Source organism: Carcharodon carcharias, chromosome 19 (assembly GCF_017639515.1).
Source record: "Carcharodon carcharias isolate sCarCar2 chromosome 19, sCarCar2.pri, whole genome shotgun sequence".
Classification (NCBI taxonomy): domain Eukaryota; kingdom Metazoa; phylum Chordata; class Chondrichthyes; order Lamniformes; family Lamnidae; genus Carcharodon; species Carcharodon carcharias.
Genome location: NC_054485.1, coordinates 100,708,543 through 100,769,490, shown reverse-complemented (window position 1 = coordinate 100,769,490; position 60,948 = coordinate 100,708,543). Strand labels below are relative to the sequence as shown.

The following is a 60,948-nucleotide window of genomic DNA, read 5'->3' as shown; positions in this document are numbered from 1 at the left end:
CCCCGCCCCCAAACTCCCCCGGCCCCTCCCCCACACTCCCAAGGCCCCCCCCACACTCCCCCAGCCCCGCCCCCACACTGCCCAGACCCCTCCCCAATTCCCTAGGCCCCGCCTTAGGTCCTCCCCAAGTCCCTCCTCCAGTCTCCCCGCAACCCCACTCTCCCCAGACCCCGCCCCCACACTCCCCAGACCCCGCCCCCGCCCCGCCCCCCACCCTCCCCAGGCCCCGCCCCCCACCCTCCCCAGGCCCCGCCCCCCACCCTCCCCAGGCCCCGCCCTGACGCCGCACCGAGCCGGAGCCTCCTGCCAGCTCACGGTGAGTACCCAGCGCCGGGGCTTTGGGGACAGGACAGGCCGCGCCCTCCCTCCAACCCCCGGCCGCGTCTGGTCGCACCGAGGCCTCGGGACCGAGCCGAGCCGAGCCGAGCTGAGCCGGACTGGGCTGGGCTTCGGCTTCTGGTAGCAACCGTGCCGGGGGCTGGAGCTCCGTGTCCGGGGCAGCGGGACAGGGACAAAGTGACCAAAGATGGAGCCACAGAGGCAGGGCCTGGAGAACTGTGCGGCTCCTTCAACCACCTCCTTTAAACCCTCTATAAATTACCCCAACCCGGCAGGGGGTGGGGGAGTGCTTATGTGTATATATATCCTGTGTGTGTGTGTATATATCGTGTGTGTACTCTCTCTCTCTCTCTATATATATATATATACACACATACAGCTGTGTGTATAGGTCTATGTGTACTCTTCATCTGTGTGCACAGTATGTGTATATTAGAGAGTGTATATTTGTGTAAGAGTGACTGTTAGTATGTGTAAGAGCATGTGTGTTTGAATATGTTTGTATTTGCACATATGTGTGAGTACCTGTGTGCATATAGACATATATCTGCATATGTGTTGGGAGTGTTATAGGTGTGTGTGTATGTGTGTGTGTGTGCAGGCCACACATACGTATGTGTATGAGCGTGTGTGAAAATTTGTGGGCGTGTGTGTTTGTGGAGGGGTTGAATGGGTGTACACAGGAAATTAGCAGCGGGAGTAGACCTGCTCTGCTATTCAACTACACTTTCCCAGCCATATCCCTTGATTCCCTGAGAGACCAAAAATCTGTCTATCCCAGCCTTAAATATATTCAACAATGGATCATCCACAACCCTCTGGGGTAGAGAATTCCAAAGATTAATAACTCTTTGTGTTAGGTAATTTCTCCTCATCTCAGTCCTAAATTTGTGCATTTGTCTGTGTCCAGTTTGTGTGTGTGTGTGAGTATATGTGCACATATGCCTCTTTCTAAGTACATCTTCACCTGTGTGTGTACATGTATATATCTGCATGACTAGACTGTTATGTATGTAATATATATCTGAATGCATTTGTGTTTGTCTATAAATGCATTTGTGCAAGTATTTGTGAGTCTGTACATGCCTGCATATATAATTAGGTGATATTTATATACAGAGTCCATATTTATCTGTATATGTCAGTGTGTGTATGTGTGTATAATCTTTGTATTTGTATGTATTTGTCTATTTTTACTTCTAAGTCTTTGTATATCTTTGTGCGTTTGCCTTTTTGTGTTCATATTTCTGTGTGTATTTGGTGTCTCTTCTACTTCTGATATTGTTGTGATAGATAAAACCTAGTACACAACTACATGGACATATGTTAAACGTTTTGTGACTGGCACACTATGAAGTTCATCAACAGTTCTGCCATGCCCACGTGCCCAGGTCTCCAGGACGTGACACACTGTGACCAGAGTTGCTAAAAAGCAGCTTTACTCCAATTTAATTTGTACCTTAATGGATACTTAGGAATGAGACACAGGCTGGAATCTAATCAAAGGGTTCAGATGGTTTATGTATAGAATAATGGATACCCAAAAATGAGTTACAGCTTGGAATCCAACAAAGGGTTGACATAGGAGCAGGAGTAGGCTATTCAGCTGTCCGAGCCTATGTCACCATTTAAGATCATGGCTGAACTGGTTGTGGTCTCAACTTCACTTTCCTGCCCAGCTGCCCACAACCCTTGACTTCCTTGTCTATGAAACATCTGTCTAACTCAGCCTTGAATAAATTCAGCCTCCATTGCTTTCTGGGGGAGAGAATTCCACAGACTAATGACTTCTGAGAGAAGAAAGTTCTCTGCAACTCAGTCTTAAAAGGGAGGCCTCTTATTCTTAAACTCTGTACCCTAGTTCTGGTCTCCTCCACAAGAGGAAACATCTTATTGGTATCCACTCTGTCAAGTCCCCTCTGGATCTTATATTTACCAGGATTTAGATGGTTTATATGTAGAATAATGGGTATCTGGGAATGAGTTACAGTCTGGAATCTAATCAAGGGGTTCAGATGATTTACATATAGAATACTGCATACCTGGGAGTGAGCTACAGGATGGAATCTAATTGAAGGCTTCAGATAGTTTATATATAGAATAATGGATACCCAGGCGTGAGTTGCAGACTGGAATCTCATTGAAAGGTTCAGATGCTTGCACATGAGCAGGGGAGAGACCTCATCCCGAGTGAGACACATCCAGAGTGAGTGTGGGTATTGGCAATTTGGTGCATAGTGGGAATTGAACTGGTAAGACTTTCTCTTTAATTTTTTTATAAGTTCAGTAGTCTAGTTAAAAGGTTGGTAAGGTAGCTGACTCAGCTGACTGTGTGACAGTTAACTGTCAATCACCTGAAGCATGATTAGGTCCTTATTAGGTGTTGATTACTAATTGAAACTTAACTAGTGTGAGTCATCTCAGCTCACCTCAGCTGCATTTAAGAAAGGGACTATTAGAAGCACGTGATCACTGAGTTTGCAGGGGAGAGACCTCATTTTGAGTGAGACACAGCCAGGGTGAGTGTGGGGTAATGGCAATTTGGCGCAAAGCAGGAATTCGGTGCATAGGGGATGAGGTGCTCTTTGCATTTTTTCCTTGCTATCCAACTTCTTAAATCTTCAGAGCGTGCTGCAGCAGGAGAGGCTACAAGGGAAAGGAATCACTGGTAAGTAGTGGGTAAGGTATTTACTACTTCAATTGCATATAGTTTAAGGTCTTTTTGTGATTAACAGTTTGTATATTCTGCAGTAATGAGGATCAGGAAAGAAGGGCCCTAGAGTAATTGACTTAAAAGGTTTAATTTAAAGGGATAAGTCATGGCAGGAGCACTCAAAACCGTGGTGTGTTCCTCATGCACCACGTGGGAAGCCGGGGATATTTCCAGTGCCTGGGGCCAGCATGTGTGCAGGAAGTGTGTCCAGCTGCAGCTCCTGGAAGCTCGGGTTTCAGAGCTGGAACGGCAGCTGGGAATACTGTGGAGCATCGTAGATAGCATGTTTAGAGAGGTGGTTACACCGCAGTTGAAGGGACTTGAGGAAGGAAGGGAATGGGTGACCACCAGTCAGTCCAAGAGAAACAGGCAGGTAGTTCAAGAGTCCCCTGGGGTCCCGCTCGCAAATCAGCATTCGTTTTGGAGGCTGATGAGGGCGCTGGTTCCTCCAGGGAGTGCGGACAGAGCCAAGCTTCTGGCACCACAAGCAGCCTGTCTGTACAGGAGGGGTGGAAGGGAGGAAGAGCAATAGTAATAGGGGATTCTATAGTCAGGGGAACAGATAGGTGCTACTGTGGCCGTCAACATGACTCCAGGACAGTGTGCTGCCTCCCTGGTGCCAGGGTCCGGGATGTCACTAAGGCTGCAGGGCATCCTGAAGGGGGAGGGTGATAAGGCAGAGGTCATGGTACATGTTGGTTCTAATGACATAGGTAGAAAGAGGGATGAGGTCTTGCATCAAGAGTTCAGGGAGTTAGGTGGTAGACTAAAAAGCAAGACATCTCAGGTTATAATCTCTGGATTACTCCCAGTGCCACATGCTAGCGAGCTCAGAAATAGGAGAATAGCGCAGATGAATACATGGCTTAAGAGTTGGTGTAGGAGGGAGGGTTTTAGATTCCTGGATTACTGGGACAGTTTCTGGGGAAGGTGGGACCTGTACAAGCGGGATTGTCTACATCTGAACCAGAGCGGGACTAACATCCTTGCGGGCGGGTTTGCTAGTGCTGTTGGGAGGAGGTTAAACTAATTCAGCAGAGGGAGGGGACACAGAATGTTAGCAGAATAGGGACACATCATAATACAGTAAAACAATCAAGTCAGAGGGAGTACAGCTGCCATAAGCTTCAAGGGAGTAAGGCAAGGCTGGATGGCCTCTAATGCCAGGAGTATTACAGGTAAAACGGATGAGTTAAGGGTGAGGATTGACACGTGGAATTGTGATATAGTAGCCATCATGGAGACGTGGTTGAGGGGAGGGCAGGATTGGCAGCTCAACATTTCAGGATGTAGAATCTTCAGACGAGACAGGGGAGGGGGTAAAAGAGGAGGAGGCGTTGCATTATTAGTTGAGGAGTCAGTTACTTTAGTAAGGAGAGATGATATCTTGGAGGGGGCATTGACTGAAGCTTTGTGGGTAAAGCTTAGGAATAAAAAAGGGGCAGCCACATTATTAGGTGTTTATTATAGACCCCCAGATAGCCAGCAGGGAATTGAGGAGCAAATATGTGGCGGTGTGTAAAAACAATAACAATAGGGTAATTATATCAGGTGATTTCAACTTTCCCGACATTAATTGGGATAGACATAGTGTTAAGGGCTTGGATGGAGTGGATTTCTTAATGTGTACGGGAGAACTTTTTAGGTCAATATGTAGAGGGTCCAACAAGGGACGGTGCAGTGCTGGACCTAATTCTAGGGAATGAAGCCGGACAGGTGGTGGTGGGGGAGCATTTTAGTGATAGCGACCACAACATGGTACAGTTTAAGCTTGTTATGGACAAGGATATAGACAAGTTGCCAAAAAATGTTTTGGATTGGGGGAGAGTAGATTATAGTAAAATAAGGCAGGATCTGGCCAAGATAGACTGGGAACAGCTACTTGTGGTGAAAGCTACAGGGGAGCAGTGGGGGGAGGGGGGAAGGCATTCAAAAAGGAAATGGGGAGGGTACATGCTCAACATGCTCCCTCTAGGCTGATAGGAAGGAGTAACAAGCCCAGAGAACCATGGATGACCAGAGATATTCAGGATATGATGAGAAGGAAAAGAGATGCTTTTAGCAGGTACAAGGAAAGCAAATCAGCAGAAGCATTAGTGGAGCACGGAAATTGCAGGGTTGGGCTTAAGAAAACAATTAGGAGAACAAAGAGGGGATATGAGAAAGCTCTGGCTGATAAAAGTAGGGAAAATCCCAAGATATTCTATATGTATATCGATGGGAAGAGGATAACCAGGGAAAGAGTAGGGCTCATTAGGGACCAAGGGGGCAATATATAGGTGGAGCCAGAGGTCTTCGGTAGAGTGTTGAACGAATATTTCACATCTGTCTTCACCCAAGAGAATGAGGATGAAGGTATGGAACTCGGGGACAGAGACTGTGAGGTTCCTGAACAAATTGATATTGGGAGTGACAAAGTATTTGAGGTGTTGGCAGGCTTAAAAGTGGACAAATCTCCAGGTCCGGATGATTTGTGTCCCAGACTGCTGAGGGAGGCAAGGGAGGAGATCGCAGGGGCTCTGACCCAAATTTTTAATTCCTCTCTGGCCACCGGGGAGGTGCCAGAGGACCGGAGAACAGCTAATGTGATTCCGCTATTTAAGAAGGGTTGTCGCGATAAGCCAGGGAACTACAGACCAGTGAGTCTCATGTCAGTGGTCGGGAAACTATTGGAGAAAGTTCTGAAGGAGAGAATCTATCTCCACTTGGAGAGGCAAGGTTTGATCAGGGATAGTCAGCATGGCTTTGTCAGAGGAGGTCATGCCTAACAAATTTGATTGAATTTTTTGAGGTGGTGACCAGGTGTGTAGATGAGGGTTGTGCAGTTGATGTAGTTTATATAGATTTCAGCAAAACCTTTGACAAGGTCCCACATGGGAGACTTATAAAAAAGGCAAATGCACATGGGATACAGGGTAATTTGATAAGGTGGATTCAAAATTGGCTTAGTTGTAGGAGACAGGGTGATGACAGAAGGATGCTTTAGTGACTGGAAGCCCATATTCAGTGGTGTACCACAGGGATCTGTGCTGGGTCCCCTATTATTTGTCATTTATATAAATGACATAGATGACTATGTGGGGGGTAGGATTCGTAACTTTGCGGATGACACGAAGATTGGCCGGGTGGTTAACAGTGCAGTTGAGGGTCTTGGGCTACAGGAAGATAAAGTCAGGATGGCCAAATGGGCAGATAAGTGGCAGATGGGATTTAACTCTGAAAAGTGTGAGGTGATACACTTTGGAAGGAGTAATTTGACAAGGAAGTATTCAATAAACGGTTTGACACTAGGAAGTTCTGAGGAACAAATGGACCTTGGTGTGTGTGTCCATAGATCTCTGAAGGCGGAGGGGCATGTTAGTGGGGTGGTGAGAAAGGCTTATGGGACACTTACCTTTATCAGTCGAGGCATAAATTACAAAAGTAGAGAGGTCATGTTGGAGTTGTATAGTATCTTGCTGACGCCACAGCTGGAGTACTGTGTGCAGTTCTGGTCGTCACATTATAGGAAGGACGTGATTGCACTGGAGGGGGTACAGAGGAGATTCACTAGGATGTTGCCTGGGATGAAACATTTAAGTTATGAAGAGAGGTTGGATAGATTTGGGTTGTTTTCGTTGGAGTAAAGAAGACTGAGGGACGACCTGATCGAGGTGTACAAGGTTATGAGGGGCATGGACAGGGTGGAGCAGCTGTTCCCTGTAGTTGAAGGGTCAGACACAAGTTCAAGGTGATGAGCAGGAGGTTTACGGGGAATGTGAGGAGAAACTTTTTTACCCAGAGGGTGGTGACAGTCTGGAATGTGCTGCCTGGGAAGGTGGTGGAGGTGGGTTGCCTCACAACCTTTAAAAAGTACCTGGGTGAGCACTTGGCACATCATAACATTCAAGGCTATGGGCCAAGTGCTGGTAAATGAGATTAGGTCGGTCAGGTGTTTCTCACATGTCAGTGCAGACTCGATGGGCCGAAGGGCCTCTTTTGCACAGTGTAATTCTGTGATTCTGAGATGATTTACATATAGTATAATGGATACCTGGGAGTGAGTTACAGACTAGAATGTAATCAAGGGGTTCAGATGGTTTATATATAGAATAATGGATACCTGGGCATGAGTTACAGACTGGAATCTAATCGAGCGTTTGAGATGATTTATATATAGAATAATGGATACCTGGGGGTAGTGAGTTACAGACAGGAATCTGATCGAGGGGTTCAGATGGTTTATATATAGAATAAGGGATACCCAGGAGTGAGTTACAGACTGGAATCTAATCGAGGGGCTCAGATGATTTATATATAGAATAATGGATACCTGGGCATGAGTTACAGACTGGAATCTAATCGAGGGTTTGAGATGATTTATATATAGTATAATGGATACCTGGGGGTAGTGAGTTACAGACTGGAATTTAATCGAGGGGTTCAGATGGTTTATATATAGAATAATGGATACCCAGGAGTGAGTTACAGACTGGAATCTAATCGAGGGGCTCAGATGATTTATATATAGAATAATGGATACCTGGGCATGAGTTACAGACTGGAATCTAATCGAGGGTTTGAGATGATTTATATATAGAATAATGGATACCTGGGGGTAGTGAGTTACAGACAGGAATCTGATCGAGGTGTTCAGATGGTTTATATATAGAATAATGGATACCCAGGAGTGAGTTACAGACTGGAATCTAATCGAGGGGCTCAGATGATTTATATATAGAATAATGGATACCTGGGCATGAGTTACAGACTGGAATCTAATTGAGGGGCTCAGATGGTTTCTCTATGGAATAATTGAGTTCAGTGGCCATTAGCTGTAATACCTGACTAGATGACAGCATTGAACACACCTGTTAATCCTGCTATCTTCTAGTTGGATGTGTGTTCCTTTCAGCAATGATTCCTATTGTAAAAGGGTGGCTTTAGTCTGCTTAACGTCTGGGTTTATGTCAGCGGTGGCTTTTTGCAGACATAGACTGTCAGGTTAATTGGCTCTGTTCTCTTTGTGATCCTGGTAGTCCCCTGCTCTGTTGGTGAAAAGCTGAGCATGGCTAATTGAGGGTGGTGATGAGTGGCCTCTTGTTGGTAGTGTTTCAGGAATGTCTGACTGGCCTTTCACAGCAGCATGAGTCCTGGCCCATATTTACCCCTCAAACAACATCGCTGTGAACGGATTTTCTGATCGTTATCTCATTGCTGCTCCGTAGAACCTTGCCGAACACAAAATGGCTGCCATGTTTCCGACACAACAGTGACTCCACTTCCAAAAGTACTGCATTGGCTGTAAAGCGGCTTGGGATGTCCTGAGGCCGTGAAAGGCTCCAGACAAATGCAAGTTCTTTTATTCTTCTTTAGAGTTTATTGTAACAGGATGAAGCTATGTCCCAATTTGAAGAATCCCTTAAAATATTGCCTGTTCAGCTTTCCAGATCAGCCAAGACTCGAAACTGTACCCAATCTGAAAAACCTCATGTTCTGGGCTCCCATTGCTAATGGCCGACTTTTAAACTCAAATAGTTCTGAGCGGAAATGATAGTTTCATATATAATCTGATATTATGTAATATCTTTGTGCTCAGGATTACTGACCCAATAACTCAACCATTAACCACCATACCCTGAATTGTCCCATCACTTGATGTGTTAACTGGCTTCGAACTGCGTGTAGGTAAGGCTGCATTAGTGAAGTTAGCAGATGAATGTTTGTGAGGTGCTGCTCTTTGCTATTCAAGCAGAGATACTAATCCACTGATTTGAAATGGACTTCAAGCTATAAGGCAGCCAGGAATTTCATACAACATGACATATTTGTCCACTAACGTCACTAAAGCGAGTTCAAGTCATTGCTAAACAATTAGAATCTCAGTTTTCTTGAGTGAAGGAACGTCCATTTATTGAATGGGTATAGGTTGATCCTGGGTATGAAGGGATTTTCTAATGAGGAGAGTTTGAGTAGGTTGGGCCTGTACTCTTTGAAGTTTAGAAGAATGAGAAGCGACCTTGTTGAAACATAAAAGTATCTTGGAGGGCTTGACAGGGTAGATGGTGAGAGGTTGTTTCCTCTTGTGGGAGAGTCTAGGACCAGAGGGCATAACCTCAGAGCAAGGGGGTGCCCATTTAAAAGAAAAATGAGGAGGAAATTCTTCTCTCAGAGAGTAGTCAACCTGAGGAATTCTTTACCGCAGAGGGCTGTAGAGGTTGGGTCGTTAGGCATATTCAAGGCTGAGATAGACATTTTTAATCAGTAAGGGAATCAAGGGTTATGGGCAAAAAGCAGGAAAGTGGATTTGGGGATTATCAGATCAGCCATGATCTCATTGAATGGCGGGGCAGACTCAATGGGCCGAATGGGCTACTTCTGCTCCTATGTCTTATGGCGATTTATGAGCACAGGCTGCAAAGGCCAGGCTTGTACGCCATTGAGTTTAGTCGACGGAAGGGTGATCGAATGGAGCTATTTAAAGGTGAAAGGATTTGACAGGGTGGTTTCCTCAGTGGGCAGCTATCCCTCTGAAATGCGCAGGGGTGTGGCTGCGCAGCCATCGAGATTGTGCCAGGCAGGGAACAAACAGGTCGCACACAAGCGGCGGCCCCTTTCAGATGCACGCATGCATGGCTGCACGGCAATCTTAAAGGTAACGTGCAGTGCAGCAAACAGTTCTCATACAGGCAAGGTGAATAGGAGGGAACGTGGCTGGTAAGGGGAGCCCAGAACAAAGCGAGCATTGACCTTAAAGTTAGAAACTAGGCCGTGCAACGGTGATAAAAGCAAAATACTGCGGATGCTGGAAATCTGAAACGAAAACAGAAATAGCTGGAAAAACTCAGCAGGTCTGACAGCATCTGCGGAGAGGAACACAGTTAACGTTTCAAGTCCGTATGAGTCTTAATCGGAACGGTGATGTCAGGAAGCACTTCTTCACACAAAGGGTGGTGGAATCTGGAACTCTTTTTTCCCCCATAAGAATTGAGGGGGCATGGGGGTGAGGGGGGTGGTGGGGGTGGGTGGTAAGGGGTTGGGTGGGCATGGCGGAAAGGGTCAATTGGAGCTTTTGAGAGGAAATTAATAGGTTTTTGTTGGGTAGAGTTATCAACGGGCGTGGAGCAAAGAGGGGAAAATGGAGTTGAGGTACGGATCTGCTGCGATCTAGTGGGGGATAGGGTTGAGGGGCTGAAGACCACCTATGAGCTGGGGAGGGGGAATGAGGGATGTTAATTTATCCCAGTCTGCCCATTGGGAAGCTGCTGGGATCAGGTGGGATGTTAGTTTTATACTCCCATCTAATTATACCCTCTGTTGATGTCAGTATTGGGGGTTCCACCTGATGCTATGAGTTAAAATTGACAACCCCACCCCCCCCCCCCCACCCCAATGTTTCTTCTGATGCCATTCATTATCTCTCTTTCCTGTCTTCTTCCACCCACCTTGCCTCTCCCCTTCCAATACCCCTCTCCCCTATCCCTTGTCAACCAGGAGTGAAGTAACCATGGACACAGGGAGCAACGTACTGTATGTGGACTTTCCCAACTTCAGCAGCCGCCTCCTGGAGAACCTGAACCAGCAGCGGATGGAAGGCAAGTTCTGCGACATCTCCATCCATGTGCAGGGCAAAGTGTTCAAGGCCCACCGGGCAGTGCTGGCAGCCTCTTCGCCCTACTTCCACGACCAGGTGCTCTTCCGCAACACCAGCCGCCTGGTGTTGCCCGGCGTGATGGACTCTCGGGCCTTCGAGAGTATCCTGGCCTCCTGCTATGCCGGCCGGCTGGCTGTGTTGCCGGCGGACATTGTCAGCTACCTGACGGTGGGCAGCTTCCTCCAGATGTGGCATGTCGTGGACAAGTGCACTGAGCTGCTGAGGGAAAACCAGCCGCTCCCCACCCCGGCACCCAGCGGCCAGAGGGCCTGCCGCACCACCGACAACCAGTCGCCCAGCAGCAGCAACTACTTTAGCCCCCGGGAGGTGGGCGAGGCCAGGCCGGAGAGCGAGGAGGCGATGCCGGTGAAGACGGATGCCCACGAAGAGGAGGAGGAGGAGGAGGCGGAGGAGGAAGAGGAGGAGGAGGAAGCAGCGGGCAAAGGCAAGGAAGTGGAGCACAAGGTCACCAGCAACCAGGGGGAGCTGGCCGGCGGGGAGGTGGCTGAAGGGGGCCTCCCGGACAGCCTGTACCACCGGCCGGCCTATGTCCAGCCCAGCATCGTGCCCCACAAACGCTGGGTGTACGTCAAGAAGGAGAAGCCAGAGGAGGACCTGGTGCTGACGTGCGAGGAGGACGAGCAGCACTTTGTGAAGACGGTGGACTGCCGACGCGGTGAGCCGCAGACGCTCAGCATCAGCGACGTGTGCACCCTCGCTGGGCCGGAGCTGCTGGGCCCTGAGGAGCAGGCCTTCGAAGACCAGATTGACTACTGCGGCTCCTCCGAGGACTTTACCTATGAGCCCCTGGACGAGAGCCTGCGAGGCTACCCCTGCCAGACCCCAGGCAGCCAGTTGGCAGTCTACCGGCCCCAGGGCGATACGCACCACGGGGCGGTGCAGGCCACAGCGGGCAGCCCCGGCGCCGGCACCAAGATGTTCGCTTGCCACTGCGGGAAGAGCTTCACCCACAAGAGCCAGCGGGACAGGCACATCAACATGCACCTCAACTTGCGGCCCTTTGGCTGCACCATCTGCAACAAGAAGTTCAAGATGAAGCACCACCTGGTGGAACACATGAAGATTCACACTGGCCTTAAACCCTTCGAGTGCCACGTCTGCAGCAAGAAGTTCATGTGGCGCGACAGCTTCCTGCGGCACAAGACGGCCTGTGAAAAATTGCAGCGGGCAACCACTGCCAATCCTGGCATCAACTGAGGAGAGGAGAGAGAGAAGAGAGAGAGAGGGAGGTGGGGAGACAGACTGGCCGAGCAGTCCCTTCGCTGTCACCATCCTTTTCCTCCTTAAGGGTGTTACTGTACATTATCCTGTATAAGCTAACCTCATGTACGTGTTTGTCCGTCACGCGTCGAGAAAGAGAAAGAGTCGGGATTGGTCGATCCAGCCACGGGATCGATCGGCGGGCTCGTCTGTCCTGTGTGCTCCTCCGACCAATACCAGCACTGACGACCGTGGCTAGGCACCGGAAGCCCCCGTTTGGTTGGGCTGGCCGGCAACTGAGAATGAGCCAGCGTTGGGTCTCCCACGCCTGTTTGCAGGCTTGCTGTGACTTCCACGTTGTGAGCAAGCACAGGGTGACGTACTCCTGCTCATCTTGGGTGCCCTCTACACGTCCCTCCAGAACCACCCCCCCCGCCCCACCCCCAACCTTCCTTTGAGACCAAGCCCCCTTGTTGAGTTTCATCCAGTCACCGTCGCAGCCTGTGACAACTGACGTGCACGTTCTGTGTTCAGAGTGAGGGACGCCAACACTGTGGAACAGAGCAGATTTTGTTTTGCTGTTTTTCATTAACGGGTTCCCGCTTTCAACTAACAAGCAAAGACTCCAGGTCAGCGATAGCATTTAGATGCAGCGTACAACTCCCTCTGCACAGCCTCCCCCCACCGCCCCCACTTTAACCCCTTGCTGCTAGCACCATTCCGTGACACTTTTCCCTTGTGTTCCCGTGTTGCCTCTCGGTCGGCCTGTCACACGCCTGCTTCTTGTCATGGACCCACTGCCATGCAGTTTGTAAAAGCGATGGGACCCCCACCACCCCCTGCCCTCCGACTCTTCCTAATTGCTACCCAGCATCTTAGAGTCTGAAACTGAGTGCACATTGGTTGTTCAGGAATGAGGGGTGGTGGTGTGGGGTGGGGTAATGGACGGTGTCAGCCGCTGGGTCCCTGAAATCAGCCGATCAGACCTGAAAATCGTAGATTCGGCTCAACACGGAGAAGTGGACAGGGAACACTGGGAGACCAGTTGGGTGACAAGTATTGTTTAAGCTGTGTTGAAATAGTCACTGGGAAGTTGAGTAAGACTGAGGGTAGCGTTGGAGTAGAATGCATGCTGATACGTCAGAGAAGGAAGGTGTACAATGCTCTGGCCAGATCCAGTGTCAAGTGCTGCATTGAGTTTTGATGATGGGACATGAGGACAGCACTGAAGCCTTGGAGCCAGTGCAGAGAAGAGCAGACAGGGTGATTGGTCAGCTAATGTGAAGGAGGCCAACAGTTATTTGGAAAGGTAGGAGGCATTTGGACTGTTTGAGATTCTGAGAAACCAACCATCTTAAGAGCTAGGTTAAGCAGTCAGTGCAATGTTTCAGTATGCTCAACCATTGGTGGCTGTGCCTTCAGCTGCCAAGGCCCTGGGTCCTGAGAGTTACTCCCTAACCGCCTCTACCTCTCTCTCCTCCAAGAAGCTCCTTAAAATCTACCTCATTGGCCAAGCTTTTTGCACAGCTCTACCTAATATCTCCTTATGTGGCTCGGTGTCAAATTTTGTTTGATTACGCTCCCCTTCTTGGGAGGCTTTGCTATGTTAAAGGTGCTATATAAATGCAAGTTGTTGTAATTTGTGGCGCAAGTTCAAACAGGGGGGTGTTAAATTTAGAGAGCCATCTCTGGAAGTTCACAAAGTGATCGTCCAGGACGGCCTTCAGCTTGACGTCAATGGCAGCTCGGCTAGGAAAGGAAGGAGGGAATCGGAGAGGTTCCCCACTCCCGGTTGATTCCAAGTGACTTTGACCAAAAGGAGAGATCAATGTTGGGTTTGGCCACTGGCCCCATTTTCCTGCCAAAGTCGCTGTGGGAGATCGAGATCGGAAAGCTGGGGAAATCACGATGGCTACAGAAGGAGGGGAGAGGGAAAATTAAATTGTGGTTGGGGGACGTAATAGGTTGATGAGAGAGAGAGAGGTTTACAAGGTGAGGAACACAATGGGCTGTTGAGGTAACTAGATCCAAGAGAGATTACCGGACAGGGGAGATGGTGGTCTCCTCGAATGAGGTGGGGCTTGTTTGGGCACAGTGGTCTTTCCTTCCTAAAAATACATCTATCTTCTGAATAGAAATATTAACAGGAGCTGGTCTGAGTGCAAATTGGAGTCTCATCCCTGTGTCTCCCTGCTACACAGCCAATGCCTGCCACTATTAGTAGCCAAAAGGCTGCTTTCACTACACTTTAGAGCTATTGGCCCAATCCAGTAGTCTCACTTAAATGGGGATTGATTTTTTTTAACAATGTGAAATCCAGGTAACGTCCCCTCACTCCCACCGTCCGCACTTATCATTCACAGTCACCTATATAGGGCAAATATAACCAATTATTTCCTAACACTGCAGGCGCCAATTAAAACACATTAAGTGTGCAGGTCATTTTGTGAAGCTCAGTGCCCTCTGACTAAAAGCTGGGCTGATTTTCAAGCAAAGGTGGCAATTCAGCCGGTTGTTCACACTGTTAACAAGCCCCTAGGAGGCTGTCAGAAAGTGGAGACTTCAATCAGAGGATTTTACTGCCCACTGTGTATGTTGGGTAAAAGGCATTGGCACGAGGGTGCTCACTATTTGCGCTGGTGTGGCTTCAAGTACTGAGCGCGTTTGCCACCTGTTTCAGGCTGTTCTCCTGTAAACGCTGAACTTCTCCGAAGGATTCGACGGCCCGTGCAGCATCCTGCGATGATAGACAGATTCTATTGCTGAGAGCACTAACACTTCCCTCTTGGAATGCAGTGTCGGGTGGGTGCATTTAATCCAACACTTTGTATCATGTGTCTAGTTTATGCGTGAACCCTGAACCTCTTAGCAGTTCCTTTCACAACAGAGTCCAGAATCGCTTTTACCCTTGACCTCGACAACAGCTTGCATTTATATATTGCCTTTAACATAGTAAAACGTCGCAAGTTGCTTCGGAAGAGAGTTGTCCAAACAAAATATGACACCGGGCCACATAAGGAAATATATGGGTCAGGTGACCAGAAGCTTGTCAAAGAGGGAGGTTTTAAGGACTAAAAGGAGGAGAGGTTCAGGGAGGGCACTTAGAGCTTCAGGCCTCGGCAGCTTAAGGCATGGGCGCCAATGGTGGAGCATTTAAAATCGAGGGCTGCACAAGACGAGGCTAGATAAGCATATGCGGGAGAAGGGAATTGAGGCTTATAATGATGGAGTTAGATAAGGAATGGCATGAGCTGGCTCGAGTGGAGCATAAATACCACATGGACTGGTTGGGCTGATTGGCCTGTTCCTGAGATGTTTATCCTCTAGTAATCCTGTGAAAGAGGCTAGAATCAGAGGAGCTCAGGGATCTCAAAGGCGTGTGGGACTGGAGGAGGTGACAGTCAGAGAAGGGTGAGGCCATGAAGGGATTTGAAAGAAAAGATGAGAAATTTGAAATAGCGGCATTTCTGGACTGGGAGCTGACATAACTTAGTGAACACTGGTTGATGGGTGAATTGATGCAAGTTAAAAGTACAGACAGCAGAACTTTGGATGAGCTCAAGTGTATGGAGGGTGGAAGCTGGGAGACTGGCTAGGTGAGTTGAGTTAAGAGGCAACAATGGCATGGATGAGGGATTCAGCCTTGTTAAGTGCTCTATAATCCACAGTCCCCCTTCTCAAAAACTATCGATCCAGCTCCTTTCTAAGTTGCTAAGTGACCCCAGATCAGGACATTTCGAGGGGGATTTTGGTCACCATGTCAAACATCCTGAGGCTGTGGCATGAATCAACGTTCTCTAATCTCTCACCTTGCTCCAGGGTTATGAATTTATACCTGGTTCCTCTAGTCAATGCTCCTAGTCCACAACAGGTATCTTCTTCACACATTTCCCTTAATCAATAGTTTTAAGATCTGTATCAGGGAAGTGGGGACATGGCAGGATCTACAGACTCTACCACATGTGGGGCAGGTGGAGCTTGGAGGGTTGGGTGGATGAGGTGATTGGAGGTTTCTCCGACATCTCGACTTCGCCTGTGCACGTTCCAGACGACGTCTCGCGATGTGTTCAGAGCCTTCCCGAATGAACCTTCTCCATTTTTGGTCGGCCACAAGCCAGGGACTCCTATGAGTCGGCGGGGCTGTTTGTGGGGTGGCGGGGGGTAATTTTAACCTAACCGAGCCATCGGGGGAAATCCACAGGATTGGGTGGAACATTAGTATTACCACTCATCCTGCTTTAGGATTAGGATAAAATTGCACCAGAGTGTCTTCCCACTTTCTGCAGTGGAAATAGTCTGTTGATTCCTCTTGGCCAGTCTGCTCTGGCTCCCCTAGCTGACTAATGGAGCTGTGGCGTACATAGTTATAATGTATAAATATTAATTTATTTGGGAATTTTGCTGTTTTTGAATTCATGTTGTAAAATGTACCATAGTATAATAGGCACTATAACTTTAAAAGAAAAAAAGACTTGGATTGATACAGCTCTTTTCATGGCCATAGGACATCTCAAAGCGGTTTACAGCAGTGAACAAGTACTTGAAGTCTTTTCAATGTTGTAATGTAAGAAACACAGCAGCCAGTGTGCATACAGCAAGCCCCCACAGACAGTAATGTGATAACCAGATAATCTGTTCCCGTGATTTAGGTTGAGGGAACAATACTGACTAGTACATCGAGGAGAACTCACACGCTCTTCGAAATAGTGCATTAGGATCTTTTACATCCACATAAGCAGGCAAATGGAGTCTTGGTTTAACACCTCATCCAAAAGATGGCACTTCTGACGATGCAGCAACCCCTCGGCACTGCACTGGAGCGTTAGCCTAGATTTTTTGAGTTCAAGATCTGGCGTGGGATTTGAACCTGGAACCTTGCGATTCTGAGGCGAGCGTGCGACCAACTCAGCTGTGGCTGACACATGATTTCAAGAAGACTATATCGTGAATGATGGGACTGGAGTGATTTGGCGGCAGTTCCCCCTCTCCCACCACTAAAAATGGAAAGATCCATTGGGACTAATAGCTCTTTCAAAGAGCCAGCATAGACAAGATGGACCAAATAGCCTTCAGCATTATGTGATTCTATGAATAAGCTCCTGATTTCAGTCATGTCACAATGGCACTTCCCCAGATAGGGGAAAGAAGAATAAAACATTAGAATAGGGGAGGGGACCCCTTTCACTTGCCCCGGGGGAACTATTGATAACCCTGACTGCACCCCTTGCTTGGGCAGAGAACCTGACCAGTGGAGATCTCTGGGGTGTTATAAGTTTGCCAGTAGGTAAGAGGGAGGTGGGTTGTAAATGCCAACCCTCAGTGCAGTATTGTCAGACACCGAGAATTCTGTCACATTTCCAACACCTCTAACCACCCTTTCATTCTTGATGTCCAAGTGCTTTTTTTCTGTGACATCTTGTTGTGAAGTTAATCTTGTGGCCAACGAGATGCTAACTCTCTGAGGTTATTTGCATTCTGTGGGTTTTCTGGGTTTTTTTTTTTGTTTTCTGTCATCATGCATATTTGTCAAATGACCTATAAGTATACCTGTTTGCCAGGTGCCAATCTTTGGTGAATGCATATAAAATGCATATAACTGGAACCTGTTAAGAAATTAAGTCTCTCTAAACAGCCAGTGTTCTCACATTGGAGTCAAAAATTTGTGGGCTTGAGTTCCCATTCAAGGGACTTGAGCACCTAATCTAGATTGACATTCCAGTGCAGTAACGAGGGAGTGCTGAGTGGTTGGAGGTGCCGTCCTTCAGCTATTTACAATCTATACTAATGACTTAGGTGAAGAGACAGAGAGTAATGTATCTAAGTTTGCTGATGACACCAAGAAAGTTGAGCTGTGAAGAGGATGCAGAGAAGCTGCAAAGGGATATAGACAGGTTAAGTCAGTGGGCAACAAGATGGCAGGTGGAATATAATGTGGAGAAAGTGAAGTTATGAACTTTGGTCATAAGAATAGAAAAGTAGAATATTTTTTAAAAGATGTGGAACTTGTAGATGTTGATTTGAGAGAGACTTAGGCATGCTCATACAAGAAAGCAGAAAGTTAGCGTGTAGGTACTGCAAAAAATTAGGAAGGCAAATGGCATGTTGGCCTTTATTGCAAGGGGATTGGAGTACAGGAATAAAGGAGTGTTGCTGCAATTGTACAGGGTTTTGGTGTGACCCCATCTGGGGCACTGTGTGCAATTTTGGTCTCTACATTTAAGAAAAGATATACTTGCTTTGGAGATGGTGTGGCAAAGGTTCACTGAATTGGGTTGAGGGGGATGCCCTATGAAGAGAGGCTGAGTAAATTGGGCCTGTACTCTCTGGCGTTTAGAAGAATGTGAGGCTGTCTCATCGAAACATACAAGATCCTGAAGGGGCTTGATAGGTTAAATGCTGAGGGATTGTTTCTGCTGGTCGGGGAATCTAAAACATGGGGACACAGTCTCACAATCAGGGGCCGATCATTTATGACTGAGATGAGGAAAAATTACTTCATTCGAAAGTGTTGTGAATCTTTGGAGTTCCCTATTGTGGATGCTCCATTGTTGAGTATGTTTGAGACTGAGATAGATAGATTTTTGGTGTCTTGGGGAAATCAAGGGATATGAAGAGTGGGCAGGGAAGTGGAGTTGAAGCCCAAGATCAGTATGATCATGCTCAATGGTGGAGCTGGCTCGATGGGCAATATTGTCTATTCCTGTTTCTTGTCATGTATTCTTTCAGATGAGACGTTAAACTGAGGCCCAGTCTGCACTCTTGGGCGGGTGTAAAAGTTCCCAACGGCACCATTTCAAAAAAGAGAAGGAACGTTCTCCTTGGTGTCCTTGGTTCAATATTTATTCCTCAACCAAAATCACTAAAAGCAGATGATCTGGTCATTATCAGATTTCTGGTTGTGGGAGCTTATGTGAATTAGTGGCTGCACATTTCCTACGTTTCAAGAGTGACTACACTTCAAAAGTATCTCATTGGCTGTAAAATATTTCAGAATGCCCTGAGGTCATGAAAAGTACAGTATGCAAGCTTTCTTTTCAGTTTCATAGTTCTGACTTTGCAAGTTGAAAATTGTTCCGAAAGGAACAGTTTGAAGGTCAAAATGCATTAATTTTCTCCACTGCCAATTATCCTAAATCTCTGATTTTACCTGCTCATATTTTGGTATGATCTTGAAATGGTCATCCTGTCAAGCCCCAATCTGCTCCTGTTTCATATTGGCTGATTTTACAGCCGCCTTATTCCCCCCCTCCCCATCCCCAACAAAAGATTAGGGGTGGATGGTGGAGGGAGTCGATCTTCCTTTTGCTTCACCTGGACATACTGGATCCACTCACCCAGGTGCAGGAAGTACAGGGCAGGTGAAGAGGAGGAGTACAGCTCGTGAATGGACGGGCCAGCAGGTAGGTCTCTTGAAGGTGTGCATTCTCCCCTTTCCCATCTTCCTAGCCCCGAATTCACTGAGAGCAATCGATCCAGTATTCCTAGGTAATCTTCCCTAAGTTCCAGCATTAGCCAGGATGCTTTTCATTCCAGCGTCCTGATTATCACTGGAAGACCAAATTACAGGGAATTTCATTTGCACGCCAGTTTCTGTTATCCAGAGGGGCGTACTGTAGGTGGTCAGGGCATTTTTATATCACACTTCTGTGTTTACTTAGAATATACCGTGCAAGACATCCAATATACAGAAACAAACCATCTGGCCCAACCCATCTGTGCCAGTGTTAATGCTCCATATGACCTCCTCCCATCTCATCTCATCCATTTTGCATATCCTTTTATTCCTTTCTCTGTCATGTGTTTATATACCTTCCCTTTAAATGCATCTATGCTATCCACCACAACTTCCTGTGGTAACGAGTTGCACCTTCAAACCAGTCTGATCAAGATGTTTCTCCTGCAGATGGGTTAATGTTTTTTTGGGGGTGGAGTGGTAGATCTGAGGAGCTGAATTTCATGATTCTGGCTTTTGGGCACATATGTACAATGCTACAGCAGAAAATCACACAACATCCCCCAGTGGAGACCCAAACCTCCCAATCCCAGTTGTCCACCGCACAAGACATTCAAGCATTCCACACAGGAGGAAACACCAGCCCACTCTCTTTGTCAGAATACCCAGGCAGCAGTTCCTCATCCAACTAACATGAAGTGTCAACCTGCCTGTCCTTTTGTTCGGATGCTGCTGGACCTGTACCAGGTCCGTCTGCCCTTTTTTTTGGTTTAGTCAAGTGCTGATAACCTTTAGGTCCAAACATCATAACAGGTTTTGCTAAATTCCCACCCTGCCCCTTCCCTCCAGATTCACCCCGGATCTCCAAGCTCAACTTTGGTGGGTAGTCTGGCCAAATAAGCCAGAGGGTGGAAATGCCACAGAGGGCTGTGGCTGCCATTTCTCCAGCAGTTCCTCCCTGGTGACTGGGGGAGAGCCTGGTGGAACTTTTCAGAGCAGAATGTTTGAGGATAAGGTTGGGTGACCTTGCAGTGTACAGGTACAGAGTTTCTCAGTGTTATATGGTAAAATATACCGAGGAGTGTTTTGCTGCAATACTGGTAATATCCTATACAACGTGTGGGAGCATTATACGCCATGAGTTATGTGGAATATATGTTATTCCCAGTGTAATACATTATGGGGAATTATAATTGGATATGACCAGGGGTATACTTGCATCAGTTGTCTGTTATATGTCCATTATTCATCAATGACTGCATTGAGCTGAATATCAGGTGTCTGGTATAATGGGTGGGAAAAGCGATTTTGTGTCTCCCCATCCACCATGTCCATTTGCAGTCCGGTGTGTTACATAGTATACCTCTTGCCATGCTTTTCGAGAGTCAGATGATCGTGCTGGTTTTCAAGGACAAGAGTGTTAAGGCATGTGAAGTATTTTGTTGCCCAGACATATCTAAAGGAAACGTGGCTGACCCCTTTAACCAGCATCTCCTCTGCTATAGGTAGGTTTCACCCCGGGGTTGGAAGGACAGCAATGACTGCAGGTGAGGAGATTTAGTAGGTTGGCGGGTGCCTGTAAATTTCTGGTTCTCTGTTGGGCAGAAATCCAGTGATGTAAATACAGTGACCGTGGGAGCTGTCCAATCCTAGCTCCGGAAAAAGTCTGATGGTAATTCCAGGGAAATGGTGACTATGATTGTTTACACTAATTCACAGGAATTCCTTGGTTCTCTTGTTAATGTTAAGGCATAGAGATGGAGGGATCACTCGAAGAATTCCAATACATTCATTTTTGGAAGTGTGACACACATGGCCCTGCAGATCTCCCAAGTCACTTCTCATGGTTTGTTAGTCAGATAATTGACAGTTTTATAACAAGGGGAGGTCATTGCATCATGTGATGGAGAAAGTGCACAGGAAGTAAATGTGACAACAGGAAGTGCGTGCTATAAATAAGACTTTTAAGTATGGATATACAGGACTATTTACCTGTTTAACATATAGCATATGTGCTATAGAATTCGTTAAAGCCTAAGATGCCCACAACCTGTCCTTGATTTGCAAAATTCAATATTAACTTTCAAAAAGGAATTTTGGTATGCACTTACAAAGAAACATTTGCAGGGCTATGAATAGTGAGAGTAATTAGACACCTCTTTCTAATGGCTGGAATAAGCATGATGGGCTGAATGGCTTCTTTTGGTGCTGTATGATTGTTTGAACATTGGCTGGGGCTAGGAATGCATAAGCTCTGTGGACAAGTGGTAGTTAGTCACACTGGACTATTGAGCAATGCTAGTAATTTGTTGGCTGGAAGTACACTCCCGAAGACTCCCTCTTTGAGCTATGGACTGTGAGTGGATTTTGAACCTGGTATCTCCTGGGTGAAAGCACAACTATTGGCTTGTGTTATACTGATTTGAGATGCAATATAGCCAAGCCTCCTGACTTGACAAGTCCTCCACAGCCCATGCAAAAAAACATTGGGCTACTCATCTCTGTCGAGCTACCTTTCCTGTGGGAGTTACGAAGAGACTCATGGACTGCCCCTGACTTTTACTATGGGACCGTGAGGCCATTTACGATACACTAAGCAGGGATACTGCACGAGATTCACGTCAAGTTTTACAGAATTTTACTTGGACTGTAGGATATTAATGAGCTTCACAGAGCACCCACACAACACTAGGGATGCGAACTCTGAACATATTCTTGAAGATGTCATCACATGATCTGTAGCTGCCCAGGCTGTCTGTACTTGTGCTCTGCTATCGATGGCCAATTGGAAAGTGAATGGACTCTTCCTTACCCGATTAATGATCCTTTTTCGCTGTCAGTCAAGCAAACTTTTTTACCCTTTCCCCCAATGTTTTTTTTTGGGAACCAATACCAATAAAATGTTTTTGTTTTACAAATGTGTTTTTTTAAAGCCCAAGTGAATTCTCTCCCCGTGCTGCTTGAAGCGGTGTCCCAGATATTAGGCTTTAATTCCTGGAGACTCCAAGCCAATCCCAGGCGGTTGGCAACCCTAAAACCTAATCCTTTCCATGCCTGAAGACCCCATGTAGAAGTTATACACAGCTGGGAATGGGTCAAGCAGAGGGTGAGCCTTCCTGTGTCACAAAGGTAGAAAGACAACTCGGAATTCAGGTGATGCCCTCTGAACCTTCTAGACCTGGCCCGCTCGGTCTGTGTTCAAGTTGCAATATGAAACCTGGTGCTTGGGAGATGAAAATTCCTGAAATTATCATGTGCATTTGTTAGGGAGGGGCCAAGATTGGACTTTCCCAATTCTTACTGGGGTGATAAGTTACATTTTAGGGTACATTATGGGATAATTGTGCGATGTTTATACTCCGTACGAATCCCTCCCTTTCCATCTACCACATCTCAGCCTTTCAGCATATCTTTCTATTCCCTTTTCTCTCATGTACTCATCTAACTTCCTTTTAAACGCATCTAAGCTACTCGCCTCAATCTGCTTCCTGTGGTAGTGAATTCTACATTCTAACCACTCTCCGAATAAAGAAGTTTCTCATTTCCCTGCTGGTTTTATCAGTAAATTACTATTAGTCTTGTATTCATGAGCCCAGTCTTTGAATTCTCCCAAAAGCGGATACCTTTTCTCCACATTCATAATTCTAAAGATCAGGTCACCCTTAATTCTCCCTTCCGAAGAAAAAAAGCCCCACATATTCAGACTTTCCTGAGAGCTGTAACCTCTCAGTTCTGGTCACACCCTTCTAATTCTTTCTTTCCCCCCTACTTTCTCTGGTGCTTCTGTGTTTTTAGAGCATGGAGAATGGAACTGGGCAGAGCAGTTTAAGTTTAAGCCTGACTAGTGCCCCATACAAGTTTATTCATGCCAATTGGCCATTGATAGCAGAGCACAAGTACGGACAGCTTGGGCAGCTACAGATCATGTGATGTGGGAATCGCTGGCAAGTCCGGCATTTATTACCTATCCGTAATTGCCCTGGAGAAGGAGGTAGTGAACTGCCCTCTCGAATTGTTGCAGTCCATGTGGCACATGTGCACCCACAGTGCTGTTCAGGAGAAAGTTCCAGGATTTTGACTCAGCACCAATTAGGTAATGGAGAACTATGTCTAAGGCAGAATGGTGTGGCTTGGAGGGGAGCTTGAAGGTGATGGTGTCCCTATGCGCCAGCTGCCTTTGTCAATCTAGGTGGCAGAGGTTGCTGGTTTGGAAGGTGCTGTCCAAGGACCCTTGGCGAGTTGCTGCTGTGCATCTTGTAGATGGCACACACTGCAACACTGGAGGTGAACTTTTAAATTAGTGGATGGGGCGCCGGTCAAAGCAGACCATTCTGGGTGGCATTGAGCTTCTTGAGTTTGTTGGAGCTGCACTTACTCAGGCAAGTGGGGAGTCAGGCAGTGAGTCACTTGTCACAGAGGTTGCAGTTTCTAATTGTTCTTGTAGCCAAGGTCTTCAAATGGCTGGGCAAGTTCAGTTTCTGCTTAACGGTGACCGCACCCCGAGGGGATTTTGATAATGGGGGATCCAGTGATGGTAGTGTTGTCAGATTTCAAGGGGAGGTGGTTAGATTCTCTTTTGTTGGCGTGAATGATCCTTCAGTGTTAAGCAAAGGGATAGAGATAGATTGAGCGGGCAGTAAAGTGGCAGGTGTGAATGTAATGTGTGTAAATGTGAAGTTATTCTCTTTTTGATAGGGACAATTAGAAAAACAATATTTTTAACTGGTAAGAAACTGTTAAATTTTGGTGTTAAGACGGATTTGGTTGTCCTTGTATGACAAACACAGAAAGTTAAAATGCAGATGCAACAAGCAATTAGGCAGGCAAATAAAAACAAAAAAAAATGTGCTGGAAAAGCTCAGTAGGTCTGGCAGCAACAGAGCTAACGTTTTTCTAGCACTTTTGTTTTTATTTCACGTCTCCAGCATCCACAGTAGTTTGCCTTCATTTTAGGAAGGCAAATGGTGTGTTGGCCTTTATTGTCAAAGCGGTTGGACCACAAGGGTAAGAAAGTCTTGCTGAAATTATTACAGGGCTTTGGTGAGACCACAGCTGGGGCACTGTTTACAGTTTTGGTCCCCACACTGAAGGGAAGGATATACTTTTAAGGGTTGTCACGATGGCTCGCTAGATAATTCCTGGGATAAGAGGATTGTTCTATGAGGAGAGGTTGGGTAGTTTGGGCCCCTATTCTCTGGTGTTCAGAAGACTGAGAGACGATCTTATTGAAACATAAACTTCTGAGAGGGTTAGATATGTTTGATGCCGAGGGGCTAATTCCCTTGGCTGTAGTCTAGGACTAGTGGGTATAGACTCAGGATAAGGAGTGGGCCATTTAGGACTGAGGTGAGGAGCGATTTCTTCACTGCAAAGGTTGTGGATCTTTGGAACCCTCCACCCCAGAGAACTGTGGATGCTCAGTCATTGAGCATATTCCAGACAGAGGTTGATCTATAGACTGTAATGGAGTCAAGGGATGTGGTGATAGTGCAGGAAAGTGGAGTTGAGGTCAGAGGTCAGCCATGAACTTATTAAATGGGGAGCAGGCTTGAGCAGCCAAATGGCCTACTCCTGCTCCTATTTCTTACTTTAATATAAATTTATTACTTTTGAATTCTACAACTCTGGAAATAAATCTTAGTGCTTTGATAACACAGCTAACCTGCAAAGCTGCTTTAATGATTTGTCCACCTATATCCTTAGACTACTTTGTTCTTCCACCCCTCTCAGTTCCTTATTTCCTAAGCAGTAGGTGATTTTTCTATTTTTCCTACCAAAGTGCATCTCCTCACATTTATTTATATTAAACTTCATTTGCCACTTAAGTGCCCAGTCTGTAAGTTTTCTATGTGTGTATGTGTTTTTATATCAATATATATATAATATATACACACACATAATGCATAAGCTAGTTTAATTAGTAACTTAAGTAATATATTTATCAAGTCACACACTGAAAGACCCTTAATAATTTGAGTAGCACTGTCTGGTTTCTTGTGAAAATTGGCTTCTCGGGTATTCAGTGAGCAGTCAAGTCCTACAACAGAAACTTAAGGGATGCTTTAGTGAGAGAGGGAGCATCTGAGTGATCCTGGGGAATGGTTATCCCTCCGAAGGACACAGAGAATGCTTTCAGTAAAATAGACTGGCACAAAAAAATAGGAGATTCACAAGATCAGGGTTTTATTTTTGTAGAGGAATTGTAAGAGTTGCTTGCTGTCTGATGAGAGAGACTGAAGCTTAGTACCTTGATACGGTCAAACCAAAGCTTTGTTGGCGGCCACTGTCTGCTTGTGGCTCTGCTGGTGATGACTCTGTAATTACTCCCTGTGCTGGCAGTGACTGTCCAATTACTCCATGTGACTGCATTGTCACTCTGCGCTAGCAGTGACTGTCCACCATCTCCGTGTGATGCTATTGTCACAGTGTTAGTAGTGACTGTCCACTATCTCTGTGTTCCTCTAGTAATGGCTGTATTGCCTCCTTGTAGTTGCCCCATGACTCTGATGTGTTGGTGTTGACTGATTCCCCGTCGGTGTAGCGTTACCCTATTTCTTAAGATTGGTATACGCTGTTTTATTTCAGGCTGTGTATGTGTGTACATGTATGTGCTTGACTGTGTGTACATTGCATCATCTGTTCTGCCATGATGACCTACAGTATTATTGTATTGTAACATAAAAAGTATTGTCTGATGTGTGTGGGGAGAGCCATGTTTTCTGGTCTTTAACACAAAATATGTAACTTAATGATCATTAAGTAGTGCCTATTTGGAAAACCCAATAAAATGAGGTTGTGAGAGAGCTAGAAATGGACCTTTTTAGTTAGCAGTACAATTGCCTGCATATAAATTAAATATTAGCATTGTTGTAATATCTTAGTATTAAAACTGGATTTGTATAAATTTTTTTAAATGAATTTAATTATGGTCATTATTGCCTGTGACGAAAACATTAAAACAATTGTTCTGAGCAGAATATCATGAAGCGTGTAACTTTTGTCTTTCTAGGTAAATGCGAGGTGAGAGTGACTGCCCTTGATATCAAGGCCACCTGTGATGAAAACATTAAAGCAATTGTTCTGAGCAGAATATCATGAAGCGTGTAACTTTTGTCTTTCTAGGTAAATGTGAGGTGAGAGTGACTGCCTTTGATATCAAGGACACATTTGACTGAGTGTGTTATCAAGGAGCCCAAACAAAACTGGAGTCAATGGGAATCGGGGGAAAACTCTCCGCTGGTTGGAGTCATACCTAGCACAAAGGAAGATGGTTGTGGTTGTTGGAGGTCAGTCATCTCAACTCCAGGACATCACTGCAGGAGTTCCACAGGGTAGTGTCCTAGGCCCAACCATCTTCAGCTGCTTCATCAATGACCTTCCTTCCATCATAAGGGCAGAAGTGGGGATGTTCGCTGATGATTGCACAATGTTCAGCACCATTTGCGACTCCTCAGATATTGAAACAGTCCATGTCCAAATGCAGCAAGACCTGGGCAATATCCAGGCTTGAGCTTACAAGTGGCAAGTAACATTCGTGCCACACAAATGTCAGGCAATGACCATCTCCAACAAGAGAGAATCCAACCATCACGCCTTGACATTCAATGACCATCACTGAATCCTCCACTATCAACATCCAGGGGTTACCATTGACCAGAAACTGAGCTGGACTAGCCATATAAAGAGCAGGTCAGAGGCTCAGAATCCTGTGATGAGTAACTCACCTCCTGACTCCCCAAAGTCTGTCCATCATCTATAAGGCACAAGTCAGGAGTGTGATGGAATGTCCCCCACTTGCCTGAATGAGTACTGCTCCCACAACACTCAAGAAGCTCAACACCATCCAGGACAAAGCAGCCCACTTGATTGGCAGCACATCCACAAACTTTAACTCCCTCCACCACCAATGCATAGTAGCAGCAGTGTGTACCATATATAAGATGCACTGCAGGAATTTATCAGGCTCCTGAGACACCACCTTCTAAACCCGCAACCACGACTATTTACAAGGACAAAGGTAGCAGATAGATGGGAACACCACCACCTGGAAGTTCCCCTCCAAGTCATACCATTCCTTCACTGTCACAGGGTCAAAATCCTGGAACTCCCTTACAAACAGCACTGTAGGTGTACCTACACCACATGGACTGCAGTGGTTCAAGAAGGCAGCTCACCACCACCTTCTCAAGGGCAACTAGGGATGAGCAATAAATGCTGGTCCAGCCAGCGAAGCCCACATCCCGTGAATGAATAATATGTTTGCTGCGCTCTGTATAAGATCTAGCATTGAAATGGTTGCGCATGCACTCACAAAACATTTGGTCTTTCAAAATCAATGTTGCACATTGCTTCTTAATTTTGTAGTGGGTGCTCTACAGTTCCTCTCAAGGCCTTGGGCCTGCTCAGCTCCAACTCCAGCTAGGGGCCTGCTGGACTCCTGTTGCAGTCTCTGACATCTTTGACCCTTGAATTAGTCTCAGGACCGGTCAACCATTGAGCCAGCCTTGGGCCCGGTCGGCCCTTGAGCCAGCCTTGGGCCCAGTCGGCCCTTGAGCCAGCCTTGGGCCCGGTCGGCCCTTGAGTCAGCCTCGGGCCCGGTCGGCCCTTGAGCCAGCTTTGGGCCTTAGGCCTGCTCGGTCTCTGCTCCAGCTTTGAACCTACCAGAACTCTGCACCATTGAAACTGAAGCTCAACTTTCCCACTCCCACCAATTCAACAGGAAGCCCTTCTTAGCCTTCCCCTATCTCACATTCGGGCTTTCATCTTCAAATGAACCCAACAATTTTGGGCCTGATCAGCTCAAGCTCAAGCTTTGGACACTGCACTTACCCAAGTGGTTTCAGGCCTATATACTCAAGTATGGTCACTCAGCCCTCACCGCGGCCATTTTAGACCTGTCTGGCCAGGCAGAGTTACAGACCAGTGTTTGGAGAGCGGGGGTGAATTTGGAGTGAGGCCTGGGTTGAGAGGGAGTAAACTGGATGACGAAGGGTGAAGCAGAGAGCAGTCTGAGTTCTGTACCAGGAAGCCCAAGATCCATGTTGCAGACTGCATGAGAGAGGCCTGGGAAAACTTGAGACAAAAAGCAGCTACCTTTACCTGGTCGCCATGGTGAATCTGACGGATAGCAAGCCATTCAGATAAGAAGCGGAGGACCGGAAGTCTATAGTTTTAACTAAGTAGATGTATTTCTGTCTAATTGGAATACCATATGCTGTATATCTTTAAAAGTGACATAATATTTCCTGTTGGACACACTTGGATCCTGGTCACATTTCAATTCCCTGACTTGATCCTTGTCAGATTACAAATGTCACACATTCTTGCATCACATTTCCAAATACTAGAATAGCTATAGTCCAGTAATTGGCTTCTGTATGAGGTTATGCACTGTTTATAAAAACTAGACTTTGTCCCCTTAAAGCGTATTGATTCACAGTAGCAGCCAAGCAGTATATTCTATGGTACATGATTGAACCTCACAGCACAGAAAGAGGCCATCAGCCCCACCCTGTGCTGTACTGGCTCTTTGAAAGAGCTATCCAATTAATCCCGCTTTCATAGCTCTGCAAATCCAATTCCTTTTTCAAAGTTAGCACTGATTCTACATACAAACATACAAATTAGGAGCAGGAGTAGGCCACTCGGCCCTTCGAGCCTGCTCCACCATTCAATAAGATCATGCCTGATCTTATTGTAACCTCAACCCCACATTCCTGCCTGACCCTCGATAACCTTTCACCCATTGTTCATCAAGAATCTATCTAGCTCTGCCTTAAAAAGATTCAAAGACTGCTTCCACTGCCTTTTGAGGAAGTGAGTTCCAAAGATTCCCAACTCTGAGAGAAAAAAATTCCCCTCACCTCTGTCTTAAATGAGCAACCCCTTATTTTAAACAGCGACCCCTAGTTCTAGATTTTCCCACAAGAGAAAACATCCTCTCCATATCCACCCTGTCAAGAGCCGTCAGGATCTTAAAGGTTTCAATCAAGTCACCTCTTATTCTTCTAAACTCCAGTGGATACAAGTCTAACCTGTCCGACCTTTCCTCATAAGACAACCTGCCCATTCCTGGTATTAGTCTCGTAAACTTTTTCTGAACTGCTCCTATAGCATTTACATCTTTCCTTAAATAAGGAGACCAGTACTTACACAGTACTCCAGACATGGTCTCACCAGTGCCCCATACAGCTGAAGCATAACATCCCTACTTTTGTATTCAATTCCCCTCATGATAAATGATAACATTCTATTAGCTTCCCTAATTACTTGCTGTACCTGCATACTAGCCTTTTGTGATTCATGCACCAGGACACCCAGATCCCTCTGCATCTCAGCCCTGTAATCTCTCACCATTTAGATAATAAGTTTCTTCTTTATTCTTCCTGCCAAAATGGACCATTTCACATTTGTCCACATTATACTCCATTTGCCAGATCTTTGCCCACTCACTTAACCTAACTCTGTCCCTTTGTGGCCTCCTTATGTCCTCTTCACAATTTAATTTCCTACTTATCTTTGTGATTGCTTTCATTGCCCTTACAGGCAGTGCATTCCGGATTACAAGCATTGTGTAAAAAAAAGTTTCTCCACCTCTCCCCTCTGCTTCCTTTGCCAACCACCTTAAATCTGTGTCTTCTGATTACTGACCCTCCTGCTACTGGAAATAATTTGTCCCTATCAACTCGATCAAAACTCTTCATAATTTAGACAACTTTGTATTAAGCATTTTGGGAGGTTTTACTACCATCAGGGTGTTATATAAGTGCAAGTAAAGCTTCCCTGAGCCTTCTCTGCTCCAAGGAAAATAATCCCAGTTTCTCCAGTCTCTCCATAAGTCCCTCAACCCTGATGCCATTCTAACAAATCTCTTCTGCACCCTCTCCAGAGGCTTATATCCCTCATAAAGTGTGGCACCCACAATTGGATACACTAGCTGAGGGCAAACCAGTGCTCGTTATGCCGTTCTTGCTTTTGTACCCTGTGCTTCTGTTTATAAATCCAAGGATCCCCATGCTTTCTTAACAGTCTTAACCACAAGCAATCCCCTGGGATAACCATTAACCTTCATACCTATGTGTACATTGGAATTCAAAGCACCACATGGAATGTTTGTGTCATACTTGTTACTGGTCGGTCCCAGTATCATATTTATCAAACATCAATAGATCATAACTAAACACATAGGATACTTAACAAGGAACAGGTAGCATCGCCAAATGATAAATTAAGGGACAGCCAGGCTGACCTCGATAACTCCCCAGGGGAGGAAATATTGATTTGCCAGCTGCAGGAACAAGGGGAGGCCATTTGGCCCCTCAAGCTTGTTCCAACATTCAATAAGATCATGGCTGGATCTGCAACGTAATTTAAAAAAAAAAATGTCCTTGGGATGTGAGCGTTGCTACATGGCTGGCATTTATTGCCCATCCCTTAGAGTCACCCTTGAGAAGGTGGTGGTGAGCCGCCTTCTTGAATCGCTGCCCTCTGTGTGTTGGAGGTGTGCCCACAATGCTTTATTTCTGTTGCGGATTGGTACAGCTGAGTGGCATGCTAGGCCATTTCAGAGGGTAGTTTTGAGTCAATCGCATTGCTATAGGACTGGAGTCTTATGTAGGCCAGGCCAGGTAAGGACAGCAGATTCCCTTCCCTAAAAGGACGTTGAACCAGGTGGGTATTTAAGAACAATCCAGTAGTTTCATGGCCACTTTTACTGAGACTAGTATTTTAATTCCAGATTTATTAATTATTTGAATTTAAATTCAAGCACCCTGGTGGGATGTGAACTCATGTTTCAAGAGCATTAGTCTAGCTGCCTTTGCTCCATATTCCTAACACCTTCGGTTAACAAAAATCTACCAATCTCCATTTTAAATTTAACAATTGATCTGACATCAATTGCCATTTGTGGAAGAGACATCCACTACCCTTTGCATGAAAAAGTGTTTCCTAATTTCATTCCTGAAACGTCAGCCTCAATTTTTTTTACACTAAACCCTTTAGTCCTAGATTTCCTGGAGACAAACTTCTCTCCGCAGTCAGCAATTAGCCTCTATTGATCTTACAGATGTGTCCAATGGCAGCGTTAGATTGTGTTCCTGAATTCTGAGCTGAGGGTTCCTCATCTGTTCTAACTCTGGCCTACACACCGTCACTTTTGTCATCACATCACTTTTGAAGTGCAGTCATCAATGTAATGTAGGAAATGCAGCAGTCAGTTCACGCATAGGAAGGTCCCACAAACTGCAATGTAATATTGGCCAGATAAATAGTCGTTTGGTAGTACAGAGCTTGAGTATTGCTGAAAAAACAGATATGTCAAAGTTTTTCTTCTCGCACTCATCAGGACATTTTGTAAGACTATCAATACAAGGAGAAAACAACAATTTATACTGTTATGAAGAGTGTGCTGATTGGTTGGCAAGTGGACTCTTAATTGGTAGGGGCATTGCCATGGAGAATGCACCAGTGATGGTGACTGACAGTTAACTGCTAAGCATTGTTTGAAATTTAAACCAGGCAGCTTGACCCTGATTGGTCAAGGCATTGCCATGAGGAATGAGTCAGGGAATGGCTGTCACTTATTTTGTTTAGCTGAAACAGGCACAGGCGCAATGTGTTTACAAGTTCTTTCTGTCTGTAAAGAACAGGGCCCTGTGTATTAATATATGTAGCTTCAGTACATGCAAATATGCCAGACTGCGAACCTGACTGACAATCTTAAATTGGTTGTCAGTGTAATTCTTAGCACACTGAGGATTATTTATCAAATGTTGTCCATTCACAGAATCACATCTAATGTTGGACACTATTTTTTGAATTTTGCAAGTACGGGCTGGTTGGTTATGGTCTGTACCTTGCCCGTTGTGAACAGTGGCTGGGACATGCAGTTTGATATGATCCACCAGTCTTTGGGACGTACAGCCTACATACCTAGCATCACACTGGCCCTGAAATTCAAATACCACATTATTCATTTGTGTGATAGGCAGAACATCTTTTTGGCGTGACAGCAGCATCCTGTTAGTGGCAAATACCACTCGTGTTGCTATTGCATAGTAGCAGCAGTAGTATCCTGATGAGTGCAAGATGAAAATCTTCAACATGCCTCTTTCTTCAGCAAAGACAAGATCATTTGTTTTTTGGTTAAATTTGAAATATAATTACTGGCCAGGACACTAAAGAGAGTCCCCCAGGTGGTCTGTTATAAGACTTTTGGATGTTCTGTCCTAGGCTGACAAATCCCTCCCACTGTCTAACAACAACAATAACTTATATTTATATTGAACCTTTAATGTAATGAAATGTCCCAAGGCACTTCACCAGGATCATTACAAAACAAAGTATGACACCGAATCACATAAGGAGATATTAGGCCAGATGACCAAAAGCTTGGTCAAAGAGTAGGTTTTAAGGAGTGTCTTAAAGGAGGAAAGTGAGGTAGAGAGACAGAGAGGTTTAGGGAGGGAACTCCAGGGCTTGAGACCCAGGCAGCTGAAGACTTGGCCAATATGTGGAGCATTGAAAGCTGCTGGAGTTCAAAATTGGAGGAGCACAGATATTCCAGAGGCTTGTGCTACTGGAGGAGATTATAGAGATAGGGAGGGGTGAGGCCCTGAAGGGATTTGAAAACAAGGATGAGAATTTTGAAATCAAGACATTTTTTGACTGACAGTCAATATAAGTCAATGTAACCAAGGGATAGTGAAACAGGACTTGCTGCGAGTTGAGACATGAGCAGCAGAGTTTTGGATGACTTCAAGCTTACAGAGGATAGAATGAGGGAGACCAGGCAGGAGTGCATTGGAGAGTCAAGGCTAGAGGAAACAAGGAATGGATGAGGTTTTCAGGATCAGATGAGCTGAGATGGGGCAAAGTTGGGTGATGTTACAGACGTGAAAAGATTCCATCTTATTGCTGGCATGAATATGAGTTGGGAAGCTCATCTTGAGATCAAATGTAACATTCAAGGTTGCAAACGGACTGGCTTAAACTCAAGACTTGTTGCCATGGAGAGGGATGGAGATGGTAGCTAGGGAATGGAGTTTGGAGCAGGGACTGTAAACAATGGCTTCAGTCTTTCCAAGAATTAATGAAGGACATTCCTGCTCGTCCAGTGCAGGACGTCAGATACGCGGCCTGATAATATAACAAGAGAGGAGGAGTCGAGAGAGAGCTGGTGGTGAGGCAGAGTTGCATGTCGACAGCATACATGTGAAAACTACCGCTGTCTTTCGAATGGTGTGCCAAGGCGAAGTGTGGAGATGAGACACAGGAAAGGACCAAGGACAGATCCACCAGAGGTAATGGTGTGGGAACAGGAAGAGAAGCCATTGCAAGTGATTCTCGGGCTACAGTTGGATAGGTAAGAATGTAACCAGGTGAAAACTGTCCCACCCAGCTGGATGACAGTGGAGAAGAATTGGAGGAGAGGTGTGGTCAACCATGTCAAAGGCAGCAGCCAGGTTGAGAAGGATGAGGAGGGAAAATTCACCTTTGTCACGGTCACATAGGATGTCACTTTGATAAGAGCTGTTTTGTTACTGTGGCGGGGTGGAAATCTTATTGGAGGTTTTCAAATATTGAGTTTTTGGGAAAGATGGGATCGCATTTGGGAGGTGACAACACGTTCAAGGACTTTGGTGAGGAAAGGGAGGCTGGAGATGGGGGTGATGATTTATCAGGTCAGTAGGGTCAAGAGTTGGTTTTTTGAGAGAGGGATGACGATGGCAGATTTAAAGGAAAGAAAGACAACACTTGAAGAGAGAACCATTTACAGTAATGACTAACATGGGAACAGGAGGGTAAATTGGGTGGTCAGCATTTTAGTGGGAATAGAAATCAGGAAACAGGAGGTGGGTCTTGTGGACAATTTGAACTCGGAGAGGGCTTGAGGGGAGATAGCAGGCAAATGAGAGAAAGGTGCAAGTTTAGGGCTTGGGCTTGGGGGGGGGGGAGGTGGAATTAAAGGAAGTTTGGTCAGGTGGGTGAGTGGAAAGGAGCAGCAGAGGCAGCTGATCGGATTGTCTAGAAAGTTCATCATCTTGCACTTGTTGGAGGTGAAGATGGAGGTGACGGGGTAGAGGGATTTAAGAAGATGGTACTAGTAAAGAAAATGAGGTACATGAGGAAGAAAGGAATAGGAGGTGTTGGTAGGATCAGATGAAGAGGGGTGGGAAGAAATGTGGATCATATTGCGGATTTTATATAATTCCATGTAACAAGAATCACCGATATTCCCAGCCAGTGATACAAAAGCAAAATACTAGGGATGCTGGAAATCTGAAAAAAAAACAGAAGTTGCTGTTTAGCAATTTTTAGTTTTCTGTTTTTATTTATTCCCAACCAGTGAGTTTGGCACCATTCTGCAAATAAATTTGCATTGTTATCGTGTGCCCATCACAACCTCAGGATGTCCCAAAGTACCTTATAGCCAATGAAATACTTATTGAAGTATATTCACTGTTGTAATGTAGGGGAAAACAGCAGTCAATTTGTGCACAGCAAGATGTCACAAACAGCAGTGAGATAATCTGTTTCGGCCATGTTGATTGAGGGATGAAATATTGGCCTGTATATGGAGGACTCCTATGCTCTTCTTTGAAATAGCGCCATGGGGCTTTTTACATTCTGCTGAGACGGAAGAACTCCATTCACATCTTTTCTGAAAGACATCAGCTCCGACAGTGTAGCCCTCCCTCGGTACTGCACTGGGGGCCTCAGTCTCGATTATGCGCTCAAGTGTCTGGATTGGAACTTGAATCCGCTTGGAAAAGCTGGTGTTGTTTTCCTTAAGAGAAGAGAAGGTTGAGAGGAGATTTGATGGAGGTGTTCAAAATCATTCGGGGTCTAAGCAGAGTAGAAAGAAACTCCCATGGGTGGGAGGATGGATGGGCAGCGGCTTAAGGTGAATGGCAAAAGAACTAATGGCGACATGAGGAATAATATTTTTATGCAGCAGGTGGTTCAGATCTGGAACGCCATTCACAGCCTCAGAATGTTCCAAAGCACTTGACAGCCAATTAAATGTTTTTTCCAGTCTAGTCAATGCTGTAGGGAAACAGCTGACCCCCTCCCCATAGGGGCAGCACTCCCTCATTAGCACATTGGGAATGTCAGCCTAGATTTTGCGCTGAAGTAGAATTTGAACCCACAACTGTCTAGCTCAGAGACTGAGGTACTAGCCACTGAGGTGAGAAACTTCTACACTCAAAGTGTGGTAAGCCTTTGGAAATCTCCACCCCTAGGGGTTGGGGGGTGCTACATGGCTCAATATATTTAAGGCTGGGATAGACAGACTTTTGGTTTCTTAGAATCAAGGGATATGGGGAGCAGGTGGGAAAGTGGATTTGAAGCCCAAGATGAGCCATGATCATATGGACTGGTGGAGTAGGCTTGACAGACCATTTGGTCCACTCCTGCTGTTTATTGTGTACTTATACTTTAAGCTTATGTAGCTTCCCTTAAATGCATCTATGCTATTTACCTCAACTACTGCCTGGGAGGGTGGTGGAGAGGGATTGCCTCACATCCTTTAAAAAGTACCTGGATGAGCACTTGGCACGTCACAACATTCAAGGCTATGGGCCAAGTGCTGGTAAATGGGATTAGGTAGGTAGGTCAGGTGTTTCTCACGTGTCGATGCAGACTCGATGGGCCGAAGGGCCTCTTCTGCACTGTGTGATTCTACGATAAAGCCAGACTATGATAAAAAGCCACAGCCGACACCATTCTTCTTGTTGGGCTGCTTATTGAAAGACATTAACAAAGGGTCTTTCCTTTCTTTACACAGATAATCATTTAATATCAAGGTGTTTCTCTCGACAAGAAAATCTTTTGCCTTTTGACGTTGCAAACAGTGTGCTGATCCAGTTCCATGATTTCTTAGCGCTGATCCAGTTCCATGATTTCTTAGCACTATTTTATGTTACTTGTGGAGTTTGTTCAGGCCAGATTGAAGCCCACTTCAGTTAGGAATCCATGCTGCTTCTGTTTAGAAAACTTTATGCTCCATATCTTTTGGGGCTCACCCTTCAGTGTTGTGTTTTCTGAAGCCTGCTTTAGAAAGTTACTCCCAGTAAGTTCTTAAAGGGGTTCTTAGTTCTGTCTTTTTGTGAATAAAAGGAACATATTTACACCCTTGAGTTCATGTGTTGTGAATTTTGTTATTTGAAGAACTGCCTTACTCTTTGCCTTAGTTTTAGAGCTGCAAGGCCTCATATTGATCAACCCTCTTTCCTCTGGTTTCCTGCTTGCTGGTTTCTCAAAATCCGCTCTGATTTCCTTCCATATCCTGGGAGGTTACCATTGACCAGAAACTGAACCGGACCAGCCATATAAATACTGTGGCTACAACAGCAGGTCAGAGACTAGGAATTCATAGTTGAGTAACCCACCTCCTGACTCCCCCAAAGCCTGTCCACCACCCCAAGCACAAGTCAGGAGTGTGATGGAACACTGTCCACATGGACTGCAGCGGTTCAAGAAGGCAGCTCACCACCACCTTCTTAAGGGCAATTAGGGATGGGTAATAAATGCTGGCCTGGCCAGCGATGCTCACATCCCATGAAATAATTTTAAAAATAAATCTAATAAATCATTTGGATCACAAAATTGTTATTCCTTGGTCTGATGTGCCAATCTGTATTTTAAATTTCATCAACAAATCCCGGATCTTCACAGACTCCAACTTAGATAAAATTAAATACAATTTACACCAGAAACAGACTATTCAGCCCATCTGGTCTGAGATGGTGTTTCTGCTCCACACAAGCCTCCTTCCAACATACTTCATCTAACCCTATGAACAGTTCCTTCAATTCCTTTCTCACCCATTTAATTATCTAGCTTTCTCTTAGCTGCATCTATTTATTACCAAAATCCCCAACCACTCACTTGTGGTACTGAGTTCCACATTCTCACCACCCTTTGGGTAAAGAAGTTACTTCTGAATTCCCTACTGGATTTATCAGTGGCTACCTGACATTAATGGCCCATAGCTCTGGTCTGCCATGCATTCATTCATTCTTGTGTGCTCTGCCCGAAGGCAAGCCCTAGGCTCATTGGCTGCTGATGCTTCTCTCCCTACAAGGGGAAAGATGTCTACCCTATCAAACTCATTCATAATTTGGAAGAGAGCTCTGTTAGGTCCCCCTCCAAACATTCAATATTTTTCAATAAACCACGAGTTTATTCATCATTTCATTTCACGTGTCAACTGGTAGCACCATCGTTTCTGTATCGGAAGACTGGCAGATGGTATGCTTCCACACTAGACTGTCGGAAGTGCCCGCTTTTGGATGAGGTGTTAAACTGTCTGCCCGCTCGGATGGATCCCATGGCACTATTTTGAAAAAGAGCAGGGAACTTCTCCCCACTGTCCTGGCCAATAATATAAACATCATACACAAAAAGGTAGAGATTATCTGGTCATTTTCACCTTTCTATTTGTGGGAGTTTGCTCATTGCACATTTCGTCTTTGACAACAGTGACACACTTCAAAAGTGTCGCGGCAAGCACTATATAAATGTAAGTCTTTCTTTTTCCAAAGACTTAGAGAATGAACTGCCACTTGGGGAAGAATTGAGGGTCAGGGTGCATAAGACGTCAGGTAAGTACCCCCTGCCCTGATCCACCATTGAAACATGGCAACAACCATGAACCTTAAGTGATGTGTTGACCTCCGAGAAACGCAAAATTGGTGTCTGTTTTATGCCTGCTGCTCTGTGGACAATGGACTATCTAAGATTAAAGGAAGGCTCCACAGGGTAGGTCATCCTACTAGGCAAGATACAAAAAAAGAGATTCAAAAGGATGAAACCAGAACTGCGAGATGACAACAATCAGCAGAGACTGAACAGCCTGGGGCTCTTTTGTCCAGAAACGAGAAGCCTGAGGGGTAAGCTGAGAAAGGTCTTTAAAACAATGAAAGTAGGACCGTAGGATAGATGTGGAGAAGCTGTTCTTGCTTGTGAAGGTACACTGAACAGGGGTCCATAAATATCAGATCGTCACTAATGAATCCAATAGGGCACTATGGAGAATCATCTCCATCCAGAGAGTGGTGAGAATGTGGAACTCGGTGCCACAGGGAGCGGTTGAGATGAATAACACAGATGCATTTAAGAGAAAGTTAGGTAAGTGCATGAGGCTGAAAGGGATAGAAGGTTATGGTGATAGGTTAGATAAGATAAGGAAAGGAATGGCCTGGTTTCTGTGCTGTTGTATAATATGTACCTTTTTTCTCTGCTGGTGAAGTCATAACTGGGGATTGGCACAACCTACTTCACCCATTCATGATGTCACTGAACAAGAACACATGAAGTCACAAGGTGGGGGGCGGGCAATTGTGAGTGACCTACAAGATGTATTCTCCCAGGCTGCCCTGAATCAAAAGTAGTAAAATTTATAAGATGGCAATATAGGCTAACAGAGAGACTGAGGTAAGTGTTCATATTTAGTGGGAAATTCAGTAAAATGTGCAATGCCCACAAATTTGAATCAGAGCTCTTCCGAAAGCTCAATGGGACATAGGATCAGGAGATAAGGCCATTCAATCCCTTGATCCATTCATTTAAATCACAGAATCGTAGAATGGTTACAGAACAGTAGGGGGCCATTCAGCCCATTGCTGGCTCTCTGCAAAGAGCAATTCATATAGTCCTACTCCTCCACCATTTCCCTGTAGCATGCAATTTTTTTCCTCTTCGGATAGTTATCCAATTGTACAATTGCATCTGCCTCCACTGCACTCCTAGGCAGTGTATTCCAGATCCTAACTACTCACTGCGTGAATACATTTTCCCTCTCATCACCGTTGCTTCTTTTGCCAATCTCCTTAAATTGGTGTCCTCTGGTTCTTGATCCTTCCACCATCGGGAACAGTTTCTCCCTATCTACCCTGTCCAGATCCTTCATCAGTTTGAACGCCTCTATCAAAATTCCCCTAAATCTTCTCTTCTCCAGTGAAATAGGCCATGAAGGGGTGGGGAAAGAGTTCCAGATTTCCACTAGCCTTTACATGAAAAGATGCTTCTTAACATTGTCCCTGAATGCTGAATTCAAGTTTTATTCTCCAACCCAAATCGGTGGCATTTCTGGACCTGTATGGCCAGGCCCAGCAGCTGGCCAGCCAAAGATCAGGAGGGTTGGACTGAAGTGCAGCCAGAAATGGCGGAGCAGCCACCTTCAAATTTTGGGGAAAGAGTGGAATAAGAACATAAGAACTAGGAGGAGAAGGAGGCAATTCAGCCCCTCGAGTCTGCCCCGCCATTCATTACGATCATGGCTGATCTCATTTCGGCCTCAACTCCAATTTCCCGCCCTCGCCCCATAACCTTTCAACCCGTTACCCGTTAAAAATCTGTCTTTCTCTTCCTTAAATTTACTCAGCGTCCCGGCATCCACTGTATTCTGAGGCAGTGAATTCCACAGATTCATGACCCTTTGAGAAAAGTAATTCTTCCTCATCTGATTTAAATCTACCACCCCTTAGCATAAAACTATGGCCTGTCATTCTAGAATGCCCCACAAGGGGAGACATCCGCTCCACGTCTACTTTGCCTATCTCCTTTAGCATCTTATATACCTCAATTAGATATCCTCTCATCCTTCTAAACTCTAGCGAGTTTAGGCCTAAATTGCTCAATCTCTCCTCATAAGACAAGCCCCGCATCTCTGGAATCAATCTAGTGAACCTCCTCTGAACCGCCTCCAATGCAACTACATCCTTCCTCAAGTAAGGGGACCAAAACTGTGCACAGTACTCCAGGTGCGGTCTCACCAATGCCTTGTGCAGTTGTAACAACACTTCCCTATTTTTATACTCTATTCCTTTAGCAATAAATGCCAAAATTCCACTTGCCTTCCTTATTACCTGCTGCACCTGCATACTAGCTTTCAGTGACTCATGCACGAGGACACCCAGATCCCTTTGCACTGAAGCATTCTGAAGTTTCTCTCCACTTAAATAATAAGTCGCCTTTTTATTCTTCCGCATAATGCAACCTGGCTCCCCACAGAATCACACAACTGTTACAGCGCAGAAGAAGGTCGTTCGGCCCATTGTGTCTGCACTGGCTCTCCGAATGAACAATTTACTCAGTGCCATTCTCCCGTCTTCTCCCCACCCCCACCCCCCTCGCCAACCTGTGCATTGTTCCTTTTCAGTTAACAGTCTAGTTCCCTTGCGAATGCCTCAAGTGAACCGCCATTAACCATCTTGTTGCAGGAAAAGGTATTTTCTCGCCCTCCGTCCTTTCACGAGTGGGAACAGTTGCCCCCTGTCTATCCTATCCAGATCCCTCGTGGTATTGAACACCTCTCTCGAATGTTCTCTCAGCCTGCTTTTCTCCAAGGAAGACAGTCCCTAACTTCTCCAATCAATCTTCATAACTGAAGCACCTCATCCATGGAACCACTCCTGTGAATCTTTTCTGCGCTCTCTCCCCAATGCCTTTACATCATTGCTAAAGTGTGATGCCCAACAACTGGGCGCAATACTCCCAGCTGAGGCCAAACTCGTGTCTTCACCAAAGTTCAACATCACCTGAGGGCTGTGGAGCTGGACAGGAGGGGGAGAGATTGACAGACAAGCCGGAAACACCCGAGCGAAGGCGGAAATAGCCGAGCGCCGGCCGGCTCGGTGAGGAACCGGAAACGGCCGAGCGCCGGAGGTAGCTCGGGCAGGAAGCGGAAATGTCCGGAAGCCTGGGGGCGGGGGGGAAGGAACCGGAAATAACGGAGTTCCGGGAATGCCCGAGCGAAGGCGGAAATAGCCGAGCGCCTGAGGGGGGGCGGTGTAGTTAGGGGGGTGGGATGTGGGGAGCCGGGAATCCAACCCCCGATGAGATGAAGAAGTCGTCGGCGCCGGGCCCCAGCAGCCTTTAGACCGGACAGCGCCGCCACCTGCTGCGAAGCGACCGCCGTTCTGTAAATATCCGCTCCCTCTCCATCCTTTCCGGCTGCTGGGGAGGCGCGCGGGCTGGGGGGGAAGGGGGGAGGAGGTAGGCCGGTCGGCCTCAGCCTCTCCCCGGACAGCCTCGGGCTCGAGTAGATATGGTAACCCGGGGCTAGGGGCTCACCCGCGGCTGGTGAGCGGAGAGGCGCGGGGCACTGAAATGATGCACAAACGTTTAATACGCCTCGTACTTTTGAACGAGGCAGTTGCCTTTTCATTGGGTAAAAGTACTAGCTGGGCTGTAATGATTGTTAAATGGTGTATTAACTCCTCCGACAGTGCAGCACTCCCTCAGTACTGACCCCACCAGGATCGTGTAACTGACAAGTCGAAGCAAACAATCTTGGTGGACACAGAGCAAGACGAGGCTGCGTTTTGCTAAATGGATACAAAAATCTAGATTGACACTTCAGCGTAGTACTGAGGGAGTGCTGCACTGTCGGAGGGTCAGGACTGAGGGAGCGCTGCACTGTCAGAGTGTCAGTACTGAGGGAGCGCTGCACTGTCAGAGTGTCAGTACTGAGAGAGTGCTGCACTGTCGGAGGGTCAGTTCTGAGGGAGTGCTGCACTGTCAGAGGGTCAGTTCTGAGGGAGTGCTGCACTGTCAGAGGGTCAGTACTGAGAGAGTGTTGCATTGTCAGAGTGTCAGTACAAGAGGGAGTGCCGCACTGTCGGAGGGTCAGTACAAGAGGGAGCGCCGCACTGTCGGAGGGTCAGTACAAGAGGGAGCGCCACACTGTTGGAGGGTCAGTACAAGAGGGAGCGCCGCACTGTCGGAGGGTCAGTACAAGAGGGAGCGCCGCACTGTCGGAGGGTCAGTACAAGAGGGAGTGCCGCACTGTCGGAGGTTCTGTACAAGAGGGAGCGCCGCACTGTCGGAGGGTCAGTACAAGAGGGAGCGCCGCACTGTCGGAGGGTCACTACAAGAAGGAACGCCACATTGTCGGAGGGTCAGTACAAGAGGGAGCGTCGCACTGTCGGAGGGTCAGTACAAGAGGGAGCGCCGCATTGTCGGAGGGTCAGTACAAGAGGGAGCGTCGCACTGTCGGAGGGTCAGTACAAGAGGGAGTGCCGCACTGTCGGAGGGTCAGTACAAGAGGGAGTGCCGCACTGTCGGAGGGTCAGTACAAGAGGGAGTGCCGCACTGTCGGAGGGTCAGTACAAGAGGGAGTGCCGCACTGTCGGAGGGTCAGTACAAGAGGGCGTGCCGCACTGTCGGAGGGTCAGTACAAGAGGGAGTGCCGCACTATCAGAGGGTCAGTACAAGAGGGAGCGCCGCAATGTCGGGGCAGTACCGCCTTGTCAGAGGGGCAGCACTGTTGGAGGGTCAGTAGTGATGGTGCATCGTACTGTCGGAGGGTCAGTACTGAGGGAGCACCACACTGTTGGAGGGGCAGTACTGAGGGAACGCTGCACTGTGGCAACAGCATGCTGTTGGCAGGGCAGCACTGGTGTAGTGCTGTGCTTTCGGGGCAGTACTGGCCTAGTGCCACGCTGACAGAGGGGCAGGACTGTGGCAGCCCTGCACTTTTTGAATAGCGTGCTAAACTGAGAACCCATTTGTTCTCTGGGCTAGATGGGATGGTCCCTTGGCACTATGTTGAAGTAGACCTGGGAAGTTAGCCCCAGCATCCTGATAGATATCTAACGCTCAACCAACGTCACCGAAAAGTAGATTATCTGACCGTTGTCACATTGTTGTTTGGGAAGATTGCTGTGTGTACATTGGGTGGTATATTTCTGACATTTACATTACTGTGGTGATTACACTGCAGTTGTATTCTTTGACTGAAAAGTGCTGTGGTACACCCTGACATTGTGGAAGGTACTAAACAATTGTAGATCTTTGTTTCTGCCTTTAATTCTTCTCTCTACCCTACTCCAGCCAAAATCTAAATTAATCCTATTGGACATGTACGTGAAAAGGAAACACTGACAGGGTTAATAGGAAAGAGTAGGGTAGGCAGATGTGGGACTTATGGAGAATTCTTTTATAGAGCAGGACCAAACACCTTCAGCTGCTTTGTCAATGACCCTCCCTCCATCATTAGGTCAGATGCCAGGTTTGCTGATGATTGCACAGTGATCAGTTCCATTCATAATTCCTCGGGTACTGAAGCAGTCCAGGCCTGCAGGCTGCCAGACCCGGGGAACTTCCATGCTTGAGCTGCTAAGTGACGTGCCACATGCATACCATACAAGTGTCAGGTAATGACTGTCTCCAACAAGAGGTCTAACCATCTCTACATGACGTTCAGCAACATTACCATCATCAAATTCTCCACCACCAACATCCTTGGGCTCACTATTAAATCAGAAACTCAACTTGATCCGTAGCCAAGACACCTATATGGCAATTTGAGCAGGTCAGAGGATGGATATTCTGTTGTAAGTGGCTCACTTCCTCATCACCACCTACAGAGCTCAAGCCAGGAATTCCTCAGTATTCTATAGAAGTGTCGGCCTAGATCTAGATCATGTGCTGAGATCTGTGGAGTGAGGCTCAAACCCACACTCTTTCGACTCCAAGCCGACAGTTACAGAGCCACTGGCAACTGAGCCAATGCTCAAGAATTGGACGTCCAATACAAAGCAGTCTGTCTGATTTACACCTCATTCATTAGTCTAACCAACCAATCCCTTCACCAGAGGTATACTGTGGGTGCAGTGTGCACCATATTCTGTTCAGCCTCCAAAACTTCTTTGACAGCAACTCCCAAACCCACGACCTCCATTGCCCAGAAGGATAAGGGTAGCAGCTTTGTCAGGGTACCATCATACCATTTCCCTCTGAGTCTCACTCCATCCTGTGTTGAGCACTTATTACCATTCCTTCATTGTCACTAGGTCAAAATCCTGGGCTTCCTATCCAACAGCACAGTGGGAGCATTGTTATGATTTCATTAGAGACCGATAATTTTTAAATAGAGATTTGAACTTTCAGTTACGAGCTGAAAGAATAATATGGCAAAAATTCACTTTTTAAAACTTTTACTGTAACAAATGACTAAAAGAACACTATTGACTAAACACTTTTCCTTTTGTAGGAAACCTATACTTTAAACTATTTAAAGTAACATTCCCCTTTTATACTCATCACACTCTCTATGGAATTGCATTCCTTATAACAAACAGTCCACAGTTGCTCCCAGCTTCCAGTGGCTTCCCGTATCCCTGTTTCACCGAGTAGTAACTTTGAGTGACTGTCGTTAGATGCTTCACTCAGTTTTGTAAGAGAACTGCTGTCTGCCTGTGATATTCACTGATTTGTAGGGAAGCCTGTAACCTGATCTCAAAATGGCTTCCTCCCCCCTCTTCCCCATGGCATCAAGGTTGAAATGGTAATTAGCTATATTTGTCCTCAACTCCCTTTCATCTTAAAAGTAAATGGGAAGTTTACAACACAACTTTATATAACCTGATAACCACAATACCTTTTTGGGTGTTTGGAAGACTCAGGGTCTACTCATTGTATACTCTGAGACTGTTGCCATTGTCTCTAAGCGTAAATACCTTGCACCCTTTTCCAGTAAAACAAACTAAACCTTTCTTTGATCTCTAACGATCAAACCGTCAGGCTTACTGTCAGGCACATGCCCCCTTCCTATACCCTGAATTTAAAGCTAGAGCCCCAAAATAATGTAATCTTATAAACCTCATCATTGTAACAGCCCCTTCGCCACATGGACTGAAGTGGTTCAAGAACGCGGCTCACCACCATCTTTTAGATGGCAACTAGGGATGGACAGCATAGGGACGGCCTTGCCAGTGACACATCCAGAGAATGGGTTTAAAACAAGCTGTCGATAAACCTATGAGGTTGTAGATTTAACAAGTGGAGACATATAGAGTATTAAAATAGAGGTAATGCTGAAAGTACATAAGTGATGGGTTGGGCTAGAATTTTGTTAATGCTTGTTAGAATATTGCATGCAGGGTTCAATGCCCTACCTTAGCAAGGGTGTCAAGGCCATGGAGAGAATACAGAAGAGGTTAAGTAGGATGATGTGAGGGACGAGAAGTTTTAGTTATGAGGTAAAGACTGAAGAAACTGTGGTTCTATTCCTGAGCAGGGAAGGTTTAAGAGTACGTCTGACATATTCTAAGTGTTTAGCTGTTTTGATGAGATGGATTTCACATGTTCACACTCTTCCTTCAGAGAACAGTGCAAAGTAGTGGAAGTGTTTGCGGGCTGATTAACAATCTGACAGTCTTTCGACCAGCCGTAAGGTGGAGTCCTTTGCCGGGGGGGGTGGGGGGGTGCAGTTGGGGGGTGGGGTTGGGGGTTGGGGGGGCAGTGGAGTGGGTGGGAAAGGGTTTTCCTAGGCACCCATATCCTGAAGAAGGGGGAGCGTGCAGCATGGGGAATGGGTGTGGTGGACATCCCTTCCCAACCCCATCCCCAGATGCAATTATCCAGTCTGCATGTCAATTCAGGGTTCAGAGCAGGAGCTCCATTCTTTGATAGATTGATAAGGAAAAGCTACTGCCCCTCCTCTTGTGAGTTGGCATCTAGAGATGTAAGTTGGCCATCGAAATAATGAAGGGAAAGATTACTCAGGTTCAACAGCACAGAAACAAGCTGTTTGGTTCAACTAGTTTGTCAGGGTTTATGCTGCACATGAGCATAACCCCTATTTCACCTCACCTTATCAACATATCCTTCTATTCCTTTCTCCCTCATGTACCTTTCACCCCCATATACTTATCTAGCTTCCCCTTTAAATGAAGCTGTTTACCTCAACAACTCTACGCAGGAATGAATTCCACATTCTCATCACCCTCTGGGTAAAGCAGTTTCACCTGAATTATTTATTGGATATATTAGCGACTCTCATCTTGATTGTCCTGGGCTTTGGATAAAAATATCTTCTCTACGTCAAGTCTTATCAAGTCCCTTCATAAGTTGAAAGACCTCTATTGGGCCACCCTTTGGCCTTCTGTTTTCCAGAGAAAAGTAACCCACCCTTTTCAGTAAGATAAAGGCAGAATACTGCGGATGCTGGAAGAAAGTCTGAAGAAGAGTCTTATGGACTTGAAACGTTAACTCTGTCTTTCTTTCCAAAGATGCTGTCAGACCTGAATTTTTCCAGCATTTTTTTGGTTTTTGTTTCACTCTTTTCAGCCTTACCTGATGGGTATAAACTCTCAGTTCTGGTATCTTCCTTGTTATTGGCAATTTGCAACAACCCCTACCACTGTCGGAGAACCTCTTTTTTTTAACAGAATATCCCATCAGAAACAGTGGTAGAAGCAGAACCCACAACCTTTATCCACTTCCCTGTTGGAAACCTTTTGCAAACAAAAATTTAGAAGGGTGTGGGGTGGGAGTGGGTAGATGCTTCCAAGAGCTGGCACGGGTGGGATGGGCTGAATGGCTTCCTCCTGTGCTGTTCAGTTCTGTTTGAGTGTTTCAGGTAGTGTCCTGCTGGCAGGCCACATTCTGAATGCTTGGACACAGACCGACTGTTGGAATCCCTTACGCGCTGTGCTGGTTTCTGTCAAGCTTTCGGACGGTTGCCAAATAAAGGCCCAGCTCCTTCCTCAAGGGGTGAGAGAGAGAAGAGCTAGTCATGGCTGATACCTACCCCTTAACCTGCTTTAAAAAAAAGCTTGCATTTCTGTAGCACTTCTCATGATCCCCGGACGTGTTAAAGCTCTTTACAGCCAATGACATACTTTTTGAAGTGTAGCCACTGTTGTAATGTGGGAAACCCAGCAGCCAATTTGCACACAGCAAAGCCCCCACAAGCAGCAATGTGATAATGACCAGATAATCTATCGTAGTGATGTTGATTGAGGGATAAATATTGGCCAGGGCACTAGGGAGAACTCCCCTGATGTTCTTTCTCGAAATAATGCTGTGCAACCTTTTACATCCACTGGAGCAGGTGGATTGGGCCTCAGTTTAATGTCTCATCCAAAAGATGCACCTCCGACGAGCAGCATTCTCTCAGTATTGGACATTGAACACAAAAGTGAGGATGTTATGCTTCAGTTACACAGGGCATTGGTGAGACCGCACCTCGAATCCTGTGTGCAGTTTTCGTCTCCTTATTTAAGGAAGGATGTAAATGCAATGGAGGTGGTTCAAAGGAGGTTTACTAGATTGATACCTGGAATGAGCGGGTTGTCTTATGAAGAAAGGTTGGACAGACTGAGCTTGTTTCCACTTGAGTTTAGAAGAGTGACGGGTGACTTGATTGAAGTGTACAAGATCCTGAACGATCTTGACAAGGTAGATGTTGAAAGGAAGTTTCCTCTTGTGGGTGAGTCCAGAACTAGAGGGCACCCTTTTAGGGCAGAGATGAGAAATGTTTTCTGAGGGTTGTGCGACTTTGGAACTCTGTCTCAGAAGGTGATGGAGGCAGGGTCACTGAATATTTTTAAGACAGAGGTAGATAAATTCTTGTTAGGCAAGGGAATCAAAGGTTATCCAGGATAGATGGGAGTGTGAAAATCAAAACCCAAGAAGATCAGCCATGATCTTATTGAATGGCGGAGCAGGCTCAAGGGGCTGAATGACCTACTCCTGTTCCTATTTCTTATGTTATTATGGAGTGTCAGCCGTGATTTTTGTGCTCAGACCCTGGAGTGGGACTTGACCCCAGAACTTTCTGACTTGAGAGGCAAGAGTTCTGCCAACTGAGCCACTCAATCTCAGTAAGAAGAGTTTACCTGGTCATCATCCCCAACATTCCCCTCTTGGGTGTGCAGCAATCAACAGTGTAGGGCAAAATGAAAGTCTTTTAATCCCAGACTTTTATTGAATTCAAACTTCTGGTGAGATTTGAACCCGGGTCCCCAGAACATTACCCCGGGTCTCTGGATTATGGGCCCAGTGACAATACCAGTACACCACCACCTCCCTCATGTGTTGCAACAGTGACTGTGCGTCAAAAAGTACTTCAGTGACTGTAAATCGCCCTGGGTCATCCTGGGGTTTGGAAAGGCACCTTTTAAATGAAAGTTCTTCCTTAAGCTGTGTGTTGCACACACCCTGCCAAGGATAGGGGAGAACTTTGCATGTTAATAGCTCTTGTTGCTGAAGAGCAAGAATTGGAGAGAGGACAGGGACTGAACTGCAGCCTGGTCAGCATCGCAGAACTGGGCAGGGATGGGACATCGGGGACTCCATGTAGCAACTGAGCTGTTGACCAGGTTGACGTTTCCCAAGTGCGATCGGCAGTAAAGCTCTCTCTGCAGCTGTTCAGATTCCTCCACTATGCTCAGTTCTTGGCTTGGTACCTTAGATAGGATATACTGGCCTCGGAGTTAGATTTCAAAGGCAAGGTTCCATTCGCATGAGTGCAGAAGGTTAAGATAATTGAGCTATTTGTGATTTGATAGGGTAGATGCAGCTAAACTATTTCTTGTGGTGGGAGAATTCCAGAACAAGGAGGCAGAGCCTTAAAATTACAGCTGGGCTCTCGGGGTTGATGTCCGACTGCACTTCTTCACACACTCTAGGGTGGTGGAAATCTAGGACTGTCTGCCCCTCAAAATTGTTTGAAAATTCTAAAACTTGAGATCCATGTCTTTTTATTGGGCCAGGTCTATCGAGGGATATGGAACCCGCAAGGTGGGTAGAGGGAATTAAGATAGAAGCCACATCTGATTTGAATGGTGGCGGAACAGGCCTGAGGGGATGGATGGCCTCTGTTCCTAGGAGAGTGAAGAGGAGCTGAATTCCGCCATCTCAGTCAGCATTGCCCGACTAGGCAGGGAAAGGGACGCTTGACTCTCTGTCATTAGGGGAGGGGCTGGGCCTACCAGGTACTTTTGGGCAGGTTGACCATTTGGAAAATGAGGTCTTCAGTAATGTTTTGGGTGCTTTGCTGCAAGCTTCAATTTGGCTTTTTTTTCTTCCTCTCACCCCCCCCCCCCCCCCCAACCTCCCCTCCACACCACCAGGTACAGGTTGGGCTCTGGAAAAGGCGTGTCCCCATGGAACCAGGGATGTTTCAAGTGGAGTTCCCGAACTTTGGCAACAACCTGCTGAGGAAGCTGAACCAGCAGCGGATGGAGGGCAAGCTCTGCGACATCACCATCCACCTGCAGGGCCAGATGTTCAAGGCCCACCGGGCTGTGCTGGCGGCCTCCTCGCCCTACTTCCACGACCAGGTGCTCCTAAAGAACGCCAACCGCATCGTGCTGCCCGGGGTCATGAGCCCGAAGGCCTTCGAGAACGTGCTGGCCTCCTCCTACACCGGCAAGCTCACCATTATGTCGCCAGAGATCGTCAGCTACCTGACGGTGGCCAGCTTCCTCCAGATGTGGCACGTGGTGGACAAGTGCACCGAGCTGCTGAGGGAGTGCCAGCCGCCCACTGCGCCCGCCCCTAGCCAGAACCAGTCGCCCAGCAGCAGCAACTACCTCAGCCCCTGGCACGGTCCCGAGCCGGGTGCTGTGCTGCCGGCCAAGTTCGAGCGGCCCGAGGAGGACGACGTCAAGGTGGAGGGCCACCCGGAGGAGGAGGAGGATGAAGAGGAGGAGGACGAGGAGGAGGAAGAGGAGGGCCAGAAAGGCCAGGCCTCCCCGGGCCGAGAGACGGAGCAAGACAACGTCATCAGCAACTCGGCCGAGCGGGAGAAGTTTGGAGGGGAGGGTGTCGGCCGTGAGTGCGAGGCGGGGGCCAGCGATGGTGCCGACTGCCCCTACCCGCTGCCGGCCTACAGCCAGCCCAGCATCGTGCCGCACAAGCGCTGGGTGTTTGTGAAGACCGGCAAGGTGGAGGACGGCAGGTCCCCGGGCAGCGAGGAGGAGCGGCACTTCCTGCCGGCACCGCTGGGCAAGAGAGAGCCGGGAGCCCCGGAGACCAACGAGCACGAGGGCCCCCACTTCGCGGAGCACTCGCTGCCTGAGGAGTACGACGAGTTCCCCGAGGACCCCAGCTACGACGAGCCGGTCGACTACTACGGCTCCTCGGACGACTTCCACTTCGAGCGGCCGGGAGGAGGGAGCCCCACCGGGCAAGTCCTGCAGGGGGGCGGCCTGCCTGGGGAGATCCAGGAGAACGGCGCCTACGGCGTGCTGGGGGAGCCGGGCCCCAGCTCGGGACAGCCGGCCGCCGGCTCGGACTTTCCTGGCGCCGTCTACAAGCTCTACCCGTGCCAGTGCGGCAAGAGCTTTGCCCACAAGAGCCAGCGGGACCGGCACATGAGCATGCACCTCAACGTCCGGCCATTCGGCTGCCCCATCTGCAACAAGAAGTTCAAGATGAAGCACCACCTGATGGGCCACATGAAGATCCACACCGGCCACAAGCCTTACGAGTGCCACTACTGCGGCAAGAAGTTCATGTGGCGCGACAGCTTCACCCGGCACCGCAATGCCTGCGCCAAACTCTACCACGCCGCTGCCTCCGTCCCCATGCCCCTCCCTGACCTCGACGTGCCCTCTGACCTCAGTGTGCCCTCTGACCTCTGACCTGGCGGCCCCGCCCCCACCTCCACCCCCTCCACCCTCCCCCCCACCCCACCCTGGACTTTGCCCACTTGCTGGTGAGGCCCAACTCTTGATCTCTCGACCAAAGATGACACTGAACGGCTGAGCCAGGAAAGGCTTGACCCCGGGTGGAGGGTGGGGAGCCGGGGGTGTGGGCTGGCGCGATGATGGAGGCCAAGGGTGGTTGAGGGGGCAACGAACAGAATGTCAAGCCTGTGGTGGACCGTGATGAACTGGCCGGTTAAAGAGAAAAAACAACCAACGGCTGACACAATCCAGCTTTAAAACCTTTGAATCAGATCATGCCGAAAATTTTTACATGAAATGAGTATTTAAGTATATAAGAAAAAATATATATTTAGATATATATATACATACATATATATATCTATATCTGTAAATTGTGATGCTGCACACTGAAGTATTTTTTACAGCCACCTCTGCTTTTTAATATTTATGAAAATGGAACTGGGAAGGGCTGGAGGTGCCCCAGGGGACTGCTTAGTGCCTGCGGGAGAGAGTGTCTTGGATTTGTGTCAGAACCATGTCGGCCACGGCCTCTGCATCAGAAGGTTGTGGGGTTGAGCTCCCCCCCCCCCCCAACCCCCCCACTGTCTCCCCCTCCATAAACCCTAATGCAGAAATCAGGGCTGATGCTCCCAGTGCCAGCGCGGAGGGAATGCTGCACTGCCAGACGTGCCATCTTTCGGATGAGACGTTAAACCGAGGCCCCGCGGTCTGGCCTCCATTTGGATGTGAAAGATTCCTATAGCCGGCCTTTCGAAGAAGAGCAGGTGAGCTCTCCACAACAGCCCGTGGCCAATACCCATCCCTCAACCATCATCTCTAAAACTGATGATCTGGTCATCATCGCATTGCTTTGGTGGGAGCTTGCTGTGTGCAAATTGACTGCTGCGTTTACCTACATCAGAACAGTGTCTGCATTTCAAAGGAGTACTTCGTTAGCCATAAAGCACTTTGGGCCGAACGTGCTTTACCTATCTTTTCAGAATTCTGACATTTCCAGTATTTTTGTTTTTATTTTCGTGTTCTTTACTATTTATGTCTTTTTTTTAAAAAAAATGTTGAATTTTAACTGCTCTCCCTGTGAATAAAGAAAGTTTGGCAACTGACTGGGCTTGGAGTGACCTGCGCTTGCTCGGCCAGGACCTTGAGTTACCTTGGACCTTGCGCACGTGCCAATCCCGTTGGTAAGGGCTGGAGAGACGGGCACTCTCTGCAGTTCGATAGGTTAAAAACGCCTCTCTCTTTATGGACCGCCCAGGTCTGTGGCGGGCTTGTTTTAGCTGATGTCAGCTCAGGTGGCAATAGGCGCACTCACTGAAATCATAACAGCCCAGGATGGGGTGGGCTGATGGGAGTGCGGTGGAGGGGGGAGGCCATTCAGCCCTTTGTGCCTGTGCCAGCTCATTCACGGCGCTATCCGATTAGTCCCACTGCCCTGATCTTTCCCCACAGCCCTGATAATTTTTCCCCTTTAAGTTCCCTTTTGAAAGTCACTGTTGAATCTGTTTCAACCGCCCTTTCTCACAGCATATTCCAGATCATCATAACTCAGTATATGAAAAAATTCTGCTCATCTGCCCTCTGGTTCTTTTGACAATTGTCTTAAACCTGCGTCCTTCCTGCTAGTGGAAAGTTGCTCCTTATTTTACACTGTCAAAAACCTTTTATTACTTTGAAGCATTCTGTTCAACTTCCCTTTAACCTTCTCTGCTCTGAGGGGAGCCATGAGGGAGAGTTAGAATCAACCAGGAGTTTGTGCTGATCCTTGTCCACCGACAGCTGCGAGTAAGTTTTGAGGGTTGAGTTCAGCAAAGGTCCTGGAGACTTGCAGACTGGCAACATGTTTTTAAGAAAAAAATGACCATTGGAAAGGTAATGGATTCTTGTAGAAACCTCACCAGTTTCACTAACAGCGAGGGCACCCAGCCACTCTGTCCCAGTCTGATGTACATGCAGCTTCAGTCTCTCAATATATCGCTGGCTATTAATCCTGCCAGAGCTATGAGGGGGCAAGAAATGCTGGCCTAGTCCAGACGCCGCAAGCAATTCAAACAGACGAAACTTGGCCAGTGCGGACGGTGTCGGACTCCTTTGCGATGGCGCAAGTGTTGAATAATCCACCAATGCTCAACGCTGCTGCGTCTTGGTTGGTTACTCGTGCCTGATGCCGAAAGACAGCAGAGCCACAATGCAGAGGAAAGTGAATATGAAATGGGGAAGGCGGGTGGGATAGAACGTTCCCGCAGAGTCGCCCCCTTCCTAATACTTCCAGGGAGGTATTGTTTCCTTGATAATCAGCTTTTTGAAATGAGAGAAAGTAATTTTTTTTGCATTCCCGAGATAAGGTTTATCTCTTATGTGTTTGCATGTCCAGTTCGTTATTGCCCGTGCCTTGCTGCCCTGGTACCTCCTGGAGGGGAGGTCATTCCAGCCAGGCTTTCGTGGATGGAATGCTGTGGCTCCAAGAGCAGTTCAGAGACTGGGAATTTTGCGGCGAGTAACTCACATCCTGAATCCCCAAAGCCTGACAAACATCTACAAGGCACAAATCGTGGGGGTATGAGATATGGAATACTCTCCACTTGACTGAGTGCGGCTCCATCAACACTCAAGACGCTCAGTGCCATCCTGACAAAGCAGCCCGCTTGATCAGTACCCCATCCGCACCCTTAACCATTCACTCCCTCCACCACCAATGCACAGTGGCAGAAGTGTGTACCATTACAAGATGCACTGTAGCAACTCATCAGGCACCCTTCAAGAGCAAGGACAGCAGATACGTGGACCAGTTGCATGTTTCTCTGAAAGCCATGTCCCATCCTGACTTGGAAATATATTGTCAGTCCTTCACTGTTGCTGGATCATAATCCTGGAACTCCCTCCCTAACAGCACTGTGGGTATACCTACACCACAGGAACTGCAGCGGTTCAAGAAGGCAGCTCACCACCACCTTCTCAAGGACAATTAGGCAGTAAATGCCATCCCATGAACAAATAAAAAATAAGAGGGAGAAGGTATGATTTTAAAACATCTAAGAATAAGGGCATCAGCTTGGCATTTATTACCCATAGCTATTTGCCCTTGAGAAAGTGGTGATGGAATTTCTTGTCAAACTACTGCTGTCAGTGTGGTTAGTGAGTCACCCCACTGGGGTTTTGGGGGTTTAATCTCAAATTTATTCAGGGAGTGATCCCACAGTGCTGTTGGGGTGGGGGAGGGGGGGGGGTGGTAATCCCACAGTGCTGTTGAGAGGGGTAATCCCACACTGCTGTTAAGGTGGGGCATGGGAGGGAGGTAATATCCCACAGTGCTGTTAGGGGGTAATATCCCACAGTGCTGTTAGGGGGTATTATCCCACAGTGCTGTTGGGGGAGGGGCATGTAATCCCACGGTGCTGTTGGTTGGGGGTGGGGGGGGATAATCCCACAGTACTGTTAGGAGGGTAATCCCACAATGCTGTTGGGGGTGGTGGTGGTGGTAACCTCACAGTGCTGTAAGGTGTGTAATCCTATAGTGATTTTAAGGGATATCTCAGAATGGACATGGTAGGTGGTGGCATTTCCATACGCTTGCTGCCCTTGTCCTTCTAGGTTGTGATTACTCTGAAATAATAGGATGAATTGTGTACAAATGGGGGAATGGAGCCACTTTCATAGTTTAGAAGCCCTGTGTTGTGCACCTGTGACTACAATTCCAATCAATGTGGGAACCACATAGAGACCTAAATGAACAAGAATTGTTGTCAAGACAGGTTGCAGAGACGCCAACTAACTTCGCACCCTGAGCGAGTGATTTTGGAAAGCCTTTGCCTGTCGTGTGACTGGGTTTTAACACTAACCCCTCTTCCTCAAAATATGTTGTCTCTCTCTGTAGATGCATTACTGCAGAACTCCCACCTGGGAGGGATACTGAAATCTACCAGTATCCAAATATACCCAGATACCATAGGCCAGTATCCAAGAAATCCTGTTTCTACGCCTGCCTCAGGACCTGGATTTTGCTGTGACCACCCCCTCCCCCACCCTACCCCTGCAGTTACCGAGTTACATGACCATTCCAGAACTGTGACCTTCACCAGCGCTACAGTCCTTCAACGTCTCTGCATTCTCCAATTTCTGGCCTCTTGTGCTTCCCCTACTCACATTCCCTCACCACTGGTGGCCGTGCCTCCCACTGGTCTAGGCCCTAAACTCTGGAGTTCCCTGCCTAACCTCTCCGCCTCTATAATCTGTTCTTTAAGACTGCTTATTTAAAGCCTATCTCTTCATCAAAGGTTTTGGCCACCTGTCCTAATAGCTACATATTATTCTGATAATCACTCATGCCAAGTATTTTGCAACGGTTAATGTGCCAACCCAATGAAAGTTCCAGACTTGTTTTTTGTTTGCATCAGTTCTGGCTTTTGTGGCTCAGTGAGTAGCCATTCATGCCTCTTAGTCAGAAGGTTGTGGGTTCAAGCCCCAGTCCAGGGACTGAAGTCTAACATTAAATCTAGGCTGACAGCCCCAGTGCAGTATCTCATTGCTGTTTGTGTGTCAATTGGCTTCTGAGATTCTCTACATTTCAACTGTGACTGTGCTCCATTGACTCTGAACTACCTCGGGTCATCCTGAGATTGTGGAAGGTTCTCCTTAGCTCGCTGTTGTCGATCACCACACTGAATTGCCAGTGATAGAATCTTACAGAACCCAAGTTGGCCATTCGGTCCATCGTGCCTATGCCAGCTCTTTGAAGGATTCTATCCAAATCATTCTACTCCCCACTCTTTCCCCAAAGCCTGGCAAATTTTACTCCTTCAAGTATTAATCCAATTCCCTTTTGATCGTTATTATGAATCTGCTTCCACCACCTTTTGAGGCAGCGTATTCTAGATCACAAGAACTCACTGCATAAAGCAAAAAAATCCCCATCACCTCCCCCATCAACCCCACCCACCTCCCCAGTTGTTTCTCCCACTTAAAGCTGTCTCCTCTGGTTTCCAACCCTGCTGCCAATGGAAAGAGTTTGATGTCATTTACTCTATCAAAAGTCTGTCTTCGAAGTAGGAGTTGGAAAATCAACTCCCTTCCCCACCTGTCACTCTCCTCCCTTTCCCACTTGTCACTCTCCTCCCTTTCTCAGCTGTCACTGTCCTCCCTTTCTCAGCTGTCACTCTCCTCCCTTTCCCATCTGTCACTCTCCTCCCTTTCTCATCTGTCACTCTCCTACCTTTCCCATCTGTCACTCTCCTCCCTTTCTCATCTGTCACTCTCCTCCCTTTCCCACGTGTCACGCTCCCTCTTTCCCACCTGTCACGCTCCTCCTTTGTCTGTCACACTCCTCCTTTCCCCATCTGTCACACTCCTCCCTTCCCCATATGTCATTTTCCTCCCTTTCCCATCAATCACACCTCTCCCTTTCCTGCCTGTCACACTCCTCCTTTCCCATTTGTCACAGTCCTTCCTTTCTTACCTTTCCACTCTGTCACACACCTCCCTTCTCCATCTGCCACACTCCTCCCTTTGCAGTCTGTCGCACTTCCTCCTTTTCTATTTATCATTCTACTCCCATTCACCAGTGGTGCTTTTCTTTTCCCATCTTTCACACTCCACTGTCCCCACCCCCCCCACCCCCAACCACTTTCCCATTGGTCACACTCCTCACTTTCCCGTTTGTCACACTCCTCACTTTCCTGGCTGTCACATTCTTGTCTTTCTCATCTGTTACGCTCCTTCCTTTTCTTACCTTTCCACTCTTGCACACTCCTCCCTTTGCCATCTATCACACTTCTCCCTTTCCCACTGGTCACTCTCCCTCCTTTCCTGAGTGTCACACTTTCTCATCCTTCACACACTCCTTTCCCATTTGTTACGTACTTACCTGTCACACTCCTCCCATTCCTGTCAGTCACAGTCCTCCTTTCCTGTCATACTCCTTTCCTGTCAGTCACTCTCCTTCCTTTCCCATCTGTCACATTCTTTACTTTTCACTCTGTTATACCCTCCCTTCCCTGTCTGTCCCACTCATTCTTTCCATCGGTCGCACCCCTCTCTTTCCTGTCTTTCACACCCTTCCCTTTTCGGTCTGTCACAGTCAATCTTTCTGATCTATCGCACTTATCCCTTTACAGTCTGTCACTCTTCCTCCTTTCACATCTGTCACACTTTTCACATTTCCATTTTCATGGTCTCTCCTATTCACATTCCTTTCCTGTTTGGCACATTCCCTCTATTCTTAGCCATCGCTCTGCTCTCTTTGCTCTTTTCTGTCTGTCCCAGTCCTGTTTTGCTTTCACACTCCTCCTTTCCTCTTTGTCACACTCCTTCTGTTCATTTCTATTGCACTCCTACATCTTCTAGATATCACGCTCCTCCATTTCCATCTGTCACACTCCCCATTCCCCGTGTCACACCCCTCCCTTTCCTGTCAGCCACCTTCCCTTCTTTCCCAAGCCACACTCCTCCATTTCCTGTCTAATACGCTCCTCCCTTTCCATCTTTCACACGTATGCCCATCTGTCACACTCCTCCATTTTCCATCTTTTAAAAACTTCATTCTTACATGGGATGAGGGCATCGCTGGCAAGGCCTGCATTCGTTGTCCATCCCTAATTACCTTTGAACTGAGTGGCTTGCCACACCATTTCAGAGGGTTTTTAAGAGTCAACCACATTGCTGTGGGCCTGCAGTCACATGTGAGCCAGACCAGGTAAGGATGGCAGATTTCCTTCCCCAAAGGACATTAGTGAACCTGTCACATTCCTCTCTTTCCCAGTTAGTCACACTGTCTCCTTCCACACTTTCCTGAAATAAAAGCAGAAATGCTCAGTGGATCTGGCGGCATCTGTATGTGTTCTGTATTTCTGTATTCCTTCTCGTTTCTGCTCACCTTAAGCCTGATAAGCTAACTGAAGGACACCATTTTGATGGCTGGGTATTGTATGCAGCAAGCAGCTTATAATAATATCACACAGGTCTTGATCAGAATTTTATGTCCTACCTCTTGGATGGAGCATTTGCTTGGCATTCCAAAAATCTCCTTCCTTGGCTCGGTGTCAGTTTTAGTGAGGGTACGCTCCTGGGAAGTGCCTTGGGACGCTTACTATTGTTGAACCATATAATGGCAAGTTGCTTTTCTATCCTTAGAGGGGCTCCACCTCCATTCAGCTGCAGAGTAATAGATTTGCAAGGCAACTTGGTTGTCACAAAAGGGCATATTTTTCTTATTCTTTCAAGGGATGTGGGCATCCGTGGCAAGGCCAGCATTTGTTGCCCATTCCTGGTTGTCCTTGAACTGAGTGGCTTGCGAGGCCACTTCAGAGGGCTGTTAAGAGTCAATCACATTGCTGTGGTCTGGAGTCACACGTAGGCCAGACAAGGTAAGGACAGCAGATTTCCTTTCCCAAAGGACATTAGTGAGCCAGATGGGTTTCTTTTTTACAACAATCGTTGGTAGTTTCATGGTCACCATTTGCTGACACTAGCTTTGTATTCCAGATTTTATTATATGAATTTAAACTCCACCAGCTGCAGTTGTGGAATTTGAACCCTTGCTTCCAGAGGATTAGCCTGGGCTTCTAGATTACTCATCCACTGACATTACCACTGCAGCACTATCTCCCCAAATCACCCACCATATCACCCCACGCTAGACATTGCTCAGGCTGTTATATAGGCAAAGACGACCTCTGAAGTTTAAAAAAATGAAGTATTCCTGGGATATGGACATTATTGGCAACACCAACATCTGTTGCCCATCCCTAGTTGGCTTTGGGAAGCTGGCAGTTATATTTCTTCTTGAACCACTGCAGTCCATCTGGTGAAGGTGAACCCACAGTGCCTGTTCAGTGGGGAGATCAAAATGGCAATGATGTATGACTTAGAGAAGAACTTGGAGGTGACAGTGTTCCCAGGAACCAGCGGCCTTTGCCCTTCTGGATGGTGGGGATGGTAGGTTCGGGAGGCGCTGTTGAGTAAGACTTGGCAAGTTGCTGCAGCGAATGATGTAGTTGATGCACACTGCTATTGTCACTGTGCGGCGGGGGTGGAGGGGGTGAATGCTTAGGTAGTAGACGGAATGCTGATCGAGTGGACTACTTGGTCCTGAATTTTGTTGTGTTTCTGTAATGTTGTTGGAGCTGCACTCTTCCAGGGAAGTGGAGAGGATTTGTTCAGACTCCTGACTTCAGGCAGTGGAAAGATTTAGGGGACTCAGGATGTGTGTCACTCATCACAGAATGCCCAGTCTCTAACTGGCTGACAAAGGGGCAGATGTAACGTCACTCTAGAGGATAGGTGTCTGTCGCAATAACCTGAGATGCAATGGAATAGCATCAATTTGCTCCAAAATAATGCCAAACGATGCTTACATGGCAAGTTGTGTGATCATTATTCTATACAAGCAATAAAACACAATAACTCCCATCAATTCAATCTCATCTCTGCATCACTTCTATTCCATGTAACATCACCTTCCGTTCTTGAATGTCTGTCGTTCCACAATCAGCAGGGAACCCATCTGGAATCATCATAGAGGACCGAGGTCAAGAGCAAGTATGGTACAAAAGGCACACAAAGAGAGGAGGGCAGGGTGGCGGATAATCACTGATTCTGTCCACACAGCATGAGCACATATAGACAGGCTTGAGGGGGCTATGAGGTAAATGTCAAACTCAAATGCATTGTCAATTGAGGGTGATATAACGGACTGTTTTATAACTGAGTGAGATAATGAGGGTGTGTGTGTAATGGACTGTGTTATAACTGAGTGAGATAGTGAGGGTGTGTGTGTGTATAACAGACTGTGTTATAACAATATAGTGAAGGTGGATGTATAACAGACTATTATAAGTGAGTGATATAGTGAGGGTGGGTAAACAATAGACTGTGTTATAACTGAAAGTGATATAGCGAGGGTGTGTGTGTGTATAACAGACTGTGTTATAACAGAGTGATATTGAGAGGGTGTGTGTGGAACAGACTGTGTTTTAACAGAGTGATATTGAGAGGGTGTGTGTGGAACAGACTGTGTTTTAACTGAGTGATATAGTGGAGGTGAGCGTATAACAGACTGTTATAACTAAGTGATATAGTGAGGGTGGGTGTATAACAGACAGTGTTATAACTGAGTGATATAGTGAGGGTGTGTGTGTGTATAACAGACTGTGTTATAACAGAGTGATATTGAGAGGGTGTGTGTGGAACAGACTGTGTTTTAACTGAGTGATATAGTGGAGGTGAGCGTATAACAGACTGTTATAACTAAGTGATATAGTGAGGGTGGGTGTATAACAGACAGTGTTATAACTGAGTGATATAGTGAGGGTGTGTGTATGTATAACAGACTGTGTTATAACAGAGTGATATTGAGAGGGTGTGTGTGGATCAGACTGTGTTATAACTGAGTGATATAACGGAGGTGAGCATATAACAGACTGTTATAACGGAGTGATATGGTGAGGGTGGGTGTATAACAGACTGTGTTATAACTGAGTGATACAGTGAGGGTGGGTATACAACAGACTATTATAACTGAAAGTGATATAGCGAGGGGTGGGTGTGTAACGGACAGTGTTGTAACTGAGTGATATAGTGAGGATGTGTGTATAACAGACTGTTACAACTGAGAGTGATATTGAGAGGGTGTGTGTGGAACAGACTGTGTTATAACTGAGTGAGATAATGATGGTGTATTTGCATATAACAGATTGTGTTATAACTGAGTGATATAGTGAGGGTGGGTGTGCAAATAACAGGCTGTGTTATAACTGAGTGAGATAAAGAGGGTAGGAGTATAACAGACTATATTACAAATGAGTGATATGGTGAGGGTGTGTATACAACAGATTGCATTACAACTGAGAGAGATAATGAGCCTGGGCCTATAACAGACTGTGTTATAACTGAGAATGATATAGTGAGGGTGCATCTACAACCAACTGAGTGATACAGTGAGCTTTGGTGTAAAGCAAAACAAAAACAGAATTACCTGGAAAAACTCAGCAGGTCTGGCAGCATCGGCAGAGAAGAAAAGAGTTGACGTTTCGAGTCCTCATGACCCTTCGACAGAAAAGGAGGACTCAAAACGTCAACTCTTTTCTTCTCCGCCGATGCTGCCAGACCTGCTGAATTTTTCCAGGTAATTCTGTTTTTGTTTGGGATTTCCAGCATCCGCAGT

The 60,948-nt window shown here is 46.8% G+C and overlaps 2 protein-coding genes across 6 annotated transcripts; both read left to right on the top strand.

Moving 5' to 3' along the window:
• The first annotated feature begins 274 nt into the window (after positions 1-274).
• On the top strand, positions 275-26,449 carry LOC121291543 (zinc finger and BTB domain-containing protein 22-like). Of its 4 annotated transcripts, none has more exons than XM_041212897.1 (4): positions 275-316; positions 10,526-11,935; positions 20,865-20,906; positions 26,369-26,449. In XM_041212897.1, exon 2 carries the CDS (start codon positions 10,539-10,541, stop codon positions 11,901-11,903), a length of 1,365 nt encoding a protein of 454 aa, XP_041068831.1. In that variant the 5' UTR covers positions 275-316; positions 10,526-10,538; the 3' UTR covers positions 11,904-11,935; positions 20,865-20,906; positions 26,369-26,449. The 4 variants fall into 4 exon arrangements, with proteins under 4 accessions (XP_041068831.1, XP_041068828.1, XP_041068829.1 ...); XM_041212894.1 differs by lacking the exon at positions 275-316 and adding an exon at positions 8,325-8,383; XM_041212895.1 differs by lacking the exons at positions 275-316; positions 20,865-20,906 and adding an exon at positions 8,325-8,383.
• A 14,685-nt stretch (positions 26,450-41,134) lies between these two features.
• LOC121291094 (zinc finger and BTB domain-containing protein 43-like) lies at positions 41,135-50,781 on the top strand. Of its 2 annotated transcripts, none has more exons than XM_041212137.1 (2): positions 41,135-41,290; positions 49,233-50,781. In XM_041212137.1, the coding sequence occupies exon 2, from the start codon at positions 49,266-49,268 to the stop codon at positions 50,745-50,747; it is 1,482 nt and encodes a 493-aa protein (XP_041068071.1). In that variant the 5' UTR covers positions 41,135-41,290; positions 49,233-49,265; the 3' UTR covers positions 50,748-50,781. The 2 variants fall into 2 exon arrangements, with proteins under 2 accessions (XP_041068071.1, XP_041068072.1); XM_041212138.1 differs by lacking the exon at positions 41,135-41,290 and adding an exon at positions 43,030-43,143.
• Positions 50,782-60,948: the final 10,167 nt, after the last annotated feature.

Bases quoted from the DNA above. Each gene is read 5' to 3' on its own strand.
- LOC121291094 (XM_041212137.1), top strand. From the start codon at position 49,266: ATGGAACCAGGGATGTTTCAAGTGGAGTTCCCGAACTTTGGCAACAAC.